The sequence below is a fragment of the Magnolia sinica genome, chromosome 4, assembly GCF_029962835.1.
Source record: "Magnolia sinica isolate HGM2019 chromosome 4, MsV1, whole genome shotgun sequence".
In the NCBI taxonomy this organism is placed as follows: Eukaryota; Viridiplantae; Streptophyta; class Magnoliopsida; order Magnoliales; family Magnoliaceae; genus Magnolia; species Magnolia sinica.
Window position 1 is genome coordinate 98,807,594 of NC_080576.1, and position 72,089 is coordinate 98,879,682.

The 72,089-nt window shown below is 40.5% G+C and overlaps 3 protein-coding genes across 7 annotated transcripts in view; 2 read left to right on the plus strand and 1 right to left on the minus strand.

Annotated features, from left to right (window-relative positions):
* The first annotated feature begins 535 nt into the window (after positions 1–535).
* Positions 536–50,393, plus strand: LOC131243479 (uncharacterized). Of its 4 annotated transcripts, none has more exons than XM_058242857.1 (11): positions 540–1,050; positions 13,303–14,917; positions 20,022–21,497; positions 22,069–22,415; positions 29,798–31,626; positions 33,845–34,283; positions 40,069–40,231; positions 48,668–48,771; positions 48,906–48,997; positions 49,431–49,675; positions 50,098–50,393. In XM_058242857.1, exons 1-10 carry the CDS (start codon positions 752–754, stop codon positions 49,505–49,507), a joined length of 6,441 nt encoding a protein of 2,146 aa, XP_058098840.1. In that variant the 5' UTR covers positions 540–751; the 3' UTR covers positions 49,508–49,675; positions 50,098–50,393. The 4 variants fall into 4 exon arrangements, with proteins under 4 accessions (XP_058098842.1, XP_058098841.1, XP_058098840.1 ...); XM_058242860.1 differs by lacking the exon at positions 540–1,050 and having other exon boundaries at positions 13,641–13,777; positions 13,878–14,917; XM_058242858.1 differs by lacking the exons at positions 40,069–40,231; positions 49,431–49,675; positions 50,098–50,393 and having other exon boundaries at positions 537–1,050; positions 48,906–48,922.
* An 898-nt stretch (positions 50,394–51,291) lies between these two features.
* On the minus strand, positions 51,292–54,451 carry LOC131243480 (protein NEN4). Of its 2 annotated transcripts, none has more exons than XM_058242862.1 (6): positions 53,489–54,451; positions 53,214–53,371; positions 52,571–52,617; positions 52,418–52,481; positions 51,872–52,042; positions 51,292–51,570 (listed from the first exon to the last, which is right to left on the minus strand). In XM_058242862.1, the coding sequence occupies exons 1-6, from the start codon at positions 53,781–53,783 to the stop codon at positions 51,562–51,564; spliced, it is 744 nt and encodes a 247-aa protein (XP_058098845.1). In that variant the 5' UTR covers positions 53,784–54,451; the 3' UTR covers positions 51,292–51,561. The 2 variants fall into 2 exon arrangements, with proteins under 2 accessions (XP_058098845.1, XP_058098844.1); XM_058242861.1 differs by having other exon boundaries at positions 51,292–51,602; positions 53,489–54,404.
* A 15,975-nt stretch (positions 54,452–70,426) lies between these two features.
* Positions 70,427–72,089, plus strand: part of LOC131243481 (uncharacterized) — a 19,527-nt gene continuing 17,864 nt past the window's right edge. The window contains exon 1 of the mRNA XM_058242863.1: positions 70,427–71,106. Within this exon, the coding sequence (XP_058098846.1) occupies positions 70,459–70,929 (471 nt within the window). The 5' untranslated portion in view covers positions 70,427–70,458 and the 3' untranslated portion in view covers positions 70,930–71,106. The remainder of the gene's footprint in view (positions 71,107–72,089) is intronic.

The following is a 72,089-nucleotide window of genomic DNA, read 5'->3' on the forward strand; positions in this document are numbered from 1 at the left end:
GTGAACAGGTTAGATTTCAAATAAAAATCATGTTGGGCCTTAGGAAGGTTTTAAGGGTGGGCAATAATCTTTCCACTGTTTTATTTGTGTTTTTCCTTCTTTCATGTATTTGTTTAATTGTGAATAGGTTGGATTTTAAATAAAAATTATGTTGGGCCTTAGGAAGGTTTTAACGGTGGGCATCAATCTTTCCACTGTTTTCTGCAGTGGGGTCCACTAAAGCTTTGGGTCTGCCTCATTCTTTGCTCATGACATCCACTGTTTTCTGTGGTGAGGTCCACTAAAGCTTTGGGTTTGCCTCATTCTTTACTTACGAGATCCCCCAAATGGATGGACGGTGTAGATACAATATATACATCATATGGGCCCACGGAACTTAGTGACGTCACTTCAGTAGCAAGTCTCGCTACTCAACCTGCGAGGCAATTTCCATCGCGGGCCCCACATGAGCTGTTTGGATACCTCACGCCGCAGCTTACTCGCACGTGTCCTGCTCGCGCTCCAATTTCTCAAACGCTGAAACGAACCAAGCGAGTAGGGGTGTCAATGGGCCCGGTCGGGCCTGAAAAGCAGAGTTTTAAATAATCCTGGCCTGAGGACCTGCCCGAAACAGTTCAAAATCCGGGCCCAGACCTGACCCAGGCCCGGCCTGTTGACACCCCTACTAGCGAGGGAGGAAAATCAAGCAAAACCCTACAAAAGCCCTCCTTTTTCTTGGCACTCCCGTTTCCCATCTCTCCACGGAAGGAAGATGCAGAATCTCGAAACAACAACAGCAGAAAAGCTTCCCACAAAGAAGAGAAAACGAAGAAACAGCAACCACAACAAAAACAACAACGACGAAGACGACGGTCACAACAACAGCAACAACCATAACGACATACCTACAACGACGCATCATGCTACTCTTTCTCCAAAAAAAGCAGCAGCAGCTGAAGAAAGAGAAGAGGGAGGACGCCCAGAGAAAATCCTCACAACACGACCCGGCGTAGACTGGAAAAATCTCGACTTCATCCTCTCTCTTCAGAGCAAAGAAATCAATCTCCAGAGGTCTTTATCTATCTATCTATCTATCTCTGTTGCATTTCCTCGAACACCTTTTCTGCAAGAGAGAAGCAATCGATACAACTATTATATAAACCGGACCACTGGAAGTTCGCACCTGAACTGGCCATCAAGACATCCCTGCTCGGTGGTTATACTCGATGTGGTGTATTATGATCTTAAAAGGAAGGATACGATACATAATTTTGATTATTGGGTTTTCAATTCTGACAAGTGGGAACGCATGCTTTTGTAATCATGACCATTGTTCTGTGGCGCCTCACTGCTGTTGGACCATGCCCCGAAAATCTCCTGTATTGGTAGGTCTTAGCCACCGATATTTGGACTTATTTTTCACAGTTGAATGTGGCCCTGTTGCTATATTTCTCTTCTCAATCATTTATTTTGTAGGCCATAAATTGAAAAGTTACGGCCATACTATTTTTGTATATGGTCCATCCATGGTGGGATGTAACAGAACAATGGCTGGATTACTGAAGCATGAGCCTACTCGTCAGAATTGGAAACCCACATATTTCGCAAAGCTTTTGCTCGCAGATCTTATAATTTCTTCGTGTTCCAAACGCATGCCACCATGCTCATGCAATGCAATCACAACTCCCCATGCGAAATACAACAAGAACCAAAGAGTTAACACTAGCAAGATATGTAAAATACTAACTTACTGGTGTTGGTTTCACGTCTCAACAGGCTCTACCTACAAGGTTCACACATCAGAAAACCAAGCTAAGAACTCTTTAATCTGCAAAGAACTACATAGAATGCCTGGTGAAGGTGGTTAGAACATATTTTGTCCTGCTACGGGCAAGGAGAGCGATTTGTTCTACTCTACTTTCTTTCTAGTGAGGGTTACAACTTACAACTACATATTTATAGCTGGAAAACTAAAATGTAGACACTTTAAACAACGAACCTAGACACTTTATTTTAACTAATGAACCTAGACACTCTATCTTAAACAATGATTGTAGACACTTTTATTTAAACAATGAATCTAGAGGCTTTAAATGAACCTAGATAGTTTATTTTAAACCATGAATCTATACACTTTACAATGAACCTAGACATTAAAACATTAATTACACAACAAGAAACCTAACACATTTGTAAAATATCTTCTTTGTTAATGATCCAATCATGGGTAGGCTTGTGGGTCCCCCATGTAGATCATCCACCAATTCAGCCATCAATCTCAGATTAGACTCTTTTGAGTCTTCTTGTTGCTCTTAAAATGATCCAAGAACTCCATCACTAATGCCGTCACTCGATCTATCTCGTCATCAGTCTCCCTTCTTAAGAAGAACTCGACCTCGAGTTTGCTTTGTCCTTCTCTTCTAGTACTTCAACAATCTGCTGCTCTCTCTTGTAGGGCATAAGGATCTTCTATGTTGAAAACATCATAAGTCTTCACATGATCAAATAGCTTCACCTTGTAGGCATTGTCATTAATCTTCTTTAGAATACGATAATGCCCAATTTTCTCTGCTTTAAGCTTGTTAAAAGTGCCCACGGGAAACCTCTCTTGTCAAAGAAAGACCTAAGCCCAGTCTCCCTCATAAAAAATCAACAACTCGCAACTTCCTTATTCTTGGCATTGTTAGCTTGTAGTTGTGTTCGCATCTTGTTATGCATTGCTTGAATGTTTTGAGCCATCTCTTTGGCATCCTCATTCACCTTTCCAAGATTATGGATTGGTACAAGTTCCAAAATATTAGTTAGACTGGCTCAATACACCAATTTCAAAATGGCTCATTTTGCGTGGACCTGTTGCCTGAGTTGTTGTAGGTGAATTATGCACGAGGCAACATGAGGTCCCATTGTCTTGAACGATGGCCCACCAAACTATGAAGCAAGTTACTAAAGCTTCTGTTAACAACTTTGCTCTGTTCATCTGTACGTGGGCGATAGGCAATGTTGAAGTGCAGGTCTATTCCTAATCTCTGCTACAAAGTGTGCCAAAAGTGGCTCATGAATCTAGTGTCTCTGTCGGAATTAATGGTCTTTGGTAGACCATGCTATCAAATCACCTCTTGGAAATGAAGGTTGGGCACATATGAAGCATTGAAAGTCTTTTTACAAGGAGAAGTATGCCATTTTAAAGAACCTCTCAACAACCACAAAAACATTGATCTAGCATGAAATCCATGCTGACATCCTCTCATAGTGCCTCGAGAACAATGAGTGGAGTATGAAGGCCGCTATTATGTGCATGACCTTTGGTCATCTGGCAAATATGACAATGTAGTACAAACTGGAGTCACATCCCGACAAAATCTGGGCAAAAAATAATCCCATTCCACTAAAGCAATTGTCTTGTTGCAACCAAAGTGACCTGACAAAGCACCTGCATGTAGTTCCATAACAAGAACCATGCTTTCAGAGAAGTAATGGTCCGAATCTTATTTGAACTGCGAGCTTGCAGAGGGAGCAATTTGGGATGCATAGTTGCGCATCCCTATATAGAAACCCATCTTGTATGAGAGACTCTCCTAGCTATCCTTGCTGCACATCTAACCAAATCTGCCAGAAGTCTAAATCCTCTCGATACATTTAGGAAAATATACCAAACTGCCAGAAGTCTAAATCCTCTCGATACACTTAGGAAAATATATCAAACCCAACTACAAGCACTAGTAAACTAGCCAATAATGCCACTCTCCAACGTAATGCATCAACAACCTTTTTGTGTCTATCGGACTTTTGCTTCAAAGAGAACATGAATTATTGCAAATAAGAAATCCACTTGCCATGCTTGTGGTTCATTTTATGTTGTCCATTATATATTTCAACGCCTCATAATTGGAGTATAAGATAAACTCCCTCTGAATTAGATAACGTCGCCAATGTTGTAGGGTATAGATGATGGCGTAAAACTCGATATCATAAGTGGAACTGAGTCCTAGCTTTATTGAGCTTCTCGCTAAAATATGCAATAGGCCTTCCATCTTGGCTTAATACTGCACCTATGCTGACATGTGATGCATTTGTGTCGCACCCCAAAATCTATCACCTGAGTATAGTAACCCTGGTGTCAAGTTCGAGGGGGTGAGATAGATATAGTATGAATATTAAACATTCACATTCATTCACCACATACTATGACAAAATAAAACTATAATTACATCATCTTCCACGATTAAAATATTCAAGTTTAATAAATCAATCATTACTCTCGAAACTACTTACTCCTTAACCAACTGATTAAATAATCAATCTACTATGGTTTGATTACAATGATTTTGAACTTTGGAGAAACAAAAACTATAAAAGGTAACAAGTCTAACATCCTTCCTCCTCTGGAATGCTCTCCTCTAACTCCGAACCTGATATGGAATATTTCCAAAGGGTGAGCTACAAATCCCAGTGAGATGGTCTCGTCCAGTTTATCACATATAATAATAATTTTGAAATCACATAAAACAAATATTTTCAAAAGGACTTTTCAAGATTCAAATAAAAGACCTTATTACTCATGCTTTTAGATATATGCATGCTATGCAGGATATGGCAGAATACAATAATCGTCACCATATGGTTAACTAATAGAATCACCAGAATTATTTTAATTAGGTTGGCCAACACTTTTCAATGCAACACCTAGCTTGGCAATGGTAATATTTTGCATATATACTCACCCATCTAAAGTGAACTTTTGGCCTGACAATGGGAACCTTTTATATGATGCTCACTCATCCAAAGGGCTCATTGGTGAGGAACCATTAAACATGATCGGGCAAAAATATCTCTTTATCGAACCTAGCAGCGGGAACCTTTTGCATTCCTGACATGCTCACCCGCTCAAAGGGTCCATGATAGAGATCCAAGAGATTCAATATTCCATTAAGATTTCCTGAAACCGTATACTTTCTAATATGCATCATGTTTACCAAACCCAGCATAGTTTCCAACATCATCACATATAATTTTCCAAAGAACAAAATTGGGTATCTAGCACAATGACATTGAATTTTTAGCAATAAATCCAACATTTAAAAATAAATCCAACATTTAAAAATAAAACCAATGAATCTGAACTTTAGGAAAATTACGCAAAAAGCCCAAAAAAATATGATTTTTGACTCATAATGTGGAATTTTGAGTATCGCACATTATAAGATAGGATTTCATGTGATCAGGTATACGAAACTTGGAATTCCCGTGCTCGGCGGTGCTTGATCTGATTAGGATTATAAAATTAATATATATATTTTTCAGAAGCAATGGGAAAATATTTATATTAAAAAAAAATTATAAAAATAATATTTTGATCCTTTGTTTCAAGAAATTTCACGAAAGATCGCTCAGGTTGCATAGTTACACAATCTGGGCACCGAATCTCCAATTTTCGAGCATACAAAATGTCGATCTCCAATATATTCATCTAAAAGTTCTAGAAAACTTGGGGTTTTTATGGAATTCCCTGATCCAAACGTAGTTTAACTAAAATTTCGGAGTTCTTAAAACAAAATAAAAAATTCTTAATTCTAAAACAGAATTAAAAGGCAACAATGTATAAGTTTGATTATTGCACAGGTTTCTGCAAAATAAATTATAAACTAACAAAATATACAACAATTAATCTAACACGTGAGAAAAAGCATGAGACCACTCAATGATCTAAATTGTTGAATCAACTTCTAACTCAGACCCAACTCGGTGTACATGACTTTTGTGAACAACGTGCACGCGAGGCTGCTCCACTCTCACGCTCGCTAGACTGCCCTCTCTCACGCACGCTAGACTGGTTGCTGAACTTCTCCCGAATGCTCTACACTCATGACCCTAATCCACTTATAACGCTACCACTGACTCCACTTCCCTGGCTCTAAATTTCTTGTTACAAGATGACCCTTCGAACTCTTGTTGGATGGTTCTAGCAACGTGAATTTTTCACATGCCGCCTCTTTTGGTTTGGGTGATTTAGATACGTGTGGTTTATTTTGGGTTTGGAAGCCGTTCATCATACGTACTGATGGTCCACACAATGGATGGTTTGGATTCTAAGATAAACGGTCTTCGATGGTTGTTTTAAATTCAAGAGTTTGGGCTGTTCAGTTCGCGCTGGATGGGTTTGATTGGTCGGGCTTGGGAAATTTATTAGCGATTGCACTTGCTGGATGGTTCAGATTGATGAGTAGATGAAGATCAGAATGTGGTTTGGATGGTCCAGATTGGTGGGTCACTGACCCCCACTATGACATGTCTCTTTCCTGCTGTAACTGTTGAAGAAGGAGAAGAAGTCAGAGATTGTGTAACGACGTGTGTCTGGAGAAGACACTTAGTTTGGGTTCTCGCAATGGCGTGTATTGTTATGATACCTTACTAGACAAACAACTGTAGATGCTTAAGTTCACATGAGTAACGTTTTGAGCTTGGAAAGATGTCCATTTGTCATACATTTTGATGGTTCAAACGATGGACGATTTAGATCTTGGTTGGTTGACCTTGAGTGGTTCCTTTAAAATCAACGATCTGGATGATTTGATTCATTATTGGATAGTTCTAATGATTGGGCAATCTCATTGGAAGGTTGGTCATGGGTCAAGCTTTTGGAATGGTTGATTCTTGGGACATCGATGAAAGCTGATGGCTGAGGTTTCCTGGTTGGACGGTCTAGATGCTGAGCTATGGACGTCTCTTAATGGGCTTATGTAAAAAAATAATAATTTCTACAATGGCGTGTGCTACTGCACCAACTCACGCCTCTCTACTGCTAAACGGTACCAATTGTTTCCTTGGTCTTGGTTTGCATGTGTAAATGGTCTGAATCAAAGATTGCACACTGCCCCTAGGATCATATATAAGGGTAGTCCTAATGGATGGTTTAGATTGACGAAAGAATGGTTCATAGCAAGTATTTTTGATTGGATGGTTATAAGAGGTTGATTTTGAAATGTACGGTCGAGAGATTTTGGAAATGGGCAACAAGCGGTCCATAGGGTCCATTGATGTGTAAAGAATTCAATGTCATTGTTCGCAATATTACTGATTTTATTGAAATATCCCCAATATTATCCTTATCTCCAGCTTAATGATATCGACAACATTGGCAGTCATACCCATGACATCGGTAGTCTTAGAAATTCTAGGTATCGAAGATGTATCACTAAGTATCGCCAATATTTTTGAATGTGTAAATTCCAGGTGTTGTTTGTATCGCCCATAGTTTCTACTTGTTAATTCCAGGGGTCGTTTGTATCGTTAGTGTATCGACGATATTTCAGTAATATTGCCGATGTATTGACATCTTAAAAAACTATTTATTAAAAAACATTCCATTTTATTTGTTGTTTTTTTTTAATTTTCATGGACACATGGTTATATGCGGTGTTCAAATTGTTGATGATAACATCAATCATATCACAATATTATCGCCATCCCAACATGGGCGATATCGAGACCACAGTCTTTCATTTCCTTCCGGCTATCGACGATTTCTCAACGAAATATCGTGTGTTGTCGCTATTCTGAAATATCAGTAGATGTTTGGATGGAAGTTTGGATGAATAGATGGGATGGTTGGACTGGTTTCTTATGACAACAAATGCTTTTAGGCCCCCATTAAATGAAAACTTATTATGTATGCATTCTTTTTGCAATTTTTTTTTTTTTTTGGTCATTCTCAAATATGTGTATTTTAACATCTCCTGAAGTTTCACCGAAAAAATCCACCATTTTCCCCATGTTTCCTCACATTTCCGGTTATTGACGATATCAATATTGTTTTCATATCCCCGGCTAACTAAACTTGTTGCGATACCAATACTTTGAACACTGGTTAACGTATGGTTAGTTTTGTAGATCAATTGCCACATTGTAATCTTCAGGGTGATAGATATAGAGTGGAGGGTGCGAATGCATGTATGGAAATTTTTTTTTAGTTTTAGAAAATTATGTAACCAAAAAATTCTTCCTGGAAAGTTTGTGGACTTTGGAAATAGGTCGAAACTTGGTCATATGCAAAAAGTAATATGGTAGATTCGTTGGGGAAAATATGAGGATCGTAACGATGGTTTCTCTTTAATGTTTGAGTGGGCCATCTAACCGATTTAGTGAAAAGTTTCAATGGACGATCATATAGCTTAATCTAGTAATGAAGAGTTTTTCCAACGACTAATTTAATGAATGATCGAGAATACTAGGTTGTACAGGTTCATAATGTTATGTGTGTATACGAGTGCTCCTTTGTGTATTATTACCTCCAAGCACAGAAAAATAATTTATTCTCGACAAAAAATTTATTCGCTAAAAATGTACAGGTTATTACAATTCATATATACATGAAATACCTTTTCGAAATCCGGTAGTACTAAAATCGGAGCTTCCAAAAATTTCTTCATAATTACCCTAAAGCTATCATCCGCTTCTTTTGTTCAAGTGAACAGACCTTACGCAGTTCGTTATTGGTGCCATGATAGTGCTGGAACTTTTTTATTTAAAATTTATTATTATTTATGAATCGGCGATAGAAAGATGTCAACCCATGGAAACTTTGCACCCCTTGCATGCTGGAAGGGGTAGGCCATTCCTGGACAACCATCACTTTCTATCAATTGTAATTCCTACCGCCGACACCATATGACTGAAGAATGTTACTCGATCGGTCACACAATTGCACTTCTTGACATTGGCATACATTTTCTCACTCCTTGGAATCCCGTATACTTCTTGACGGTGTTGCATATGAATATGCTCATTCGAGCTGTATGGTATGAATATGCTCGTTCGAGCTGTATAGTAATATATCATCAAAGAAAACTACGACAAACTTGTCAATGAATGGTCTAAGCATCTAGTTCATTGCTCGCATGAAAATGCTTGGTGCATTTGACAAACCAAATGGCATGACAAGCCACTCATAAAGCCCTTCGCGTGTCTTAAACGATGTTTTCTGTTCATCTCCTGGGCAGATTCTATTCTAGTGGTAACTACTTCTCAGATTTATTTTAGAGAATCCTTTGCACCAATCAACATATCAAGCATGTTGTCCAACCATGGAATGAGGAAACTGTATTAAGTTGTTTACTAAGCATGATCTTATTGATGACCCTACTATCCATGCACATCCTTCGCGATCTGTCCTTCTTAGTTGTTAAGAGGGCCGAAGCAGCACAGGGACTCATGCCCTCTCCTATGTAACCACGATCCAACAACTCTCTAACTTGCCAGTTGAGCTCCTCATGCTCTTTTGGGCTTATTTATAGGCTAGTTTATTGGGCAAACTAGCCTTGGGACAAGATCAATTTGGCGCTGTATGTCCTATATATGTGGCAATCCAATGTGCGAGTCTTAGTAAAAACATTTGCAAATTCCCTCATCATAAGCTTCATTACATTTGTCACTTCTATACCGCTCACTGTATCCTTCCTAATGATGGCAAATACTATCCCACTCTCTTCCATCTCTGATTTAAACCGTGGAAATTTATGTCTCTTAATAAATTGGGTTCTGCGGATTCATTCTCTCTAGTAGGACCTAGTATGGCTTTCAGATCATCTTTTCAAAAGGTGAAAGTGTTCTTCTAGCCTTGATGTACAACACTCTAGTCAAACTATCATGGTCTACCCACCAAGATGTGACACACGTCCATTGGTGCAATGTTGCACCGAGCATTATCATAATACTTTCTGGAAAAAAAATGAAACAAGTGCACGGGCAGAAATTGTTATCTCATTTGTTTCAAAATAAAAAAAGAGAAACTGTTATCTCATTACCTTTGTTAGACCAAGAAAGGTCGATGACTCGATATAGCGTATAACGCTTCTCTTTAGGGATATGAAGCTTGTTGATCATCTCTTGGGCCACGACATTTTCACAGCCGCTTTTGTCAATGATCATGCGGCGACAACATCTGTTAACCATGCATACACAACCAATCCTCATCCTTCAGAGCCTCAGGTGTTAATAGACTCTTTCGGACCACCAATGACTGACCCGAATCAGCATAAATAATGTCTTTTGCATCTTCCGCTCCCACTTTGTTATCATAAAAAAGATCATCCAAGTCATTAGCATGTGCTGCCCCATCACTATCGTCGCTTGTGTGCAAAGTTCTTGCAATGTGCACCTCCCTCTTTCTACATTCATACGAAATATGCCCCTCTCCGTATTCAAAGCAGTGGACAATAGCCTTGCTTTTCTCTTTATCGTCAATCTTGGCACCACGTTGTCCACCCGGAGTCGTGCAGTTGGTCTTGGGTTGAGCTCATTTGAGCCTAGTGCGCTGCATTGCATTTTTGGTATGACCGTCCTTACCAACCAACCCCTTGTCAGTTTGGTTACTTGACGATCCAACCCTTCCAAAGGTCCTCTTTTGGAAAATTTTGACGGCCAATGCGCTTTGGTCAGCCTTTATAACTATCCACAATGGACAACCAAAGCCTCTTGCATAGTCGGCTTTAACTTGCGAAGATAACACGCAACCAATCACCCTTTGTCTTCGTTCATGTTATTCCTTGCAGCCAAGTTGGGAAATTCTTCTATGCAATTATCAACATTTTGATATCCTTGATGTAGAGATGGAAGTTGTTGATATAGGGCTTGCACATATTCAGTGGAAGAAAATATCCCTTCATTTGACGCTTCATCCCCTCCCATGAAGTGATTAGATTTTCACCCATCCAAGGTCTTGATTTTTTAAGTTGTTCCCATCGAGCACTGTACAGATGTATGACCTTCCAACTTAATGGCGACCAGCTTCACATGTTTATGATTGGCTAATTCTTTGTATTAAAAAACCTTCTCCTTAACATTCAACCAATCCAAAAACTCTTTCCATTTCATAACACCGCTATACTCCGGGATGTCTAATTTAACATCCAATTCTCTTTTCTCTCTTCTTTAATATACATCCGCTCTACAATCTGAGGTCCTCTTAACTGGTTATCTATCACAAAACTCTTTATAAAAGTCTCCTCTATCTGATTCATCATTAAAATTATTATAATGAACCAATAGTTTCATGGGCGTTGGGCTAAGATCTTCACTTGTCTCCTTAACCCTTATATTTCCACAACATGGGGGTCGAGCAGATTGGGATTGGCTTCTCCTTCATCATGTTTACCTTTATCCCCTGCTCTGCGAGGAGGCATAATGACGAAAGAATTGATCCAAATCATCATCGGATCAAGATCGGGAGGCTTTAATACCAAGTGATGCAGTTACAACTCCCCAATGTGAAATATAACAAGAGCCAAAGAGTTAACACAAGCAAGATATATAGAATGTTGTCTTACCGATGTTGATTTCATGTCTCAACAGGCTCTACCAACAAGGTTCACATACCAGAAAACCAAGCTAAGAACTCTTGAATATGCAAAGAACTACGTGATTCCATTCTACTTTCTTTCTAGAAAGGGTTACATATTTATAACTGGAAAACTAGAATTATTATTATTATTATTATTATTATTTTGTATAACACAAACGGAAAACTAGAATCTAGACAACTTTAAATAATGAACCTAGACACTTTATTTTAAATAATGAATACAAACACTTCATTTTAAACAATGGATCTAGACACTTTATCTTAAACAATGAATCAAGACAGCTTATTTTATGGGCTTGGCACATGGCAGGTTTTAATATTAAAAATGGGGGTCAATGGCACATCTCTCTTCCAGCGGTGTGGTGGGTGACATGGGCGGAGAGGAATAGATGTTGCTTCCAAAACACGTCCCTTGCTTTAGAGACAGTGAAGGCCAAAGTCCTGGCTCTTGTCTCTGAGTGGAGCACGCTTATCAATCCCATGGGATGATTCTTCTTGCTGTTTTCTTTCCCTTTTCCTTTTCTTTGTATTCTTTTCTCGCCAGCTGTTGCTGGTGAACCTTTAATAAAATTTTCGCCAATCTTCAAAAAAAAAAAAGTTTATTTTAAATGATGAATCTAGATACTTTACAATGAACTTGGACACTTATAACATTAATTACATAATAAGATACCTGCCACAAATTCCTAAAATATCTTCTTTGAGTAATGATCCAATTATGGGGTGGTCTTCTGGGTCCCCCAAATAGATCATCCACCGATCCAGCTGTCCAATCTTAGATCACTCTTTTGAACCTTGTTTTTGCTCTCATAATGATCCAGAAACTCCTTTGCTAATGGCATCAGTCAATTTATTTTATTATCATAATAGGAGAAAAGCATTGATTTTTTTTTTTTTTTTGGGGGGACAGATGCATTGATATTTTTGGTAGAGTATTGGTAGAGTATGATCATTTGATGATTTGTACACATGCATTGCATTGTACACGTGGCATGCATGTACATCATCATCATCAAAGCATTGTCTTGGCTTATTTGGTGTTGGGTTTATGAATCTTGTTTCACCATGCAACACATCTACCTCAATCTAAACAACCCAAATCACGGGCTCCATTGCAGGTGTTTGACTTTGTTAAATGAGATTGTTTGGCTGATGCCAACTTCCAAGCAATGGATGCCTTTAATAAAAAAAAAAGCAATGGACATTTGTTGCTGGATTTGCTCAGCTAAACCCTTTTTATATTTATATTTTAACTGCCCCTTTTAATACAGTCAACTGCATGGTCAATATCATCAATTAGGGGTGGGTTTTTTGGACTCCGAATGATCTACAATGGTCCCCATGATTTATATGGTTTAGATTGAGGGACACGTGTGCCACATACAAAGGCAGTGTGCATTCACATGAGTCATTCATTCTGCCCCTGTATCCAACATCTTCTCAAACAGCCTTTTAACATGTGGCATACATGTGCCTCAGATCAATCTGTCCTACCTTGGCCTCACTTTAGATGGACATAGCCTCAAGCTCGGATCAATTGGGCAATCCTAACCTCCCACTAGTGGATATTGGCTTGTTGTAGTTCAACTGTTGACCATCTTTCATTTCACCATTCATGAAGGCTGCAAATGGGACAGTTTGGTTCATCTGTTCAGTGGGGTCCTTACTCATGGTTTAGTGGTAGACTCACAAGAGTTTCAACACTAAGGTCATGGGTTCGAGTACCCATTGTGGTGTGTGTGGGTGTGAGGGTGTGTGCGTTAAAAAGAAAAGAAAAGAAAAAGGTTCATCTGTTCAATGCTATTTTAGTACTATGTGCCATCCATAACCTGTACCATGATTTGAATGGCCTGGGTCAAGTACATTTATTTATAGTCATCTCTGACAGTATCTTGTAACTACTCTTCCCATAGTTCATGCATTTCTCCACTTACTCAGTTTATTTTATTTTTTGTTTATTATTGTAGGAAAGTTGAACTTGCTTTCGATTTTGTCAACTCTGATGCTCACAATAGAACCTGCAACTATTACAATCCCCAGTGTGAATCTGTGCAGTCGTCGCGCTTAATTCCCTTTCTCAATGATTGGATACAGTCGCTATTAATTTCTCCCGACAAGAAAATTCCCATCAAAGGGAAAGATATAGATCCTTGTTTGGATTCTCGATGCTGGGTTGTTTTCAAATTCTGCTTAGAGCAATCGTCTTCAGCTCTGAGCTTTTCGCCAAACCTTCTTCGTGCAGTTTCTCGCGTAATAAAAGATGCGTCATCAATCGAAGAGCAGCAGTTGTTTGGTCTGGTTTCCGATTGCTTTTTCCTTTTATTCTCATCACATGGCCTATCGTTCAATGCCAATGTCGATGTTTGGGCTTCTGCTTCTGCTGCAGCTCTTGATCTTGTGCACAAGATTTTCTCTGACAGTTTTAATCTGTCTGGTTGTAATGTGGGTGTCTTTCTTCGCCTTTCGTATTCAGTGCTCGAGCCTTTTGCTAATTTTTTGCGGGTCCACCCGAGTCCTAAAAATGTGTTTCCTGTCGTTGTAGACAGACTTCTTGAGCCATTGTTGACAATGCTGGTTTTGTTGGACCATTCGAGCAATGGAAGCAAAGGCGACTCAGCGGGGGGTTTCTTGAAAGTTGGGGAAGACATTTTGTTGAATGGGTTATTCCACTCGGCACATATTGATGGGTTCTTATGCATACGAAGTTCGGAGAAGTATGTCAAGTCGGAAGTGCTTATAAAGGGGGCTAAAGAATCGAAAGCGGTTGTTAAAAGCTATCATAAGCATTTATTTCATAAATTAGAACAGTTCGTGGCTGAGAAAAAGATGCTGGTGTTGGGTGGATTAGGACAGTTGCTGCTTTTGTTTGTTAGCAGAGTAAAAAAGCAGAAAGGAACTATGTCTTCTGTTGGTACGGAGGCAACGAGCAAGGCAGGGGTTTTGGGGCGATCAGAAAGTGTGGATAAGCAGTCTACTTCTGAAATATCTGTCAGGAAGCAGAGTTTGGTCTTAGAAGAAGCTCTTTCTTCTAGTAGAATGGATGAGGCAACAAGTAACTCGGTCTTTGATGTCTTTGTGCAGTTTATGGAGCCTCTGGTGTTTGATGTTAAAAGGTCTTCTGGAAGATGGTCCAAAGTGGGAGATTGTTCTGAATCGGTATTATTCGGCGCTCAACGCACTCTTAAATCTGTCAACAAGATACTCTCCAGTTTTATGCATGAAAAATTATATGTCAGGACGGAGGATACATCTGAAGGAGCCAATCATAATTTCTTGAAGGAGGTCTATGACACAATCATTGCATTTTCCACCGAAATGCATGTACACTGGTTATCGGCATTAAAGAAAGATGATGGGAGGTGTACTGAGATGCTACTATGGATAGCTAAGGAGGTTATTGTTGCTGTTGGGTATTTCTTAGAGATTGAATATGAGGTCATTGGGAATGATTTGGTTGGCTTGTGGCATATGATGCTTTCATACCTGGCTATTGATCTGTCTCTAGTGGATGCACAACATGTCATTCAGGAGGTTCTCCACCTTGGATGCCAGTTGGTTAATGTCTACAGTGAGCTTCGCCAGGTGGGTAGAGTGTTTTCCTGCTAATTGATGATTTACATGTTTGATATCATAACATTAAGGCTGTGCTTGATTGCACATAAGAATTGAATTACAAATAATCAGTTCGATGCAGAGGAAATGACCATATCATAGCTGCATTTGCTAGTGTTCGTAATGAGGAAGTTGCGCTGAAATAGCAGTGCATTCTCTTCCAAGTCCAATTTGATATTGCCGTGATTGCAACTTGGAGCCAAGGCCCTCTCTATGGATGGAAGGAATGTTTTACAATTTGGTCATTTCCACTTTATTGAGCTCATTGTTGCAAATCAATTCAATAGTGCAACAAAATGGAGTGCAAAGTAGCTGCCATGTGAAAATAGATTGATTGAAGAACTTTAGTGCACATTTTGTGGTTAATAGAAATGAGTTACCTCATTCTAGAATTTTCTTGTTCTTTTAGCTCAGTACAAGTACTATTTTTTCCAAATATTGAAGTTAGTCCAATGAGCTTTACTGCATCGTTATTACATGCCGGTGGGTACTCATGAATTGTGGGTGCTATTTTTGCAATGCATGTGGTCCTCGTCACAGTCAAGTGACTATCTATATTCTTGGTTGATTAATTTTAATGGCCGGCCGTATGGCCGTTACAGCCTCGTTTGTTTGTTTGTTTTTTTTTTAATTTTAAAGTAATGAGATTGTATTAAAAAACAAGCAGAAGAGAAAAAACAAGAGGGGCTGCTGAGATAGCAGAAGCAAGAAAAAAAAAACTGAAGCAAACTAGAACCTAAAAAGAGAAAATTAAATTTTTTAAGAGAGGGCACAACAGAGGCCCATTCGATAAGCAGCTGCTTTGCTCTCGAACCGACAGTTTGAGCCGAAGCCTGCACATTGTTGAAGCATCTGCCGTTACGGCCTTGTAACGGTCATGATTTTTTGTAAAGGGAGAAACTATATCGGCACCATATCAGATCATTATGGCTGTTACAGGCCTGTTAGGGGCCATTTTTTCAGAAAGGTTTACAGCCACTATCGCGTAACAGGTCCCACCATGGGCATCATGTAACTTTTTTTGAATACCATGTGTACAACAGATGCATCTTAAAAAAGACTGTACAACAGATGTGTTTATGATAAATGAAACACATGATGTAATGACATTCAGCCAGCTTTTCGCAATCACTTACACAGATGTAAGCTTTTGTGCATGGTCAAATTACAGCATATGAACATGTATCAAGCTGTTAGTTTTGGACAGAGATTGAATGACTGACAATGAATGGAAGGTTGGTGAATTTTTGCCACCCAATATTTGTCCTGGATACTGCTATGATACCTTCACTGTGCTTTGGACACTCTGTGAGCTCTTTGTATTCATCCTATCGATTGAGGGCAAAATGTCAAATATTATTCATTGGCTTAAGCAAGAATACCCTTGGCATACCATGGTGGATTTCGTGGACCATTTGCTGGAGCTGGTTGGTTGTTAGCCAATCTCCTGTTTTCATTAGGAATGCAGTGATATAGCTGGCTAATTGGCTAACCTAGTACTTGGGCCATGGCTGATGGCTTCTAGTCTTGGTCCTCTAACCATTCATTGTCTTAAGAGGGATTATGCGATCTTCCCTTGGGTCTTCAAGGCCACATGGTTCAGTTACCCAGACCAATCGATCCAATGTGCCCAGCAGTGAATGGCAGGTGTCCAAGAAGTATCCTTGATGGGGCAATCCAAGCCCTTCTGATGGTGGTTTTCAGATAGATGGTCAAGAAAATAACCACAGCAATTCAATGACAAAGCCAAAGATTGGATGACTATTATCCTCCAAATTGGGGGATGTTTGTGCCATTTTCCATCCATGGTGGGTACCATCAAACAAAAGTCTGGATCACCAAACCATGGGCCTACTCATACACACACACACACACACACATATATCCTCTAGTAGAGGATCATCTAATGCTCTTTGATTTGATGGCTTGTTCATTTGCGGGTGCCATGGGTGTTTGAGGAATGAGGTTTGCATCATGTGCAATGTTTGCAATATCGATAATATCGGCCGATATTATCAGTATCGCAGGTCAACGATACAAAATCCATAGGGAATATCATTGGAAAGGGCAGATTCTTGCGTATCGATGCTAATATCGCAATGTATTATTATGTATCGCAACGTATCGACGATATCTCGTGGCATTGCGATATATCAACATTTTTTTTTTCTTCTAAAGGGTTGTACCATGTATTGATGATATTTCTCGATATCGACAGATATCATTGACACTTTCCAGGAACCAATGTTTTAAATATCGATGATATCGGCCAATATATCCCACGATATATCCTATACCCCACCCGTGCTATACAAAACGCATAGGTAATGCCGATATATTCCACACGTTTGATTTGATGAGCAATTTCAATTTCCAATCCTTTTTTGTTGAAATCATGTTAAATAAATGTCAAGTTGTTACATATCCATTGTTTCTTCATCTTTTACATGAAAAATGATGGAGTTGGAGATTTGATTTCGATATCCATTGGTTCTTCATGTTCTCCATTTTTTTTTTCGAAATTTTCCTTGAACCAGCTGTCAATTGAGACTAATTTCTAAGTATTTAGGAGTATTTGATGAAATGATCATCACTTACACTATTATTTCAAAATTTGAGTGTAGGTGGTCCGATTTGGGGAACATTGAGGAAAATTTGAAATTTCCCCAATTTCTCCCAAATTGCTTGCAATGTTGCACTCCAAACATGAAATCAAGCATGTATGAGGGTTGATCTACTGATTCGTTCACTCCTTGTCAATCTTTCGAAAATAAAAATCATTTTTTAATAAAAAATTATTAAAATATTATTATTATTATTTTCAAAATTTCCTTTCAACCAACTGTCAATTGAGACATATTTCAAACTATTTCAGAGTGTTTGATGAAATGATCATCACATACACTCTAAATGTTATGCTTTCAATTTGAATATAATTGAATTAGTTCGGTCAGACAACACATAGCTTAGGACCCTATAAAAGGAAACCTATCATGCGGACTTCTTTTTTAAGATGTTATGATTTAAAAGTGTATATTAAGGTCTTTTTTAACAATCATTGAAGTTTTATTGAAAAATTCAACCATTTTCCCAATGTTTTCCCCATGTTTCCCAAAAAGTGCGATAAATTACATGATACAAATGATATATCCCATGCGATAATCGATACGTATCTGTATCCCAAGGATGTGATACATAACGCGATACCGATATTTCGAACACTGCCAGGAACCACAAATGGACCTTTAAAAAACCTTCGAAATCTAAAATTTTCTCCAATTTTCTCTAGTGTTCTCTCTTCTAAGCTGTTTGTGGGTGGATTTTGGTCCACCCCTTGCTTGGATTTTGGAGAAAAACCCACATTTGAAATCAAAATTAAGAATTTCTTGCATATGAGGCCGTTTCTCATTCGATGAGTTATTTTGTATTCTGATCCTTTTTTTTTTTTTTAAAAAATCATATAAAATCAGTGTGAAATCATAAGAAATTCTTGATTATTCATGTTTTGAATAGAAAATCAAGGATTTCAATATTCAATTTCGAGATTTGAGTGTAGGTGGCCCGATTTGGGGGAAATTAGAAAAGATTCAAAATTTCTCCAATTTCTCCCAAATTGCTTGTAATCTTACACTTTAAACATGAAATCAAAAATTTATGAGGCCCGATCTACTTATTTATTAAGTTCTTGTCAAATTTCAGAAAAAAATTATTTTTAATTAAAAATAATAAAAAATTTCACTTCTAGCAGTGGCCAATTGAGTTCAATTTCAAAATTTCACTTCTAGCAGCGGCTTGATCTAAATTTATTTATTTTTTCAAAATTTCACTTCCAGCAGCGGCTTGATCTACATTTATTTATTTTTTCAAAATTTCACTTATAACAGCAGCCAATTGAGTCCAATTTCAAAATATTTAGGAGTATTGATCATACATGGTCTAATTTCGAGATTTGAGTATAGGTGGCCCAATTTGTGAGAAATTGGGAAAAATTCAAAATTTCCCCAATTTCTCCCAAATTGCTTGCAATTTTGCACTCCAAACATGAAATCAAACTTGTATGAGGCCTGATCTACTGATTTGTTAGTTTTGTCAAATTTTGAAAAAAATATTTTTTAAATTAAAATTATTAAAAAATATATATTTTTTCAAAATTTCACTTGTAGCAGCGGTTAATTGAGTCTATTTTCAAAGTATTTAGGAGTCTTTGATGAATTGATCATCACATACACTCTAATTTCTAGATTTGAGCGTAGGTGGCCCGATTTGGGGGAAAATTTGAAATATCCCAAATTTCTCCCAAATTGCTTGCAATCTTGCTTTTGAATGAATTGGTTGTGTTTTCATACATGTCTTCTTACATTTATAAATGTTATGAATTCAATTTGAATATAGTTGGATTAGTTCAGTCAGACAATGCATAACTTAGGGTCCTATACAAAGGAAACCTATTTATGTGCATTTGTTTTGAAATGTTATGATCTCAAAGTCTGTATGAAGGTCTTTTTGAATATTCCCTGAAGTTTCATTGAAAAATTCAACCAATTTCCCAATGTTTCCCCATGTTTTCCAAAAAGTGCGATACATTACCCAATACAAACGATATATCCTATGTGATAACTGACACGCATCTGTATCCCAAGGGTGCGATACGTAATGCGATACTGATACTGTGAACATTGATCGAGTGTGCTACTCTCATGTTGGGATTGAGTTCTAGGTGGAATTTTACTCGTCATTTTTTCAGATTATTAAAGTTTTCTTCAGTCACAATCATATAAAAACCAAGCAATATAGATTGAAAACATTCATTGTGAAACAGTTTTATGTTGAAAAGAGGTAACTGGACTACACTGTTGAACTCCTTTAACCAGATATTGTAGCAAACTTGAAAATCGAGGCGCCAGAAACTCCTTAGAAATTTGCCTTTCAGCCAGTTTTCTGCCCCAGTTATGTTTTAATGATCTTCTTTGTTTTTTGGTTCTCCATATTTTCTTTCATTTTTTTGTTTTGTTTAAGAGATGTTCCATTTGGTTCGGCTTGATGTATTGCTCTCATATGCATGCTAATAATGTAGGTTAACAACCCCATTTTTGCACTGTGTAAAGCCGCAAGGTTGTTGATATACCCGACTGATGATGGTGAAATGGATTATTCAAGATTTGCACCCTCTACACCTTGTTTGTCCCCTGAGACACGTGTAAAAGCAGTTGCAACGTTGTTGTGCTCACAAGAGTTCAGACTTGCCATTTCCACTGCAATCAAATCCATACCAGAAGGGCAAGCAAGGGGATGCATACGGCAGTTAAAAACGGACATCACCGAATCTTTGGAATGGATGAAAATTAGTTGCTCGATCACTGTTGGAAAAGAACCGGCAGAAACAAATAGAAGTAGCAGCGGTGTGCTGGATTTAAGCTTGCGAGCTGAACTTCTAGGAAAAGGTTTATCTGAACTGTACACACTTATACTAGATTCTTCAACTGTCACAACTGGCAACAGCATTCTTGTTGGAAAATCAATAAAGGACCTGATGGCCACAATACAGGTGAGCTTGAGTAGTCTGGTGCAAAACCAATCAGACAATCTCAATGAGTTTGTTTTTGCCATTACAGGCAGGAGACTTTCCACTCAAAAGATGCCTGAGTGTGAAACCCATTCGATGATGGCAGAATGTCACATATCCTTTGTTTTTGTGTTTTTCTTTCGCATTTACATGTCCTGCAGAAGCTTATACCGGCAGTCAATTAGCCTCATGCCACCAGATTTGTCAAAAAGGGCATCTGCAGCAATGGGGGATTTATTTACAGCATATTCCGGAAAGGATTGGATAGAGAGGACTGACTGGGTTGATGGAGGATATTTTTCATGGATAATCAAGCCGTCCACTTCTCTTATTGCCATTATACAGTCTATTTCGGACATTTTTCTTCAGGACAATTTTTCAGGCTATGGACCCTTGGTTTATACACTTCATGCTATGGCCTGCCAGAGGCTTGTTGATTTGAATAGGCAGATAAAAGCTTTCGAGTTCTTACAGGAGAGACATGCACGGGTTGCCCAAATACAGTTGCTGGATGATGCTGGCTTACGTGTGTCACGCAAAGGAATAAAAAAGTGGGGAAAACATATCTTAAACTCAAAGCAAGAGGCAGCGGATCTTACGAGTTTCATAACAGGCTATCTAGCATTAATGTTTACAAAGAAACAGTCTACATCTGTTAATGGTGATTCCATTGGCATGAGTGAAGCGACACTGGGTACCTGTGAAGATGATGCGTGGGATTTTGGTGTTTCGTCTGTGAATGAGAAGTCACTGCCTACCGCAATTTGGTGGTTGCTGTGCCAAAACACCGATGTTTGGTGTCCTCATGCAACTAAAAAGAATTTGAAGAAGTTCCTTTCACTTCTGTTCTATCATTGCTTGTCCTCTGTGAGTAGTTTTGGTAGTCGTGGAGAGCCGAATAAAGAAGAACCTGGCTGCCTGAGGAAAGTTACACCGCACTATATTTCACTAGAACTTCTTGGCGACACTGCACTCTATGAAGAAACAGTAAGAAACTAAGAATGTATTATGAATTTTTTGTTTCTTTCTCTTCCTCTCATTCTTGCGATCATCTGATTCTCAGATCTCTGCCAAGCGTGCCCGCACACACACCGATTCACCTGCAACTTTACACATAGTCACAGGTTCCAGCCTGCCACGTGTGGGAGATCTGAGATGTACGTGAGGTGGGCTGCACCGTACAGATGACCTGGCAAAGTAAGGCTTGTCCAGTTGTCCACTCATCTGGCAGTTCACAAATGTATGTTGAATGTGGCCATTGACAATTTTTTAGAACTTTCTATTGTTTTCATAGACGTGTTGCTTGAATGAAGTGGGATGGACTGATATTTGGGCCATTCCGTTTACGTGATAGGGCTCACCTGATGCATGTCTCACAGTCTCAGATGTTCCACACTTGTGCACGTTGGCACGTGCAGCAAGTGTTGGCCTAGCAAAGCTCTAATTCTGGATTCTCTCTGCTCTCTGCTTCTTCCATAGTTGCAGGTGTCTCCTGTGTGGCTGATATTTGCCAAATTTTTAATGCATCATGTGATGTTTATATCATCTCCTTTCCTAGTTTCTTTGCAGGAATTTGACATCAAGGTTTTGCCGCATTCTGAAGAAATCGTTCTCACCTCTCTTTTTCCTGTCCTCTTCAAGCGATGTTGATTTTAATTCCTTGCCTGATTGGTCTGAGGTTTTAAGTATGCTTGAGAAAGCATCAGCAGTTGGTAGTACAAATGATACCAAACCCCATTCTGATGGTTGTTTAATGATGGAACTGGACCCCCTTCCACCGAATCGGCTTACTCTGGAAATCACAGCTTGTCAAAGTTTGCTTAATATCTTATGTTGGATGCCGCAAGGATATACAAATTCTCAATCTTTTGTGGTTTATGCAACTTATATTCTCAATATTGAAAGGTGAGTTTGGTTCTTCTCTTGAACTTTTTATTTCTTAGTACATGTTGTCTTGTACATTCCCCAAGAAGCTAATGTTTAGGCTGACACACTTGCTGAAGAAGGGTTTCTCAATCTTGTCTGTACAAGGTCTTGTATATTTCTTTTAGTAAAGCTTTTTGTCAGCTATTAAAAAAGTGGCAGCTAGACTTTTTCATTAAAGAAAAGAAGAGCCGAGGAGCTCTACAAGCTATACAAAAGCAGATAATCAGAAATCATCCAACAAAGAGGGTAGAATCAGACCCCCATGACGAGGCAAAAGAAGTCCTTATAACTGTGGATAACTTTTAAAGCCTGCTCCCAAGAAATAGCCAGTTTGTGCCTCTCTCGAAGACCTGCCAAGGTCTGGAAGCATTGTGGAAGACTGTTATTCCACTCTTTCCAAGCTTGCCAAAAGACAAACCCACCATGGAGTTCTCCTTTTTTCCTTTGCAATTTCCCTTCTGGGCTGAGAGGTAGCTAGAAATGGTCTTTGGCATCACCCATTGGATCTCACAGAGCCGAGTTAACTCACCAAATACCCTCCACAAAATCACAATGAATGAAAAGATGATTGACTGATTCACCATCTTTAAGGCAGCAGATACATCCATTAGGGTACCCAATTCCTGCTCCTCAATAGATTGACAGTAAGCACATAGATGCATTCATTAGGGTATCCAATTCCTGCTGCTCAAGAGATCGATGGTAAGCACTGTATCTCCCCCAACAAGCCAGCCAAAGCAGTTACCACTGGAGGGGCAGGGATGCTCCAAATGAATGCTGACAGAGTTTGCATCACCATGTTTTGAACGGTGATAAGGTTCACATACAGAGATTTGACAAAAAAAGTTTTGTTGTTAGTTGGAGTCCATCTCCATGTGTCTCTCACACCCTCTCTAATGTGTCAAACCAAACAAGAAACTCGGCGTAATTGTGAAGTCCGCAATTTCCTCATTGGAGAGATCCCTATGAATCAAGGAGACCAAATCCCTTGGCCCCCTGTTCCGCAGAAAACATGTGACGGCGGGTATCCCTTTCAGAAATTATTGAATGAAGGCAAGGAAACCTTTTGACTGAATGACCTTGACGCATTCCAGACATCCTCCCAAAACCTTAATTGCACACCATAACCCAAAATGCCTTCTACTGACACAGCAAAATCAGCTTTGATTTCCTTGACACCTTTCCATATATTAGGAAGCCCAACAAAGAGGAGATTCTAGGATACAGCTGCCCTTCTCCCTTCCATGCTTGCACCGAATCATCCTCCCCCATAATCCTTCCTTTTCCATTCCAAAACACCAAAGCCATATTCATCAGTTATGCACTGCATTCTGATATTGTGTTTGCATCGGTCTATTGTTACTATAATTTATTTTTGAGATTTTTACATATAAATATGTAGAATACACTATTTTTTTGATTAGTGGTGAAACTTTTATTGATAAGCAGCAAAGAAATACAACAGAAAAAAAACATATAAAGCACAGGTAGTCAATGACTCTGCAAGACGAATAAAAATAAAATCAAATCGACTGCATGGGAAGCCTCTTAAGAATCACTGACAACCTCTGTAGGCCTTGAGACCCATAACTCATTGCAATTTACCCCTTCCTTGACAAGCCTGTCTGCCTAGTCATTCGCTGATCGATGCGTATGATGCATTAATGACACCAGGGGAGCAGCAATATCTCTAGCCTCGTCCAAGTACCCTGCAACCCTCCAAGGGTAATTCCCAGATATCAGCCTTCTACTGATACAAAATGAATCCCCTTCCACCATCAAGGGCCTCCACCTATTCATTGCTGCCAATTTCAGCCCATGGAGTAACGCTGCTGCTTCAGCAGAATCGGAATCATTGAAATCAGATGGTCCAGAGAACACGACCAGAGCTTCCTCGATGCTATTTCTGATGGCACCTCCAGTGCCAGTAGGGCCTGGGTTCCCGATTGAGCAGCTGTCAAAATTAAGCTTAAAGTGGCTTTCTGGAGGGTGCTGCCATCTTATCAACAACTTGGCTGACCTCTTATCGCTACCTATAGCTTCATCCCATTTTGTGTACAGGAGAGAAATTGGGATGGATTTTAACTCCTTCACTTGTTTACCCCAAACCATGTGAGGGAGGAGATCTTATTGAATAACACAGAATTTCTAGCATCATGGAAAATCCTTGTATTTTGTTCCAGCCACAAACACCAAATCAGAGCCTTCATTTTGAGCTTCCACATAATTCTGTGTATGCTGCTCCATGCCTTCTTCCAGCTTGCTTGCAAACAGGTCTGGTTGACTCAGGCTTTACATTCCGAATTTGGCCTTAACCGCTGACCAGATTTTGCAGCCTTAAGTACAATATACTATTAAAAACAATATTTCATTACTTTAAATATTTGTGATTATGGCTTTTAGAAGTCACAATTCTGAGTCTTTTGACAACCTGTATCTTTATCCAGTGTTGAGATGTATCCTTGTCCAAGGTACACAACTTTCCAGATAAATAAACATGGCTAGTTCATGACTGGTTGAGAAAAAAAAAGGATGTTTGCACACCTTGTGTGCACCCTTCTCCACTCTCAGAACACATGCCAATCTGACTAGTGTGGTACATCTGACAGGGGCATGATGTGGCCTGCACCATGAAGATGACCATAGACTGAAATCAGGCCATCTGGTCATCGTGCAGGCCACATATTTAAACAATGCAGTCTCATACTCGTTAAATTAGCTGGTAGAGACAGTATAGTGTGTGAGTGATCCAGGGTTCAATCTCTGGTAATGTTACCTTTAAAAAAGAAAAAAAAGTAGGCTGTTGGTAAGTATTTTTAAGCTGTCCTCTTCTTGTATTGGGCTGGCCCATCTGATGAGTGGACTAGCCTGATTTTTGTGCATGGGGGCTACAATATGCACTGATCAGGTCATGCACCAGTAAGATTCCCACATGCTTGCAAAGTTGGCAGTTCTGGGGCTAGCAAACCTAAAGAATAAAAATCACACACACACACGCATTGAAAGATGATGATTTTATTAGATTAAAGGCTGAAGCCTAAAGAATACAAATCTATTTTTAATGAAAGATCTAGATATTACAAATCAGACCAAAACGGGAAAGGAGCTACTTTCGCCTATTACATTTGATGCTATCACCCATCCCATTACATTTAACTTGGCCCTATTGAACACCTCCAAAATCTGCCCACTCCAATTCTTGAAACATCGACTGTTCCTTTTTGACCAAAGGAACCAGATTCTGGCCAGCATGGAAAGCCTCCAGATTGCCTTCCCAACCTTAACCCGACCTCCCCCATGCCAAGCCAAAAGAAAATGCTCTCTGACAAAATCATTTATTGTTGGCAGAAGAAACAAATATAAAAATCAACTCTTGGATCTATTGGTAAATATGGACCCGGAAACATATCCTCTGTCTTTCAAGTAATTTAAATCATGTATCCATCTTAAAGGGCAGAACAACTTCTCCATAACATTCACCAGCAATTTTCTTTTCCAGATCCTTCTTTCGTTCTTTTATATTTCTTCATGCTAATGGAGAAAGAAATCTCAGAAAACGATGAATGGGTTGGTTGCCTTTGAGAATGAAAGCTTTTAACTGATGCAGCACCGATGACTGATGATGTGGTCTACTAGCAGCTATTTACCTTTTGATAACGAGTCAGTGATTTGTCCTGCCAAATCAACTTTCTTCCATTCTTGACTCTACTAATTTTGTTGTTCTTGACATTTTTATACATGTTTTTTGCCTGTTTGCCGAAGCTCTGTTGAAGCATTATCTGGATTATTTTTTTGTAGTTCTATGTCATGTGAACTGTCCTTTTTTTTGAGAGATGAAATAAACTTTATTAGGGTCGAAGCCAAAGAAGCAACAAGAATCAAAGAAAAGAAAAACTATACAAACCCACCCAGCTGCCTACCCACATCAAACTACAAAAAAAACCACACAGAGAAGGCCTAAGAAAACCCCGCCCTGAAAAGTCTCCCCTATGCAGGCCTTAAAGAGACCCATTCTGAAATACAAACTAATACCAAACTAACAAAGAAAATAAAAACTATACAAACCCCACCCAGCAGCCTACCCACAGCCGACTACAAAAAACAACCACACAGAGAAGGCAAAAGAAAACCCTGCCCCTGAAAAATCTCCCCTATCCAGGCCTTAAAGAGACCCACTCCGAAATACAAACTAGGACCCAACTAAGGACTCCCCAAGCTAAATGATTCTCGTTTCTAAAAGTGCTGCACTTTCTTTTGAACCAAATCAACCAAAGAAACAGCAGAAGTGCCAATTTCCACTGCGAGCCCCTAAGGAGCCCCCATCACCCCCATACCAAGCTCCGAACAAGGATTCAGTCAACCCTGGCATCACCCTGGAAATGCTCACCTCTCTAAGAATTCCAGACCAAACAACCCTGGTGAACGCACAGTGAATGAACTGATTAATCAAGATAGTGATTATTAATGACATCTAAGGGTGTGTTTGGTTGCACAAAATACCATGAAGTTTTCAGGATACCTTACACCAAATTAGACTGGTTAATCATGTAATTTCATGATATTTGGTGCAACCAAACACACCCTAAATCATTAATATCTTCAGTAAATTGTTTTTGTTTTAAACTTCTGTCCTTTCTTGATCCGTGGCTTCACTCAATCAGTTACAATATTTATTTCCAACTGGTCACAATGTGCACTTTAATTTATGCTAGACGGTACCTTAGGTAGTTTACTCTACCCTATAATTTTCTCAAAGTGCGAAGTCGTGCTTGTATTAGTATTACCTTATACTCATGACCCATGTATTGTCTCCTTATCCAGGCCACTTAGAACATCTAACCTCTAATTTGTTCTCTAGGTAAATAAAGAGAGAATATAAAAAAGGAAATATCAAAGTTGCTATTTAGATCCCTGAATTTCATCTGTAATGTTGGATCTTGTGCAGCTGTAGCATCAGACATCTTGTCCCTGAAAGCCTCGTCAAACTAGTGCCAGTTCTCAAAATCTCCCTCAAAAGCTTTAAATATTTAGGGGAAATAAGATTCCTGCAGCTAGAGTGAGCCACAACAAAAGTTTGTGGGCCCCACACCAAATTTGCCTGGGTTCACCCAATTACTTGAGTATTTGAAGAGAACATAGGTTAGGGTTTAGGCTTGTTGTTTGGGGTTGGGTTGGCTTAGATTTTGGGTTGATTTAGGTTGGTACTTGCAAATTCCCACAACAACAATGGAAAATGAGACCCCCTTTTCAACGATTAATCGAGGCAATGGTCAGGGTTTCACAGGAGGTGGCGTGTCTACATGCACAAAGCTGTGCTAGGTTTCCTCCATCCCGAGCTTGGATCAATGAGGCTATCTCACCTAACATCAGTCATCACCCATGCAACCTTGAGGAACTCTAAGAAACTGATGCAAGACATGAAAATTAAATATGATACGCAAGATTTTAGGCTTTAGATCATACTAATTTAGAAACAATCACAAAAATTCCATATCCCACATAAAGTCAAGCATTCAATAAGGGGAATCTACGAGAGTCCAAGCCTACACATGTTAGGGTTGGATCAATTAAAAATTGTAGACCAAACAGTGCTCAAAGGAGAGTAGATTCATCCACACATGCAAAAGATTATTCCCCAATCCAAGGGATTCACATGTTTTAATTCGGGAAAACCTATGGTTGCAAAAGTGGAATAGAATTTGGGATTTAGGATTATCTAAGGTTAGGGTTACGGAAATAAGGTGAGAGAGGAGTGAAATAGAGGAGAGAGAGAACCCGAGATATTCCACACATGTGGATAGCGGCTGGGTCCAGACGCACGTGCGTGGGATTCTGCCCGCATGTGTGTGGGGCCCACGAACCCAAAAAGGGAAAGCTTGGGTCTAGTCGGCCAGGGGTGGGCCACCCACACACCAAATCTCAGGCCGATCGGACGTCCGGTTTATGCACAGTGCTCCGCTGAAGTTTTGGCCCTCCTGCAGGGCCTGATTCTGCAAATCTGCTCTAGTTTAAGGATTGACTGCAAAAGGGGGTGGATTTGGAGAGTGGATGGATGTGGGAGATGATGAATATAGAGGGTATGAGGTGGGGCGATTTGGGATGGGTGTGGCTTCGCACCTTTCGAAGAAGGGAGGGTTTCACACCCAATTAGATTTTCACAACTCAGAGAATTAGAGAAGCAGAAAAACGCAGAATTTTATTCATAATCTTTAATGAGAAAAAACCTACAAGGGGTTGCCTATTTATAAGAAAACCCTATATCCCAAAAGCCGCGCCATGTGCGCACACTATTACTTAGAGACGAAGTAACAAAAATAACAACTAATCAATGCAATCTAAATTATTCATGATGTTTCTAATAACGATAATAGCCAAAATCCAAAGTCCTAGATTATATAGGGTAGTGGGCCACGATCATGAGATCCAATGGTGGGATCCACATGATGATCGGGTCCACTCCAAGGAACCATAACACAATCATCTAACTAGGAGGCCCTCCATGGATGTCGTCATCGATCCAGATCGATGGTGGGGCCCTCCTCCTTGCATACGTCCGTAGGGGTGCGTGCGTGTGCGCGTGATGTCCCCATCAGAAACCCACCAAATGTTCATTGCAAAAGAATGGTAGTGTATAAACAAATGGTTGACGGTTTCCTCATTCCTCATGCATAAGCATCAGCCATTTGTACTAAACATCACTATGTTTTTCAAGTGTTCGATGGTGAGAACACCATCTTTGCCAACTAACCGCCCAAACATTGTTTCTAGTGGTATTTCTATTATTAGTCAATGGTCTTGAAATAGTTGTTTATGTGGATAGCTTTCTAGTGATATGGGAACTATGGTTCTATCAGTCCATATACTTTCCTTGGGAAATATGCAAGTCAAAATTTTGTTATCGTAAATGTTAGTTTATTGGTGTCTCTACGTGAAATCATTGTAGATGAAAATTTCTCATGCATCACAATCCAAGGTGTGCCCACCAAATGGGCTGTTCGGACTAGTGATAGAACATAAATGATGCACCATAATATCATGCGAGTTGCATTGTATATCTAGCCAACTTCATGCTGATCCTTGATTTGAGGATCTTCATTGTCATCTTTGTTATCACATATGTTTCTTATTCTACACATATACTAGGGACAGCTGCGAGAATGAATATCATAAAAGAAAAACCACAAAAATACATGCGTTAACAGGCAAGAGATCCACTTCAGTTAGATCTGTGATAATTTTACTATCTGCGTATTATGTCAATGCTAATGGGTCTTGAAAGTACATGGTATTTGAAAGTCTTTCTTTCTAATTTTTCTTTTTAAATCCTTTCATTGTAAGAATCCAGTGCTCTTTGTTTCCAGGCTTGTGGTTACCAGTTTGTTAAGTTGCCAAGGTGAATTATTTGCTGGCAGTCATTATGAGTTCTTCAAATTATTTGTGTCTTGTCGGCGGGCCTTGAGATATCTAGCAATGGCTTCAGATGAGGGGAAGCTGGAGGACAGGCAATCCTCACTTACAGAGATACTGTTTGGGAGTACGTTTTCTGCTTTATGGCTTTTGAAATCAGTCTCTGAGGTGGTTGGATTGTTGCATTCATTTTCTGGAGAGGAGCATTGTAGGCAGGTGAAAGATATGATCTTCTCATTGATGGATCATACCTCGAATATATTTTTAACATTGAATGAAGGCCAAATGAGTGTCGCAATCCAGTCCCAAGCATACAAACAAAGCCTTAGTGAAGAATTACCTATTCAGAACCAGGGGAATGAGCAGGATAACGTAATTGCAGCTGATCTGGATTCCAATTCTTCTGAACGTTTTAATGCCTGGAAATGCTTGGAACTTGTTGCGGAAACTTTGAAGGAGCAAGCAAGAAGCCTACTTGATACTAAGTTCATAGGTGGCATAAATGCAAGTAATTGGAACAAACTATCTTCCTTGATCTCTTGTTTCCAAGGTTTCTTATGGGGCATTGCTTCTGCCTTAAATGAAGCAGATGAGGCAAAAGGACACTCACCCAAATGGAGCCTTGGCAATGTTTCTGAATTTATTCTCTGTATAAATGTGTTTGAGGATTTCGTAAATGTTTGCTTGAACACGTTGCTTGTAGATGAAAGTTCAGCATCCGAGAGTTTATGTGCTTCTTGTAGACTCCCTGATATTGATTGCATGAACAAAGCCTTGAGCTTGCAGGCGACTTCAAGGACCACAGTCAAAAGTTCTGGTGGTGAAGATGAGATTTCTCCTGGAAAACAGCCAGACATGGGCATGGCAGATGGAATGGATGACCACTCCGCATCTGATGCAGAGAATGAAAATGCCACAAATTCAGGAATTAAATTTACTAGAACTTTTAGCTCAAACAAACAAAGGTTGAAGTCAGTGCTCACAAAGTGTGCTGTAAATGTTCTGAGTGAGGCTCACAAGATTGATTTATTTGAGTTACAACATTTGAACAGGCCTTTTTTGCGAATATTGTTGAAAGGTGAACATCCTGAAGTAGCGTTTTCACTCGGACAGCTCTTCACCACATCTTCAGCTATTCTTAGGCTGAAGCATCTAATATCCTCCCCAAAGGTATTGAAACTGCAGATTGACTGCAACAAATGTGTGTCAACCTCAATGGTTATTCTTATTGGAACTTCGCATTTTGTTCTATCGGAGTTTGCAGAAATGGTTGGGAGGCCACACCCATTCTCTTTGGTTTGGTTAGGTGGCATCATAAAATATCTGGAGGTTTTAGGTAGTTACTTTCCTTTAACCAATCCTGTCTTAACTAGAAATGTGTATTCCAAGCTGATAGATGTTCATTTAAGGGCCATAGGGAGATGTATTTCGTTACAAGGCAAATCAGCGACTCTAGCATCACATGAGATAGAATCAAGCACCAAGACACTTCAAGCTCAAGAAGGATCATCTGACAATTGTGCACCCTCTCTTGGTCACAGGCACTACAGCATCAATGAATTTAAAGCTAGGCTTAGGTTGTCGTTTAAAATGTTCATCAGAAAACCCTTGGAGTTGCATCTTTTATCAGCAGTACAAGCTTTAGAAAGAGCCTTGGTCGGGGCGCAGGAAGGCTGCAATATGATGTATGGAATACATACTGGTGGTATAGATGGTGGAGAGGTTTCTTCTATGGTTGCGGCTGGAATCGACTGCTTGGATTTGGTTCTGGAATCTGTCTCAGGTACTTTAGATTATTAAAACTTGAGATTTGCTGAAGCAATTCACATGGGGAGAGATTGAAGAGGTGAATCAAGGCAAGGTGCCAACTCGTCACATGTGTGAGTGATCCTTGAGCATGCCTGGTCCGCTCTGCTGGGCCATTCACATCTAATATAGGGGGTTGGTGATTTTCTTTTTGACCATCCATTTTTCTCATACGACTGTGGCCCACCTGCTGAGTGGATTGGCCTGATTTTGGGCCAGGGCATGTCTTGGCCCTCCCAATGATTGGCCTTATCTCTCACATGAGTGCGATGTTGGCAATGGCATGCATGCCACAATTTGCCTCTTCATTTTCTCCATGCTAATTGTTGTACCATTTTTATTATGCGTTTTTTCATATTTCTGTGTCAATAATTGGGAATTTGCTATATCAGCAGCCTCCTCCCTTGTTGTTTTTTTTCTTCTTTCTATTTAATATAATCTCGTTATCTTTAAAAAAAAATAAAGAAAAAAATTGGGAATTTGCTCTGTTACCTTTCAAGTAAAAAAGAAGGGAATTTGCAAAAACTGCCAAAAAAAATCGAGCCCTCGTTAAAACAGAAGGGAATTTGTAGATACCCACATTGAAGCTGACGCCAGTTTATGACTTGGAAGGTTTTTATTTATTTATTTTTATTTTTTTAATTTTTAAATGAAACGACAAAAATCCCTCTCCCCCTAAACTCCTCCGCCTCTGCAAGCCCAAAAACGCTCTCTTGTTTCACCAGAAGAAGAAAAGAAGAAGAAGAAGAAGAAGAAACAGGTGGTTATTTGCAAATACCCTATTATTGAGGTGGAATACCTTTCAAATGAAATGAAAAAAATGCCCCTCCCCCTAAATTCCTGTCTCTGCAAGCCCAAAGACGCTCTCTTGTTTTCCCAGAAGAAGAAGAAGAAGAAGAAGAAGAAACAGGTGGTTATTTGCAAATACCCCATTATTGAGGTGGAAATCTGTAAAAAGAAGAAGATATGAACAATCATACCTTTCAAAAAAAAGAAGGAAAAAAGAAAAGAAAAATAAATATTAACAATCGCAGTAAATAGGCTATTCAGTGTGGCAAGGATTGGGTATGAAAGATCGTACAAATCTAAACTCTCAGGATACGAAGAAGAAGAGGAAGTTAATGGTGTGGTTGTTTGCAAGAAATTAACGATGTGGGTACTGATTTTATGTAAAATTGTAAATTGCTAATATGAAAATACCCTATTATTGATATGGAAATCTGCAAAAAGAAGAAGAAATTAACTATCGTAATAAATGGGCTATTCAGTATTGCAAGGATCAGGTACGAAAGATCCTACAAATGTAAACTCTTAGGATACGGACAGGCAAGGATCATTGCTACTCATATGCAAATATCCTATTATTGAAGTGGAAATATGTAAAAATCATTTTTTCTTGCAACTGTTTACCTCATTCAGAGCAGTGATGGTATTTACTTTCTTGACAAAATAAATGTTGTTACTCTGAGACTATGGTACCAATAAATATTGTTACTCTGGAACTATGATACCTTGGTATTGATAAAGCTATTCAGTATGGATGATCGGGTATGAAAGATCCTATAAATCTGAACTCTCAGGATACGGATAGGCAAAGGATCATTGCTATTAATAAGTATGATCATGTTAATTTGACAAGTTGGGTCTGTAGTGTATGGTTGACTATAATCCTTCATAACTGATAGGTCTAGAGTTCTCAGCTCAAGTAGAGCTGGAGTTCAAGTCACACTGAAGGGGGATCTCTTATCCTGAGTCTCTGAGTATCTGACCTGGATGCTCCTGTTTTTTGAAGGATCTGACTATTATAGCTCCGAAATAGTGATCAACTAAAGAGTCCATGTCCAGTACTTTCTGAAAAGAAAAGTTTCATACCACTTTCTAAAGCTAAAAGGAGTTTTCGATATCAGTCATGTGGAGGAGACTTATCGGCATCTTGTGACTCAACTAGTGTGGTTGTACGCATGGAGTGTTTACATTGTGGATCATATAGTTCTGGTTTCCTTGTATATATTTCTATTTCGGCTTCAGCCTTTGTTAATAAAATACATCCCATGCTAAAAAAAAAGAAGATTTTAAGTGACCATTTCATCATATACAATGTGATTGAAGAGTTGCAATTTGTGTATCATTTACAATTTTGTGTTACTTGAACCATATTGGAAATTGGTTTTTCTGATTCTAGACATACTTCCCAGGACACAGGCGTCTGAATATTGTTAAAAGACACATCCAAAGCTTGATTTCTGCTTTATTCAACATAGTTTTGCATCTCCAGAGTCCTCTTATCTTCTCTCAAGGGGAGTTGAACCATAATAAAGGTGAAACAAATCCTGATTCGGGCTCAGTTGTTCTTATGTGTGTTGAGGTACTAACTAAAGTTGCTGGGAGAAATTCTCTGTTTCAAATGGCACCATACCATGTGGGTCAGGCTTTGCATCTACCCACAACTCTTTTCAGACATTTCTGCCAGCTCACAGCTTCACCAGATAGATCTCATTCTATGGTGTTCAACGCCAAAGAAGAAGTGCGACATGTGACGGGCATGCATCTGAATATTGTAGATCGTCAGTTTTCCATAGATCTATATGCTGCATGCTGCAAATTATTGTATACAATTCTGAGGCATCAGAAAAGGTACTTATTATTTTCCCTCCTTTTCTTTCTTATTTATTTGTAAAGAAGATACAGGATGCACATACACCTTATGTTTAGTACATGATTTTAAGCTAATACTTCTGGTGGAAATTTCTATTCATGGGAATCTCGAGAAACTATTTTTTTGTTCTATATACACAGGTAGTTCAATTGTTGAAAATTGCCGTTTGGGATACATAAGTTGTATGTATTGGCATCTACTAGTTGATTATGGAAAAAGTTCAAAAACACCTCTTTCAATGTGATTCGCTCATGTTCTATTTACATGTTCAGACTTTTTGTGTATTGTGTTAAGACTTAAGATACAAGTTTTGATACAATTACAGTATGTGTATTTGTGCATTTACACATTGAATTTTCCATAATTACCAGGTCCGGGAACATTGCGCCACTTTTGTTTGTTACTGTGGTTGGGTGCTCACTTGTGGTTTATATTTTTTTTTAGGTGCCTAGAGAATCTAAGTGGGTTCAGTTCACAATTAGTTCAGTCATTTCACAGAAATTGTCTGATTTGCTGATAACTTCTATTCCTTCCAGGCTTTACTTTATGAGGAATGATTCTAATTTCTGTTGTATTCTGACATTCAAAGTACCTCTCTCACATTCAGTGGAATGTTAGATCTGGATGATTTTGGATATCATAGCTTACTGTCAATGGTCAGTGCTTACAAAGACAGTTAGTGGTAATGGCCTACACTTTGATGTGTGTTTGCAAATACTTCTCAGTACCAATGTTTTCTATATCATCATCGCGTAATGTATCACACCCTTGGGATACGGATACATATCATTTATCGCATGGGATATATCGGTTGTATCAAGTAATGTATCGCTGTTGTTGGGAAACATGGGGAAATTGGTTGAATTTTTCAATGAAACTTTAGGGATTGTTTAAAAAGAGACATAAATACACTTAGAAATCAAAACATCACAAAAAATAAGTTAACATAATTGGTTTCCTTTGTATGGGGTCCTAATCTAGCGCTAACTGATGCAAGCATATTCAAAGTCTATTAATATAATTTATAAATGTAAGAAAGCATATATGGAAACACAAGCAATACATTCAATAGCAAAAGAAGAAGTAGAAAACTAGAAATATACCTATGAATAATGTGTGTGGCTGTGGCTTAGACCCACATAGATCATCATAGAGGCTCAAAATCATCATCTTCATCTGGACGAGTTTGGGCATAGTACTGCTGCTCCACAAACCAACAATATTATGCCCAGGACATGGTAGAATGATACCAGTGAAGATACTCTCTAACACAACGCTGGTACTCATCCTCTTCGATTTGAGAAAAATTGGGAAAATTTTGATTTTTCTCCAATTTTCTGCAAATCGGCACATCTTTCCCCAAATCCGAAAATTAGAGTGTATGTAATGATGATTTCATCAAATACCTGCCACTGGGTTGAATTGGAATTTTGAAAAAAAAATATTTTTAAACATTTTAAATTATTTTTTATTAAAATTTTTTTTTTCTAAAAAAATCCCAAATTACCAAGAATCACTAGATCGAGTTACATACATGTTTGATTTTGTATTTGGACATATTTGCGAGAAATTGGAAAATTTCGATTTTCCCAATTTTCCGTAACTTGGCCCATCTCCCCCAAATCTTGAAATCGAAGTTCAAATCCATGATTTTTCATGCAGTACATGAGAAACTTGGATATGTGACCATTTGATACTAATTTAATTTGATTTACAACAAAAAAATGGATCGAAAATCTAAAAGGCTCATTGGATCGAACATGTGGGATATGTCGAAACTACTAGTACATTTCATACTGCATAGGTGAGATACAAGATATATAGTGGAATATATCGACCGATATCGTTGATACTGAAAGCATTGTTTAGTACTCATCATGGTAAATGCGACATACATGCATTCCAAGGTAGACTTTTAAAATCATGGTTCCCATTTTGTTGTTAATGGATCATGACCTAAAAATCACACTGATTAGATGATCATTACCACCTTATTTCACTTGTTGAATTTGGACCATACTACTATATTTTCATTTGACCATTTGGTGGCCTCTAGATATTTAAGATCCTGTGATCAATGCCATAGTCATCCCATGCTATATCACAATGGTTGCACAATTTTGATGTCTCGATTCCTTTACATGCATGTGTACCATGGGTGCTTTACCACAATATGATACTCTGGCAAAAGCACATTGGAGTCTAGCTCAGTAGTAATAATAATCTGAGGTAGACTTGGATTTCGAATAGGCCATATGTTGGAAAGTGAGAAGTGCCAACAAACCCCTCGTGCAAATTTCAAACATCATATTGCAGAATTAGAACACATCCTAGCTTCAAGTTATTACCTATACCAACTTTGAATTTCTCATCGCCAGGTAGACTAAGATGGTGTAGAGTTAGAGAAGAATTGTTTTTACCTTGGAGTTGTGAAGTGTGCTAGCGACTACCTGCAATGTGTAATAGGTTGATAACCAAAGAGGTTTGCTTCTTAATGCAAGAGCATTTTCACATCGGGCTTGAGTGAGGTGGCCTGTGGGATGCAGGGGCACACTCGGGGTGGGCAACCCATGAGAGGTGGGTGGCTTGTGTGAGGCGGAACCCATGTGATGTGGGGCCCACGATGGGGGTTCGACCGAGGACCTAACCCATGGAATGTGAGGCCTGGGCTATGAGATAAAGGGATTGATTCGCCATGCTCTAACAGTTCAAGCTTTTAGAGCAAGTGGTTAGTTGTCCTGAATCAAAGGCTACCAGAGCAAGAGATCTAGTGTTCGAGACTCCTCACTGCGGCTCGTGTGAGGTGTGCCCCACCCGTATGAGGCAGAATGATGTAGGACAATTAACCACTTGCTCTAAAAGCTCGAACTGATAGAGCATGGCGAATCAATCCCTTTATCTCATAGCCCAGGCCCCAAATCCATGGGTTAGGTCCTCGGCCGAACTCTCCTCATGAGCCCCAAATTCATGAGTTCCACCACCTCGTGGGTCCCAAATCTATGGGCTTCGCCTCACACGAGTCACCCGCCTCACACAAGCCCCAAATCCATGGGTTATGCAGGCCACCCACCCCGAGTATGCCCCTGCATCCCACAGGCCACCCCACTTGAGTTCGGTGTGAAAATGCCCCCCCATTAATCACTCCCGGTGAGGAGTATCGAACACGAGACCTCCTGCCCTGATACCAATTTGATACATGACAATTAACCACTTGCTCTAAAAGCTCTAACTAATAGAGCATGTCGAATCAATTCCTTTATCTTATAGCCCAGGTTCCAAATCCATGGGTTAGGTCTTTGGCCGAACTCTCCTCGTGGGCCCCAAATCCATGGGTTTTGCCCCCTCGTGGGCCCCAAATCTATAGGCTTTGCCTCACATGGGCCCCAAATGTATGGGTTATGCGGGCCACCCACCCCGAGTGTGCCCCTGCATCCCACATGCCACCACACTCGAGCCCGGTGTGAAAATGCCCCCGCATTACGGAACCTATGTGATGTGGGGCCCATGAGGGGGGGTTTGGCTGAGGACATAGCCCATGGGATATGGGGCCTGGGCTATGAGATAAAGGGATTGAATCACCACACTCTATTAGTTCGAGCTTTTAGAGCAAATAGTTAGTTGTCCTGTATTAAAGATTAATGCAGGGCCACATCGGGCTCGATTTGGGTTGCTTGTGAGATGCAGGGCCACACTCGGGGTGCGCAGCCTATGTGAGGTGGGTGGCTCATGTGAGGCGGAACCTATGTGATGTGGGGCCCACGAGGGGGGTTCGGCCGAGGACCTAACCCATGGGATGTGGGGCCTGGGCTATGAGATAAAGGGATTGATTCGCTACGCTCTATCGGTTCTAGCTTTTAGAACAAGTGCTTAGTTGTACTGTTTGAATTATCTCTGATATTATCGAAATATCTCTGATATTATCGTTATCTCTAGCTTGGTGATACCAATAACACCGGTAGCGATACCGATAACACCGGTAGTATTAGAAATTCTAGACATCAGCAATGTATCCCTAAGTATTGCCAATGTATCGATATTGCTAATATTTTCAATTGTGTAAATTCCTGGCGTCTCTTGTACTGCCAATGTATCGATATCACCAATGTATCGCCAATATTTTCGACAATGTAATGAGCTTGTGTTACAAGTGTATCGGTGATATTTCAATAATATCACCAATGTAGAGATCACAAAAAGTTTGTTTATTAAAAAAATTTATCCATTTCAAACTTTTTTATAAGCATATTGTTGTATGCACTTTTCAATTTGTCGTTGCTAATATTTGATAATATCTCAATATTATCGTTATCACATATTTGATAATATCTCAATATTATCGTTATCACATATTTGATAATATCTCAATAACACAACATGCTCGATATTAAGACCACGGTCTTTCATTTTCTTTCCAGTTGTTGATGATTTCTTGGCAAAATATTGTGAGTTATTAATATTCTGCAATATCGGTGGATGTTTGGATGGTTAAATAGGATCGATGGGATGGTTAGACTGTTTCTTATGATGACACATACTTTTAAGCCCCCATTAAATTGAAACTTATTGTGTATATATTCCTTTTGCAAATTTTTTATTTCTAAATATGCAAATATGTGTACTTTAGCATCTCTTGAAGTTTCTTTGAAAATTCTACCATTATCCCTTGTTTTTGTGCATTTCTAGTTATCAGCGATATTATCGACGATATCAATATTGTTTCTGTATCCCTGACAAATGAAACTTGTAGCGATACCAATACTTTGAACACTGGTTAGTTGTCTTGCATGAAAGTGGTATTAGAGCGGGGGGTATCATGTTTGAGACTCCTCACCGGGAGTGATTAATGCATGGGCATTTTCACATCGGGCTCGAGTGGGGTGGCATGTGGGATGCAGGGGCACACTCGGGGTGATGGCCCGTGAGAGGTGGGTGACTCATGTGAGGCGGAACCCATGTGATGTGGGGCCCACAAGGGGGGTTCGACCGAGGACCTAACCCATGAGATAAAGGGATTGATTCGCCATGCTCTATTAGTTTGAGCTTTTAGAGCAAGTGGTTAGTTGTCCCGCATTTCTCCATCATGGAATGCCATGTTTTGGATCACACATTAAAACTTGTTTTTAGTTTGATGCTCTACAGATTTGAGCTCATTCTAATTGGGTATTATTTTTTCCTAGCCCACTTTCTATCTACATACTGAATCAATGGTCAAGTCTGACTTTGATCACCTCTCCCTGACCCGGCATTTCAATCAGCATTTGAATGCTTTGTCTTATCTGTCCTTCCATAGTTTTAGAATAGTAAATTTTTAAAACTTTAATTGAAAATCTGAAACTATAATTTCTCTTTTTAAAAAAAAAAGAAACGAAAACCATAATGCATTTTGATGGTATTGCATTTTGATCCATTGTATGGAAGTTAATTTTCATTTGGTTCATATGTTCCACAGTTTTAAGCGGTTTCAACCAGACATCATTCAGTTCAAAAATAAATGTACTCTCTGTTTCCGCATTCCAGTCAATGTAAAAACTTTTAGTCTTGAGACATGGTTTGTTATTTTTAGTGATTCTGTCATTTTCTTATTGCGATTTATCAGTGCACTGTTGTTTTTCTTCAGTATTTACCTTCGCACTTTGATCGCATGTGAATTAGATTTTGCTTCTTTTCTATTCTATAGAATTGGGTGATTATTTTCCAGCATTTCAATTTTCTGTAAAACTGAGTACTAAGCTCTGTTTTCCAAATTTGATTTGTACAATATAGCGAGTCGGAACGATGCATCGCTCTGCTTGAAGATTCAGTGCGCATTCTCCTTTATTGTTTGGAGGCGGTGGATGCCGGTTTTGTTAGCAAAAAGGGTTATTTTGTTTGGCAACTACAAGAAGGAATAAAGTGTGCTAGCTTTCTAAGGAGGATTTACGAAGAGGTTTGTTATGCTAGAAACATTCCACATCACGTGAAATGCTTCTTCCTTGTTTACAAATCTTTAACATGAATCCCTTTTCTTGGTGTTGTTAAAGAATACTATTAATTTAGGTTTGGTGGGTTATGCCTGTATTTTACATTTTGCTTAACATTGGATTAACTTTATTACCCCTATTCCAATTTTGGATGCTTGGCCTTTCCATATCTTGAAGTCCTCGTTTCTCAATCATGTCATGATAATGATTCTAATGCTTTTAATGCTCTTTGTGTGTGCGCGTGCGTGTGCACCTGCGTGCAAGAATGAATCAATGAAATATTCATAGGTCAATCCTTGCATGAATATTTAAGTATCCAATTAGTCCAACATTGATTCCTTCATATGTGTCAATTGGGCAAATACGTCGATGGCAAGGTATTCTTTAACAGTAAAGGTGGCTGTAACGGCCACCACCATTACCTTTACGATACGGGCTGTAACGGCCGTTGCAATCTCTCTCTCTCTCTCTCTCTCTCTCTCTCTCTCTCTGTTTTATTGAAAAAAAAACCCTGAAAAACCTATATCAGCCTCGTAATGAACTGTTATGAGCCATTATGGCCTTTACGGGGGGCGTAACGGTTGTTGGTCTTTTTTTTTTTTTTTTCCTGTAACGGCCGTTAAGGCCATTATGACCCCGTAATGTGTAATGGTTGACACCATTACCTTAACGTAATTGCCTTTACGGCCGTAACGGCACCCCATGGTCCATAGTGGCTAGGATGGATAACTTGTATACAAAAACTAGCATTTCACCCTACCAATCCTTCAGGACCCAAATAACTCAATTTTCTCCCATGTACTATTTGTGTCAATGGATTAGTTCTATCCAAAACTAGAGATAAAGGGTCGTGCGTGGGCGGGTGTGGGTGGTGGAGCAGGCAGATTTTGTTCCTTTATTGACGAGTTCTCACTTCATCGCCTTCATCTAAGATGATTCCTGTTCTCACTTCATCAAAGATGTCAAGGTCTTTGGTGCAATCTTGGATTCTGAAGCATGAAAATCTCCTGTTTTTCCTTTATCTGGCAGTGGGTGGGTGTGGGTGTGTTCCCCTCACTGCCTTCTCAGTAATTCTTGTTGGTGAAACAGGCAGATTTATTCCTTTATTGTCGAGTTCTCACTTCATCATCTTCATCTAAGATGATTCCTCATGATCAAAGATGTCAAGGTCTTTGTGCAATCTTGGATTCCGAACCATGAAAATCTCGTTCTTACTTCCTCCTTCAGTTGGTGGGTGGGTGGCTATGTGTGGGTGTGTTCCTCTCACTGCCTTCTCAGTAGTTCTTGTTGGTGGAGCAGGCAGATTTGTTCCTTTATTGATGAGTTCTCACTTAATCTTCATCTAAGATAATTCCTCATGATCAAAGATGTCAAGTTCTTCATGCAATCTTGGATTCTCAAGCATGACAATGTGTTGTTCCTACTTCCTTGAGCTGGTGCTATGTAAATTCCGTTTTCAGAATCACCACTTGTCTTGCAGCTTACGGTCATTGCCAAAAGCGTTTGCCGTTGCATGTATGCCCATATGGGATATTTTCTTGCCAAAGATGTATTTGCATCTCCTTCTAGGATCACCTGTACCAATTCTTGATGACTGAATCTCATATTTGCTTTGCTGGATTTATACTTAAGAAGTGCTCCATGTTGCAGGTCTTGCTTTGAGCTTCTGTCGTTCTCTACCACAGTCATTTTGGTTGACACTGGAATTAGAGTAACAAAGTTTATTAAGCTTTCTTGTTTATCATTGATTTCACCAGAAGCTTTTGCTTCTTTCATTTTTCCAATCATCAGGATTTCTCGCTTGCTTATTGCTAAGTTTGTTATATTCATAAGAAAAAAAATGGTTGTGAGTTGAAAGATACTTTTGCATTATTTCTTTCTTCAGAACAAATGATTACATGCAGCCTCGTCTTTCTGCCAACATGTGGTGTAGGAAATCAGATTTGCGCAATTGGTGTCCCCCACAGAAGATCATTGGGCATAAAAATCAGTCTGGCCCAATAATTAGGTGTGCAACATGTGTACATTGGTCCAAAGCATTAGCTGTCAATTAATTTGATGGTTTGGCCCTCCTGATAAGTGGGTAGCTTGATTTTGTGCGAGGTGGTTTTCATAGTATGGCCCATCTATTGCTATGATATTCTATACATTTGGTAAGTGGTAGGAAAGGCAGTGACACAGGAATGATTGAATTTGATTTTATCAGGCTAGTATAAGGTAGCATGAGAAGTTTGTCTGAGGCTCCTTGTGGTCGGTAAACAACTTCGAACTCCTGTGGGAGATCGCCGCAGTCTTGAGGGGGGACGTCAAAGGGGAATCAACAGTGGGAGCAAGATACACAACGCCAACATAGGGAGCTATCATGATCTCATTTGAGGCTACATGTTCGTGCCAAGTCCAGAAGGGGGAGATCGAGGAGGAGAACCAAAGGTCCATCGGGTGGCTGGCCAATTGGGAAGATTGGTGGTGCGAGAGAAAGTCTTCATACCAGTGGAGAAAGGGGTGTCAATCAGAATCGAAGGAAGGAGAGGGTTGATGCTCTGTGCATTGCTGATCATTTGTCAAAGGGGCAAAGTGCTAGAAATAGCAAACCTAGAGGAGAAACCAACAATATGATCGGGGGAGAGGTAAAAAGGTTTTCACGACGGGAATGGGTAGCAAAAGGGAAGAGACCGGTAGTAGCGGCATGTCAATCGCCTGGTAAAGGGAATCAATGCTTGGGGTTTATGGAGAAGCGAGCTCTGGAGGTTGTGCAGGGACTGGGGAGGATGCGTCGGGGCTTGGGATTGGGCCAGGGGAGAAAGCTCTGGTCCTATTCCAGTTCTCCCCACCCTTTTCATTGAAAATTATCTGATGGGGTGGATGGAGCTCAACTTCCAGCGGGTTTTGGTAGGCTTGCAGTTGTCTCAGAGGTGGTTATGCGGTGAAGGAAAGATACATGGGAGCTTCGAGGTTTTGCCTTTGTTAGGTTGGAAAAAGGCAGAGGAGGTGCTTGGTGTGATCATCGCTAAATGGCCATAAATATGATGGGATGAAACTTTAAGTCCAACGGGTGAAGTATGGCCCGGACTCTGTCAATCATCAGATTCCTAGGAAGGAGGAGAGAGAAGGGAAAGCAAGGGGTTGCTCTGATCAGTAACTCCTCTGGTGTTGGGGAGGAGGATAGTGAGAGAAGGGACCCCTTTCAGGGACACTATCTTGCAGAAGCAGGGGGAGGTAGGTGCTGAGAAATTTGGAGAGTTTGAGTGGGAGAATTAGGGGAAGACACCAAATGAAGGAAATTCAAAAGATGTCGGAAGGAAAGTGGGGGGAGAGGTTAGATGGATTTGGAAGGAGGAAGTGGGGGAAAAGCTGTTGGTGAGGTTTCATCCAGCTATAATAGCAAATCACTCACTTTTCGGTTGTAAAGGCGGGATCTCTTCCTTCTTATTTGGGACTTCCTCTATGTGTTGGGAAGCTGGCTACTCATTTATGGGACAAGGTGATTGAACGGATTGAAGGCATTCTATCAAAGTGGAGAAGTCGCCACCTCTCCCTTGGAGGTAGATTATCTCTTATCAAATCGACGTTCTCTAGCATGCCACTATACTTTGAATCTCTATTCAAATGGCCATCTCAAGTTTGGAAGAGACTAGGCAAGCTTAGGAGAGATTTCCTTTGGAAAGGCGCTGAAGAAGGTAACAAATTTCATCTTTTGAGGTGGGAAGAAGTTTGCAAATCTATTGAATGAGGGATGGGCTAGTTTGAAAAATATCTTAAGCATGAATAAGGCTCTCCTTGGGAAATGGCTTTGGCGCCTTGGCACGGAGGAAGGGCAACCATAGAGAGAAGTGATCGCTTCCAAATACAGGCTCCAAGTGGTGTGATGGGAAACTAAGGAATCCACCCCTAGGGCATCTAACACTTGGAGGTCAATCATGGCCCTCAAGCTGGAGTTTAAAAAGGGGATATCCTTTTCTATCAGTGATGGGACTTGAGTTAGTATTTGGAATGGTGTGTGGTGCGGCGACATTCCACTAGCTCTTATTTTTCCCAATTTGGCTTGTGTCGCTTCTTGTCCAAACATTATTGCGGCAGACTGTTTTATCCACGAATGGGTCTAACATCGTTTGGTGCCGAAAGGGAGTTGTTAGATCATGAGTTGGAAGAGCTTATTTGCCTATTTGACATGCTCCGTCCTATCTTGCCTTCAGGGGATAAGGATGAGATGATTTGGAATGCTAACAACTTGGGGCGATTCACGGTGAAATCATTCTATAACATGATTCGTCTCTAAATAGGGGGAGGGGATGCCGGGCATGCCTTTAATTTTTGGCACTATCCCATTCCCCCTAAAGCTGCGGCTTTTACTTGGCTTATGGGAAGGAAGAAGGTCCTCACAATTGACAATCTCCAAAAGAGGGCAATGGTAATTCCAAATAGATGCTATCTTTGCAAATAAGATGAGGAGACTATCAATCATCTCGTTATATCTTGCCCGAGATGTTCGGCAGAATTGGGTGCAGTCTGAGATGAAGAACCTGGATATAGTGCGTGAGTTCGGCTAGTTTTTCTGTGTTGATCAACGACTCCCCTAAAGGTATTTATTTTTATTTATTTATTTTATTTTTATAAAAGCTCTAGGGGGTTGTGCCAAGGGGACCTGCTCTCTACTCTCCTCGTTGTAGTGGTTGCCGAAGCTCTTGGGAGAATGCTGGAAAGGGGGCAGCAAAACGACTTGTTTTGGGGATTTAGTGTGGGAAGATGATCCACTTCGATCTCTTCTGTAGTACGCGGATGCTACGCTTCTTTTTTGCGATGCTGATGGAGAAAAGATGGGTAACTTGCGGGCAATTATCTGCTTGTTTGAGGTCATTTAGGGTTTAAAGGTCAACATTACGAAAAAACATCATGTTGGGCATTCATCTTTCTAGGGAGGAGGTTTCAAGGCTTTCAAGTGTGTTTGGATGTGAGGTGGGCTCTTTCCCTTCTTCCTATCTTGGTTTGCCATTGTGTATTGTCAAACCGACGAAGCATCTTTGGGATGTAGTTATTGAAAGATTTGAAAGAAAATTATCAAGGCAGAAATGCCGTTACCTTTCTCTTGGGGGGCATATTACTATAATTAAAGCGATCCTCTCAAATTTGCCAGTTCATGTCTCTATTCTAGTGTCCTAAGTCCATGCTAGCTAAGTTGGATAGGTTGCAGTGCAAGTTTCTTTGGCAAGGGTTGGAAGGTGGTTCAAAATTCCATTCGTTAAAATGGGTAGAAGTTTGTAAATCTTTTGAAGAGGGCAGTGCTGGTATTAAAATTTTTGAGGTGATGAATATGGTGTTATTAGGTAAATGGCTATGGAGGTTTGGGTTGGAAGAGATTTTCATTATGGAGGCCTATGATTGCTTTTAAATATTGTTGCGAGCTTGGGGGTTGGGGCACCAAAAAATCTTCCATGTATAGATTTCAAATCAAGCAACTTGCAATGTGGAGAGGTATTTTAGCCGTCAAATCAAGCTTTCAAATTGGGGTTGGTTTTCGCCTTGGGAATGGGGAGAGGATTCGTTTTTGGGAAGATGTTGTGGGTAATGTACCGCTGAAAATCCTGTTCTGTAACTTAGCTCACTTATCACCGGATCATAATATTCTCGTGGCACATCATGCTTCAACTTATGGGTCTTCGGTCATTTGGGCTCCTTACAACCTCTCATTCGGACGAAGAAACAATGGAGTTAGTCTTGCTTCTTGCTCTTATTCAATTACATAACCCGATCAGTGGGGAAGTGACCATATGATGTGGAAAAAGGAGCCGTCAGGGCAATTTTCAGTAAGATCTTTTTATGCTTTGCTCAGTAAGTCTGATGCGGACGAGGAAGCTAAGAACACCAAGTTCGTTTGATCCTATGTGTCCCCTCCTAAAGTTGCAACCTTCTGTTGGCTTGCCAGGAGAGGAAGAGTATTAACGGTAGATAATCTTCAAAAAAGAAGGATGTGTCTTCCCAATGTGTGTTTGTTATGCATGGCTGACTCTGAATCGCAATCACCTAATTTTCCATTGTCCATTTACATACAAAATGTGGGCCGACGCCCTATCCAGATTCAAGGTCTAGTGGGTTATGCTGCGATCCTTAGGTGATATGTTAATGGCTTGGCACGGTGTTTCCATCGAAAAGGAGTTATAGGGCTTGTGGCGGTTGTGTTTGGTGGCCGGTCTGTGGGCAATTTGGGAGGAGACAAATGGAAGATGCTTCCGGAATATCAGTCATAGTGTTGATTGGGTTGTTGGAAGATCATGGGGCTTTCTCCTGGAGTGGGGTTAACGTTTTGTGGGTTATAGGGGCTTTTTGTTTTTCTATATTTCGTGATTGGTGGGCTGTTTTTGTTTCTTATATTATGTGTTGCCTTTTGGTGCCTTTCTAATAAAATTTCAGTGACTTCTCCAAAAAAAAGAAGAAGAAAAAAGGTCTCATGTAGAAACTGTAATTGGAGTAAGTACTAGCAGAAACATGCATACAAATTGCTGACTCCAGTCAGTGATTTTGACCTAAACTGATAAGAAAAGATGGAAGGATGGAGAATAGAAGGATGGAAGGATAGGTGGTTTGAGAGTGATTCAAGGGCTCTCTCTTCTCATCCTTGAATCAGCATTTTAGAGGAGAACATCAATTATGGTGTTCCTTAATTCTATAGACTTTGGCATACTGTACATCATTGAAAAGCCTGTAGACCTGCCTTATCTATTCACCCAAATTGACCAAATACCTCTACTAACCAGTGGCATCCACTCTTGACCAAAATCCCATGCTAGTCTAAGAGGTGGATCACAAGATCTCAACTATTAGATATTCATCATGTGCAATAAAACAATTTAACAGTTAAAAGCAAAAGATCAACGGTTAAAACCTTCGGTTAGACCTTTAAAACCTTTGAAGCACCAAGTTTAGCAAGAATCCCACATGATGGATGGTCCGATCAGTAAGATCTAACCCACAAGTAAGTTCCATGAGGTAAGCCGTGGATCCCATGTTGGAACATTGTGGGCTCCTTATACTGTATCCTAATGCATGCACCCAACCACACCCAAACGTCAGTCATTTATGTAACCTCTCAGGGTGAGCTAAGCACATAACACTCTGACCATGGAGTCCCAACATGACTTCAGATTTAAGGACTAGTCATAGGTAGTGCATAATCAAGTCGATCCGATCTGGGCATGATGGCTCTCCTGGCCCAACGACTTTATGCGATCCTCCAATGCAAGTGCTTACCTAGGTCCAACCACAAGAACCTGCATACCATGAACACTTACACTCCTATGTGGGGTAGAGCCTTGGCACCAGCTTATTGAGCCCGATGGTGGAGACATTCCATCTGAACTCGTTGTCGGTTCCCTCACATAGGATACCTTGATTGCCCAATCCTGCTACTTTGGTCATGGAATTTAGTGTAGTGAGATCCATGAAACACAACTCTCCCTTGGCCAGTGACTGTTGTCTTCAAACTCATATTCCCCTGGGACAACAGTGGAACCCCTCCCTTATCCCATACATTACAGATAGTTCAGGCTCACACACATTTAATTATGCATCCATGACCAAGACAAGCACACATGGTCATCAACATACATGATTATTGCAATCATCATTGGGTTTCCAGTGTCCTCTATAACAGTTGAGTGATTGTATCAATGTTGAAACACTTGTAAAACTATTCAAATGATTTTCAACTTGCTCTGATCCCAAAGTTGATGCAAGGACAGATTTAGAATTTATTTGAGAGATTTTCTTAAACATCTCATGAATAAACTATTGCTTGTATTAAGTACTAGCAGAAACATGCAGAAAAGTAACAAGATCCCTCATCAATATTTCTGACATGAACTAATAAGAAAAGATGAATGATGGGTGGGTGGGAAGGATTGGTGGTTTGCAGTTTGAAATCTCTTCAAATTTCCGAATCGATAGCTTGTATGGAGTCTCACCACAGGTTTGATGGAATCTCTCCACCAAAACTCGAATGATCTCTCTCCGAGAAAATTTCAGCCATCTGAATAAGCTTGGAACAGAACTTCAATGATAAACTTCTCATAGAGAAAGCCACACATGCTTTTGTTTTTGATAGATAGAAAATCATTGACGTGATTACATAGATACAGATTTTGTCATAAACCTTCTAATACTAGGAAAGCTAAAACTGTGCAACAATCCGACACAAATAGAAACTAATGAAATTAGGCCTTCTGAGAAAATGCTAACTACAACAAGAGTACTTTAGCACTCCTAATAGTACTGTATTGTATGAGATAACTAAACAGAATGGTACAGTAAGTTTTCAGTTTATGAACATGATTTTGGTGCCCTGAATTACTTTTTTAAATTGCTAGTAATTCTCTACTCTTGTTATTTATTTATTTATTTATTTTTTACAGATAAGACAGCAGAAGGACATCCTTGGGAGGTATTCTTTTCATTTTCTCTCGAATTACATATCGATTTATTCAGGATATGGCCCTCTTAAAACAGGAATCAGAAGGTTGGTCTCTCTTTGCTATTTAATTTCATTATGACTATCTCAAGAGCTTGAATCTTATTACTTTTATCAGAAGCTTTCTTCACTTGGGTAAAACTTTTCCAAATAGTGCTGACATCTGAATTTCATGATGGCAGAGAAATAGATGAAGCTCTGAGACCAGGTCTGTATGCTTTAATCGATTCATGTTCAGCAGATGATCTTCAACAACTTCATGTTGTATTGGGAGGTAAGCAACTTGTAAACTGATGTGGATAAGAGGAAAACATATGATGCTTTATCGAGGTTTGCTCAGCCCGACAAACTAAACAGTCAGTGCCCACCTAGTGATACAAAATCTTTTGTACGGTGGGCTACATGGTGGACGAAAAAACCTTCCAAGTCCAATGATCTTACCTTCTCTGACTGGGCCCTATTACATGTGGACCATTGGATGTTACTGTACACTTTCATCGGTTGGCTAGGATCATCTGATAGATCTCATGATGGGGCCCACCTTTTAAATTACTTAAAGGTGGACATATATCTATACCATTGTTTGGATGAACAAGAAAACGTCAATTTTTTTAATCGGGCATTGTATATACCTATACAAATTGTGGCAGGATAGATTTGGAATAATATATTCTTGCTGGAGCTTATTGCTTCTTTTTGTTTTGTAGAGGGTCCTTGCAGAAGCACTCTTGCGACTTTACAGCATGATTACAAATTGAATTTCCAATACCAAGGAAAAGTCTGATAGAGTTCTTTTCATTACTATTCGAGTTTGAAATCAAGATGGTCCTTTTTGGCCAGTGTCATGGCCTAACACAATGGAAGGACCTCAGATTGTCGAAGTTCACTTTGGATGGCATGCTCCAGCCTCAGATTCGGGGCGGGCCATTTTTTACACCCAAAGCAAAAAAAGGTTAGGCTGCCCATACCATTCCTCCTTTTCGACTTCATTTGCACTTGTTTGTCTTATCCAAGCACGCATCGTCCCATGGGCCCCACATGTAGAGATGGTTAGATGATTGGAATTATCCAACTGGGTGCTAATGTGGATGGGCCATGGTCCAAAAAATACTCCCAAGTGGATGACTGTGACCATAGAATGGAGTTGAATGTGGAGAGTTAGGTGTTTTTTCCCTTCCTTTTAGACAAAAGGGCTATAATATACAATCAAATGGACAAATCAATGTCCAGGACCAGCTATGGAGGCATGATTTTTGAACCACGGTCTATCTGCATTTAGCACCCACTAGGTGGATGACCCATCGGCAATGCATGCTGGACAAGGATGAGCTGTGGCTCCGCACATAACAGACTTGGAATGATTTTGACAAACAGAGTCTCTCGGAGATCAAATCGTTCTGGTTGTTTGCTACAAAGATCAAGTTAATTGAAGAGATGGACCATTAATGAGGAAAGTATAGCATGGAGGGGTTCTATCTGTTACAGTAAAAGCTTAGAACTGGTTAATCCTCGCAATTTTGTATCTGTACAATAAACATAAATATCTTTGCTTATGAATGCTGTTAAATATACACACACCCTTCATCTCTTCCAAATTAAAATCAATCTTGTTGGCATTGTAAACATGTGTTTTTGATTGTTACGGCATACCACATGAATTGTTTGGACAATAGGAAGAGTCAATTGCAATTGAGACGCAGGTGAAAGATGAAGTTTGGAGATGCACTAGCTAAAAGATTGGTCTGGTTCGCTCATTGGATGGGTCACCCAACAATGAGAAAAAGAAAGGATGGCTAATAAATGATGACCGTTTATATCCCGTGACCTAGCTGTCAAGGAGGTTAAGCTGGACTTCTGGCTAGGGCACATTCACAGTTTGCGCTAGCTGATCTCTGACCAGAGGTTGGTTCGCTCGTGCCCAAGCCGGGCCAATGCATTTCCATTCTGTGGGCCACGAATGCCCAGTAATTATGCTAAAAGAATGATCCTGACCTTTTACATATAGAATTGAATGCCTTTCATTTGGAATTTTCTTTTCAGTGGTCCATATTTAAATATATACATTGGTGGGAAGATTTACCTGTGTATAGTTGCTCCCAGTTGATGGATGGTTCGAATTATTGGACCATCTCTAATGTGGACCACGTTGGGACTACATGCTGGTGGGCCTGACTGGCTGCATAGGCATATGGATGTGCCCAAGGAGTGTAGGTTTGGCCTGATAACCATTTCATTCAGCTTATTCCCAACACTAACGACTCATTGCCTAGATTATGTTAGGTTTTTTTTTTTCTTTTGTTGTTGTTGTTGTTGTTGTTTTGGTTCGATTATTGTTTTTTTTTTGTTCCATGGATTGATTGGAATCCGCTCATGCTGAGAGGATTATTCTGACCATTGAGATTTATAGTCAGACTAGAACCATTCAAAGACAACGGTTCACAGTCAACTTCACAAATCAATGGTTGGAATTATCGTTTCAGCATTGTATTGAACATGTGGCCAATCTGTGATGATGCCAAGGAGATGGATGGTCCAGATTGTCCAACCAGCTATGCTTGTGGATGAGCCTTGAGAACTTGAAGACTTCATTTCTATCAATTTAATTGAAGGGTGTACATGAATGGGATGTTAGAAGCATGGGGCCCATTTTGTGGCCCACATGAAAAGAATCAAATCATGATTTCATCGGCAGTAAGTAGTGAAAACAACATTCCAACGGATATGATCTTGGGAGGCCTATCCAAATCCTTGATTTCTTCAGATTCCACTGCTGCCTCCGCATCTCATCATCTGATCAACGAAAACGATCGCTTGAGCAAGTTGTTGAGTGGCTGTTTCTCATGGGCCCTACACAACACGTCCTTCACCGTGTACCTCATCTGTTCCAATCAACCAATGATAACAAAGCTTCTTCTTTCCTGAAAACCATGGGAGGATCTGGGCCACTCATTAGGAGGGCCCCACCATGAACATGTCTGGCCCCAAAATGAAGATGGCCTATTCATGAATCGCCTAACAAACGGAATACATGGGTGGATTGGGCCACGGCATGTTATGGTGGCCATCGTAACTGATGAGTGACCTGTATCTCACACACGTATGCCACATTGGCACGTGTGTTTGGAAGAAGATTAAGAAGAAACAATACCTTTCCTAAATGGCCTTTAGAGTAAGGAAGAGGTCTTTGATGCTGAGGAGAAGAGGGAGGAGATTTTCTATTCATTTCTTCCACAGATAATCTCCTCCTTGTCTGACTTCTGGTGGTCATGCCCATGGACCCCACACCTTCACCACTCAATACATGTGGTAGGCTCGATTCCTGATCGTCCATCACACAACAATGCAATGAATCTTTACACGAAATATCTCTCTTAAGCATGCTGATGATCGTTTTCATCCGTTTGAAACTCATGCCCATCAGCACGTGTTAATGGTAGTGACCCAGATGAAGTCGCAGATGGATGGTTAGAAGTGTCCATTTTCTGGTGCTAACATGAATATTTTGATCATCAGTTAGATGGGCAGTTGAAATTGATAGTCAGAATTATTCTTTTCACATGATCGCCTTATAACCAATCCATGATAGCACCCAGCAAATGGACGGTTCCAATGCACGAAGAGCATGAGTGGCAACACAAATCAGTCATTTCACTTAAATTGGACCGTTGATCATCTTGAAAGAAATCCAACTTACCAAGAACAATATGGTGGCACAATGCTTGACGACTTCGAGGTTCATCCGAACATCGTCGAGGCTCCTGTTGAGGCTCACTTAAAAAAGATTGAATAACGAATGGTGGATCGAAAAATGGATATGCTTCAATGGACGGCTGAGGTTAGCTCTTACCTGTGCTTCTGTTGCCCAAGCTCGAAGTAGGCGGCCAAGGTCGACATCTAAGAGAAAGTTAAGAGGAAATGCTTGCTCAGAATGTGTGAAACATGAAAATTTCAATGCAATCTTAAATGGGTTTGATTAGGACCCACATAATAATCAATCCAGACCATCAATTGATTGGCCACTTCATGTGTGGGGCCAGTGTCCAGATATTGCACTGATCGAATGGTTTGAAATTTGAACCACCCTGCAACAAACACTTTGATTGGCTAAATTGTCAACCCTTGTAGAATAAGACCCAACAGACTGACATGTGGGCCCCAGTCTATTTGGACCAATCAAAGTGCTTGTGGGCCCTTCTTTTTAATTTACTGTTGGTCTTAACTTTGGAACGTAACGATATGATGGTGAATCAAATGGTTATGAAACTTCCATCAATGCGATTTCTGTTTTATGATTCATCCAAGAGGTGGCCCACTTGGACAATCTCTTGCAACAATCTGACCGTTCAAAGGGACTAAACCATTCAGCAAAGAGTATTCTATGTATAATCAGCTCCCAAAACCAGGTTTCATGGGACAAACCATGCTCTTAAGTGCCAAGAGAGAGAGAGAGAGAGAGAGAGAGAGAGAGAGAGAGAGAGCTACCAAATTACCTTAAGATTTCCAGCTCTCCTACCAAACTTGTGAGAGAGAACATCCAATGAATCAATCATGCCGATGGGCTTTGGAGATGGCCGCCCAACGTCGGCAAACGCCTCCCGAATCCGAGCAGAATCAAACCTCAGAATGTTATGTCCAGCCCATATTCTCCCTGAAAAGAAAAAAAAAGAAAAAAAAATTGGCCCACAAAATCCTACTAAAATCAATCTCACTCATTGAATCATTTAACCATGATTGAATTGTACATGAAAATTTTGGTTCACAATACCATTTAACATGTCGAATATCCGGTCTGCCACATCTTCAAATGTTGGAGCAGCCGCAACAACACTACGCGTGATCCCGTCCAATCGCCCCGACCTGGGTGGGACACATGACAAGTCCCTGGGCCTTATGAGGGTGCAATAGCTCTCAAGCTCGACGAGCTTCCGTGGGCATACTAGTATTGCACCAAACTCCAACATCCAACGCCGCTGACCAGTTCGGAGGGGCATTGTTGTTTCAACATCGAAGAAAACAATCTCATTGCGGCTGTCGCTACAACTGGGACCAACCGTTTTCATATCTAAACTGAAATCGAAGAAAACTTAAACCGAAACCGGCGATTGTGGCGTGTGTTTGTGCATTTGTGCAATAGGTAGAAGTTATAAATGGAGGTGGAAGGAAGAAGAATCCATGCAGGAGTTGGATTGTCTTGTAATTCAAGTCAAATGGGGTTAGGGAGAAAGGGAGGCTTTGGCTTGTGGGTGTGGTTGTATGGGAGAGTAGGCTAGCCCATGTCCAAGACTACAAGAAAACACTTGTTGTAAGACAGGAATATCACAAGAACCATCATCAGATGCAACCCTTCGGATTGTTTTTTATTATTATTATTTTTGGTTACTTTGTCGTCTATCCTTCCTTTCTAGGAAGGAGATCTATGCTTTTTGGAGTCCAGATATCCACTACAAAAGCTTTGTAGGTTTAGCTCTTATCTTATAACGCGGTATGTGGGGCCCACCATGATGTGTGAATGACATCCAATCCGTCCACATTGTGAACCCCGTCATTTTCTCTCCACCACCCAAAAATTAGGGCGATCCAATACTCGGGTGGGCCACAACACGTAAGATCATGCCTCACACTTCTAAAGTCAGGTCGGTTGGCCCACCTGAGTTATGGAATGCCCTGATCTGAGCTTTTTGGGGGTGAGCATTCATCCTGGTGGGGTCATCTTATTAATTGAACAGTGGGCTCCACACATAATCTGTAGGGTTTTTAACGGTGGAAGTCCCTATCCCACTGCTTCTTTTGGTGGGGCCCACTTCGAGTTTTGGAGCAGGCAGCTTTGTACTGGTTCCAGACCGTCCATTGGATGGGGAAACTATCCATGGAAGACTGAAAAAAATTACACACGTGTAACAATCGTAGCTGGCTGACTTTTTCCATCGAAGTTCTGTTTGGTTGCATGAAAGGAAAGGAATATATGTTAGGAATGGGGGTTTGCTCAAATACTTACTGACCTGTTGCAACACGATACATCGGGGACTCTAGCCATTGAATGTGGATCATCTACCAATGATCGAAGCCGTTTATGCCACGAGTCTCACTTTGTACGGTGGAAAGACAACAAATAAAAGGATCTCAATTGGATTATTTCAACCCTTTGATAAGTTGGCATCTTTGTTTTTAACCTGGGAGGTCACCACAACCTTCTTGTAATCATATTCAATCATAGAGTTCTTTCGGTCATCCTTATCTACAGGGAGCCCCTTCCAATTAAGGGATTTTGACCGTACTGGCATCCTTGTATGTTAAAATTCTTGAAAGATACTCGACCTTCCAAATATTAATAGCCTTCTTACATGTCTTGAGAAATTTTTTAGACCAGATTACCCTTATCTTTGGTTTAGTAGTTGTATTGTTTTTTTTAGTGAATAAGAACTTACCTCATGTTTATGTGAGAAAGTGACATGGACGGAAGCCTTTTGGGCGTGGGTAAGGCCCAACTCGTGGGGCCCGCATTGATGTATGTGTATAATCCATGCCGCCCATCCTTTTGGCCGTGTCATTTTAGGGCTAGGGCCTGAATATTAACCTGATGCAGAGCTTATGTCGGCCACATGATAGAAAATAATGGTGACAATGACACCCATCGTTGAAACTTTCTAGGATCATTGTGATGTTTGTTAGAAGTGAACATTGCCCAAGTCAGGACTTTTTGGGCCCATGGCGAGCTGGCCGACAAGGCGGACGGAACGGATCACCCCATCATGGGCCTCGACTCTTATTATTTAAAAATAATTAAATTATTAATTACATCAACCTGACAACCACGGCCTTTAATATATTACAACCACGACCCTTACGTACATTACAACCACGACACTTAACATGTTATATGGGTATGGGTCGTGGTTGTAATGTTGTAAGGGTCAAGGTTGTTACGTTATATAGGTCGTGGACGTCATGTTATATAGGTCGTGGTTATCATATTATATGGGTATGGGTCATGGTTGTCATGTTATATGGGTCATGGTTATCATGTTATATGAGTATGGGTCATGGTCGTCATGTTATATAGGTCGTGGTTGTAATGTTGTAACGTCCTGAAAATCGGGGGTCGAGTAGGAGCCCAACTCTCGAGTTCCAATGCATCACTTATGCAACATAGATAATGATGATTAAATGTTGTCCATATTAGTGCATTAAACATAAGTGAGATTATACCAAAACAATATATCATACTCCAGAGATATTTAAAATTTCGCAAGCGGAAGACTATGGAAAGTATATAAAGCATATAAGTCATTGTAAGTCTCATGAGTATGATTATGTTATCAGGTCCATTAATTACATGTAAAATTTCAAAATATACAAAATGTGTAATGTCATTTAGTCAGCATCCCAGTAATCCCCGGCGATCAGAACAGGGCTTACATAGACCCGCCTGATAACTGCAGGTAAGAGAACTCCTCCTCGTTATCATAAAAATCAGGCTGCGCCTCGCAAGCATCGCCATCATCTGCAACTAAACCAGAGTCTGGTTGGTGTTTAAAACACTGTCCCAGAACGTGGGAGTGAGTGATCAACTCAGTGGAGCTATAAAGCAAAGGTTAACATATTATCAATTCAGTCAAGTAGTAATGACAAAGCAATACAACAAGCAATCCTAGGTACTCTGGTTAATGCAAATATGATATGATATAATGATGCATGCCCTCGCGTGCACTCCCTCTGCGATAGCATCTCACGATCGCGGCATGCAACACTCCCGCTGTACTCAACTCCAACGCCAAAGGCATATGCAATGCGGTGCATGTGCGTGATTAGCCAAGTTTTTAATTAAGCATATTTATACAGCAGGATTGGGAAGCTAAGGTGCCTCCCTTTATATCATTGACCCAAATATTGATCCATCTAGGGTCGTCAATTCTAGTTAATCACATACGAAGAACAGTTCCAGATTGCTACGGAGCGGCTCGTCACCTCAGCGCAGGATTGGTTTATACTCGAGGTCACTAAGGAAAGGCTCGTCACCTTAGCGTAGTCCTGAGGTATACTCGTGGTCACTACGGGCTCGTCACCTGATCGTAGGCCGACAGCTCGAATACAGTGTCTCATACACCACCATATTCGGCTCATGAGTTTGGGTTGCTCACTGGTCACTATGGGGAGGCTCGTCACCCCAGCTGAACACCCTGAAAATCGGGGGTCGTGCATACGCTCGACTCCCGAGTTCCCGGGGTCACTTATAATCGATTTTCATTAATATGTGATTAATCCAGGTTAAAAGGCGCAGCATGGAATTACTTGAAACATGAAGCACGATCACAACTAGTCTGCTGAAATGAAAATAGATCATTTATACTTATATATACATGCCTAAAAGAATACAAACGGACGCACAAGGTGACGCCCAACAAATTCACAAAAGAATAATATGTCAAAAAAGAATAAAGCTGAGCCCTCTGCGCGGCGATCCAACGACGGGTCCCACTCATCAACTGGAAGTAAGAGAACTCTTCCTCCTCCTCGAGGCTCGCATCGCTAGGCTCCATGAAATCTGTATCACCTGCATCTATGAACGGGTCTGGTTGGTGTTTTAAAACACCGTCCCAGAGTGGGAGTGAGTGATCAACTCAGTGGGTGCTATTAGCCTTAAGTCGCAACAAGCATCAATTATAATAAGAATTTAATGAAAAGCAATCAATCATAAACATCTATCTAGTCTTGTTAATGTGCATGGATGCAGGATGATATGATGTATGCCCTCACCACAACGCTCCCTCGTGCGACAACATCTAACGATCGCCAATGCAACACTCCCTCAGTGCGACCTCGACTGCCGAGTCGCCAACCTAGCTAATGCCATGCAATGATGATGTTAACCAGGTTCTTGGTTAAGTCCATTCATCCAGCAGATTTGGGAATCTGATACACCCCACGTATCAAATGCCCTGAACTAGTTGCGAGGCCAAGACCCCCCAATGTGTGAGGCCGAGACCCCGCGATCCTTGACCCCGTCGGGTTTCCCCCATCCCTGACTTCAAGCACATGGGGGTGCTGAATGTGGGGTCGCTTGCGGTCACTACAGGGAGGCGCGTCACCCCAGCGTAGGCCGACAGCTCGGACACAGTGTCCCATTCCACCATGCCCGGCTCACGAGGCTGTAGACCGATTTCAAGTGGGTTGTTGTTGGGCTACAATGGTTGTGAGGAGTCCCAGGTTCCATACAAATGTGAGCAAACAGGGTTAACAATCGTGGTTGGCCAGACAGTAGACCAGACCGCACGAGTCCAGGCAAGCGCATGGCGGAACGACATCGGGTGCAAGCAACCCACGTAGTCTAACTACAGTCGACCACACACACTCGCTCAAATCCGTGGGTTTAGCCTCAAGGCGGTCCTACCAACTAGACCACCTTAGCTTTCCTCATTTCCTTGGCCAACCCTAGGGTTTGAATGGTGGTCCACAACATGTCAACGGACAGGGGTATCAACAGGCAAGATCGTAATCATGTTCTCTTACCTCAATCATATAAATCATACTCGTCTAATAAGCAAGTTCACACAATTTATTAGCAATGGTGCATGTGTTGTGTGTGTTAGTGAGGAAGTTGCTCACTTCCTACAACTCATAGAAACAACAACATGAGAATTGATAAGGCAACATATACTATAAGGCATTATCATATGAGCAATCCAACAAGTCATCCACAAGCAAAAATCAAAGTTCAACAAGTCATATGAGAAGCAAGAATAGCATCATGTGAGGAAATCAAATGACACATACAATTTCATACCATTAAAATAGACATATAATTTCTAGGTTTCCTCTACACTCTCTAAATGCATCAACCAAGCAATCATAATCATTAAACTCATATTGAAATTGGTGCTAGGCCACCTAGGAGTAATAGTCCGCACCTTAAGAGGAGATTTCCATTCTTTGAGATCTTAGGGTTTGGGGATTTGGGTAAAACCACCATTTCCTAAATCAAAATCAAGAAGACAACATTAATGCCTATAAATCTACACTAAGTTGCTCTATGGAAGGAAAATATGCCATTCTTACCTCCTCTTCTTGGCATGGGTGGGTTTGGTGGAGGTTTCTTTGGAGAATGGGTAGAGAGTTTGCAAGTTTGAGCTTCCTTGGGCCCCACCTCCTACCACATACTCTTTTCCTTTCTTCTTCCTCTCTCTTTCTCCTCCTTTCTCTCTTTTCTCTCTTCTCTCTTTCCTTTCTCTAGGGCAAATTCGTATGGGGAGAGGGGTGCCCCAAATGAGGCCTTTATATAGTCTCAGGTTTGGTGTAAATGGCCCTAAGGGATGGGTTTTCACTATATTAGACCTATGAGAGGGTCTTTCTAGCCTCTAGGGCCCACTATGGGGTGTACAAGTCAATATACACCGTAGGATAGCTAGCCCTAATGATGATCTACGTATGAATATGATCGGCCCGCCATTTGGATGCGCCGATCGACAGATATGATAAGAAGTCTGTTCAACGGTCACCGATAGTCAATCAGGGCCGCGGCTATACGGATATGAGAAGGGAAATATCCTTACTCCATGGGTAAAGTTTGGTCGCAAACCGACGGTCCGAAATCCTCAACTTTGCATAAGAATGGACAACTCAATTCACTTAAGTTCCAACTCCTTCCTTTAGGGTATTTGCACTTCTCATGCACTCGTCCTTTGGCTCAAGTTGACCGATTCTGGGCAGTACCCAGGTCCGATTCCCGCGATGGACGCCAAGCCCAATGAGACGGACATTATTCTACAGTTTTGGAACTAGTGGTCCACCAACGAGCGGTCTAGAGCTTGTTTAGATAACTAAGGTAGTTCTGGTAGTCCTCTAGCCATGAAACTTATAGGATAGGTGCTTCATGGCCCGATGAAGGGCCATGCAAAATTTGGGGATGATCGGATATGGGGTTTGGTCGCACGGGTCTGATTTGCGATCAACGGTCACCGCGCCACGATCGGAACCCAGATTTTGTGGGCGGGTGTAGAAAAATACATTAGACCCTCATCATAAATTATGAAGAAATCTGATGGCTGAAATATTTTACATTTCAGTTTTATTTTCACGTGCCAGATTCCAATTTTTGGCATTGGTGGGGCGCATCTGGCAAGTGCCAGATTACACTTCTGGGTGTCCGCTGGGTCCGTGGTCCGCGATGGTCCCCGAGCCCAGTGAGATCTATGATCCCTTGAATTTTTATAATTTTCTGACCTTCCCGTGTCGCGGTATAGCCCGCACGGGCTGTCGTTAAGTGTAAACGGCTATCTGGCTTGGAGGCCCGCACCAGGTTTTATCAAGGCCCGTCTAGTCTATTCAATTGGGCTAATCTTGGTCTAATTTATTTGTGATACCTCACTATGAGTGACTTAAATGAACAGTCCTGTGGCAAATCTTACGTAGACGCCCCAGGACACTGTTCTAGTTAGGTGGGACGTTACACTACACCTGATGTTCAAGTGATTGGGCGGATTCATCGGCTTTTTACGGCTGATTAATTGGACTAGTGCGGTTCTTTACTGGTACACTCTTGTATAAACTATCATTGAGTGCCAATGATCATTAAGTGATGTTATAAGTTAATTAAATAAAATAAAAAAAATTTAAGAATTTTTGAAAATCCAAAATAGTGAAAATCGAGGATGTTACACCAGCGTAGGCCGACAGCTCGACCACGGTATCCCATACACCACTATGTCCGGCTCATGAGTCTTATCGGATCGAGGTACCAAGGTTAAACGGAATTTTCACTGGTAAGTTGGTACCTCAAATTCAAGCAGTAACGTCCATGCATGGTAAACATATATTAGGCCAATCGGGTTGCTTGACAAGCTCGACTGGTACGATCGTACGTTGAATTAATCGACATGGAGTGTGTAAGCATTCTGGGTGGCTTAACCACTGTCATCAAATGACGTACGACTCGGATTCATCGAACGCATCCGTCGTGGCTAAAACAGTTCAACCACCGGTTGTAAACCATTACTGATTGCCTGGACTACATCGTAGCCCCAATCACACTCCAACCAATAGCATTGACATGTAATAATCTAAGACAACATTGATAGCCAAATCCAAACATAGATCTCAGTTGAGCATTTTAACAACCACATAATACATATGTTACCACACATAGGCGTTTCATCTGTAAAACACATAGTAGTCAGATAGGTTACACACAGGAAACTATAACTATGTGTAAGGGAATTGAGAAACCTATCTCAATACCCTCTATAAGTACATTACATCAAGCATTTTCTCATTTAGGTATTTTATCAAACACTTAGACTACACATATTACATATGTATGTAATATATTAGTCATAACATATATTATAACAAGTCCTTTCACAAAGGAGTTGTCACAAGTACAACCATCATATATTTACAATTAATAATCATGGCAAACACAAATCCGAATTCCATATTCAGTCAGACATTTCAACAAACACATGGAATACATTTAAAATCAATATAGTTTACATATATGCGTAATAAACGAAAAACATCATATCTAAGCGTATGTGATAGCATTCAAGTCAGACATAAATCATTGCTGACATTGAAAGCCTTGAAAACCATAATATAAACGTTCATAGTCTGCACCTTTCACCGGTAAACTCGTAACGAACTCAGTTTAAACACTAAGTCCTCGCCTACGGCACAACGACAACCTATAGCATGAAATATGTTAGCTATTTCACCATTTACTCTATTTGAATCCCTAAAACAGATTAGGGTTATGATTTCTTACCCGAAAATTGAATTGGAGTTGCTAGTATAGCAATACGGAAGCGGTGGTTAAGCACGTGGAGTGGTGGGATCGAATCCCGGGAACAATCCCTAACTCTCTCTCTCTCTCTCTCTCTTCTCCTTACTTTCTTCTTCTCTTTTCTCTTTTCTCTCTCCTAGGGTTTGAAATTCGTATGGCAAGGGAGAGAGAGAGTTTAAGGCCCTTATATAGGCCTAGAACTGATGTAAATGGCCCCAGGGCCATGGTATACTTAGGTTATAGCCCAAAGTCGGTTGTTTTGGCTCAACGGGGCACATCTGGAGGCCCCTTTTATGCGTATGGTCCGGAGTAAGTCCCCCGACATTGGATCTAGGTCAAGTTAAGTTTTCGGTCTAATTGGACTTATAGATCGACCGCGGAGGATCAGTTTCAGTTCAACGGTCATCGACACTCGATCAGGGCCACAAGTACATTGACATATGTTGGGTAATTTCCCTGATCCGAGGGTGTATTTGGGTCATAATCTGACAGTTTGAAAATATAGATTTGGCCTGTAAGGGAACGGCTCAATTCACTTAAGTTTCAGTTCATTTCATAAAGCTATTCGCGTTTCTCACACCCTTCACTCCGGGCTCCAATTGTGCGTTTCTGGATATTATTAGGACTTGATTTCCAAAATGGTTGTCAAGCCCAATAAGACAGTCATTAGTGTATAGTTTCGCGGTAATCAGACTTTCGACGCGCGGTTCAAGTCCGATACGGAGTTTCAATGTGCTCCCGAGAGCAACTAGGCTTTGGAGTTTGATCCTAGGTTTTTAGGCAATGTAGTGTCAGCGGTTCTACTCATTTTGGGTCTTGCGATTCGTATTTAGAGTTGTTAGTGCTAATTTCATAGGTGATCTAGTTTAACTCTTAGTTAATTCTCATCTAATTTTTAAAGGATTTGGTCCTTAGTGATTTCTGCCTGAGGTGGTCCTCGGGTCTTTATACGAATTTTTCCGAGACGTTACAAATGTGATAAGGGTCGACGTTGTTATGTTATAGGGTCGTGGTCATCATGTTATATGGGTCTAGGTTGTCATGCTATATAGGTCACGGTTGTCATGTTATATGAGTCATGGTTATCATGTTATATGGGTCGAGGTTGTCATATAACGTGTGAAGGTCGTGCTTATATGTCATGGTCTGTACTAGATGAAACATTTCATATGCGTTAGGTGTTGTGATCAAATACATGTCAAACCCCGACAAGCAACATTGAGAGACAGTTAATGTCTACTTTGTTACATACGAGGTACGATTGACTATATTTTTTCATTCAGAAAATCTGAGGAGAAACTGGTAGGCTATGTGGATGCCGATTATGCTGGTAATATGGGTGCACATCAAATCGGTAGAACCATGGAACCGGATCGGAACTGATCAAACGGTCTGGTTTGGTCTGGTTCTAGAGTGCACCGGTTTCGATTCTAAAAATCAAAGAACCGTTTATATCGATTCGGTTCTGATTTAGGAGTATGTAGAACCGAACTGAACCGTGGAACCAAACCTGGAACCGAAGTAAGAACCGAACCTACATTTTTTTTTTAAAAAAACAAAACCCTAAGTCTACCCGACCTTGCTGCATGCGTGCGGCTGCCCCTACCCTCCCTCATCTCTCTGTTGTCGGTCCTCTCTCTCTCTCTCGCAGCCGCACTGCCGATGGCCCTCTCTCTCTCTCTCGCCGGCCCCTGATCTCTCTTGCTGCTCCTCTCTCTCTCACTGCTCCTCTCTCCATCATCGATCCTCTCTCTCTCTCTCTCTGCTCCTCTATCTCTCCACACACCACAACCGTGGAACCGGTCTGGAACCGAACCTGTTTTCACGGTCCGGTTTCGGTTCGGTTCTAGGGTGCTAATGGTCCCGTTCCGATTCCGAAAATCTTAGAACCATATGGAATGGTTCAGTTTCGATTTCACCCCAAAACTGGATCGAACCGACTCGTGTGCTCCCCTAGCTAGTAACATGGATAACGGAAGTTTGACTTCCGATTACTCGTTTATACTAGTGGGTGAAGTGATCAGTTGGATGTCAAGGCTTAAGTATGTGATTGTTCTTTCCACAATCGAAGCCGAGTATATGGCGGTGATAAAAGCATTCAAGGAAGTGGTCTGGTTGAGAGGTATGATGAATGAGTTAGAACTTCAATAGGAAGCCGTGCCTGTGTATTGTGATAATGAAAGTACGATCAATTTGACAAAAAAAAAACTCAGTTTATCATCTGCACACTAAACACATTAATGTACGTCATCACTTTATTCGACAAATGTTAGAGGAAGACATTGTCACTCTTGAAAAGATTCACACCATTGTCCTCCAGAGAAGTTCAGATTTTGGTTGACTTATTTGGGCTTGACGAATGATGAATGAAGATGGAATGCACGCATGAAGTAATGACGAAGTTATGATGAAGATTGGAGATTGTGATCACAACTTGGATCAGTAGAGACTTTTAGATTGTAAGTCACAGTGGAAATTGTTGATCAATGTGCCTTCAATATGAAGAAATTCAGAGTCTTCATTTCATTGACAACCTAGTCAATCGATTAAGAAAATCCTGAATAAATCAGTTTAGTCTTTGAACAATTTTAAACATGTTCGATCGATAAAAAAATCTAAATTCAACCGTTCGAAATATTTTAGAAAAAGGAGAAGATATCTTGTAGGAGAACTTTGATGGCTAGAGAGCTAGGTCTCCTCTTTGTTTTCGGAAAAGGAGAAGACATCATGTTGGAAAACTTTGATAAGTGTTAATAATAGGCTCACTCGAAGAGCCCTAGGCACTGTTTGTTTGTTTTTTTATTTTTATTTTTATTTATTTGAAATAAAAATTGAGATTTCTTCTTCTTCTTTTTTTTTTTTTTTTTCTTTTACTCCTGTGCCTGTGTGAGAGAGATCCGAATTCCTTGATCTTCCAGTGGGTCTTTCTGTTTGGTCATCTCATTGCCACTGGTGCGTATTCACTTGATATATAATACTTTGTGGGTCATCATCATCCTGCTGTGTGTGTTGGTACTTCCCGGCAGTTGGGCGTTATGAACTAATTTGCTAGTAAAAGCTTTTACTGGTCTCAGCCACCACATTTCCATACTTTTGACTATGTTGATTTTCTTTCATTTTAAATTATGTAGAAATTTGTTTATTTTGTGCCCGCGAAATCAATGGTTATTATGAAAAATAGCCATGGACCCATGGTTCCCATGTCAAAAGGCAAATGTCCATCCTTTAGATATTAGGATTGTCCAATCCAACTTTAGGTTATGCCCCATGTAAATGTGACCCACCATTTAGACAGCTATTAATGTGACGTACATCTATGCTTTTATACAGTGCATGCATTTTATTATACATGTAATCGTAACCGGAAACGGATCGGCTACTCACCCTGCCACCGGCCAATGGCTAGTGGTCGGTGCTCCGTGGGCCCCACCATGATGTGTGTGTTTCATCCATGCCGTCCACCCATTCTTTTGGATTATTTTATGGCATGAGACCAAAAATGAGGTTGATCCAAATCTCAAGTAGACTGCATCGTGTTAATTGAATGGCCACCATTAAAAATTCTTGGGGGCCACAAAAGTTTTGGATCAAGCTATATATATATATATCCCCTTCAAGTCCGTATGACTTAATCAACAGATTAGATGTCAAATAACCACTATAGTGGGACCTAGAAGGTTTTTAATGGTGGACATTCAATTACAACTGTTTTCCCATTGTGTGGTCCCCCTGAGATTTAGATCTACATAAATTTTGGCATCAAGACCTAAAATTATATTTTAAAATGGATGGACGGCGCGGATTAAAAAAAACATCATGGTGGGTCCAGAGAGCACCGACCACTAGCCACGTGGCTTTTGATAGCGTCACAAGCCAAACCGCCTCCATCCGATCCTACCCAAGTAGGACGCGGATTTCCTGCCAAATCCTTCAGCATAAGTTCCTCCGCAAGGATACTGGGTGGGACCCACTGCTATGTTTTTTAGAAATCCACTCCGTCAATCCGTTTTTTGAGCTCATTTCATGACATGAAACAAAAAATCAGGAGAATTCAAAACTTAAGGGGTCACACGAGAGGGAAAATTAGGAAAATAAATTCCTACCTTTGAAACCTTTCTAGTGTCCAACTTGATGTTTATATGTCATCCAAACTGCTTATAAAGTTATTCCCACTCGGATGAAGTGAAAACACAACAAATTTAGGCTGATACGAAACTTTTAAGGTCAGTATAATGTTTCAACGGTGTTAGCTGAAAACCCATTGTTTCCTATCGTGCAACCCACTTTAGTTTTGAATCCTCCTGAATTTTAGTCGCATGTCACGAAATGAGCTCGCAGAACGGATGGACGGAGTGGATTTCTCACAAACATAGCAGTGGGTCCCACCCAGCATCCTTGCGCAGAGACTTACGGCCAAAAAAGGCTTTCTCAGAAATCCGCGTGTCACACGTGTAGCTGCCTGCGTAAGACACACATGCATTCGTGTCTACACTCCATTTGGGACGCGGATTAAGACTTCCAATTGAAATGACGTCACTGAGTTCAGTGGGCCCCACCATGATGCATGTTTTTTTGTATCAATACCGTCCATCCATTTGGAGATCATTTTAGGGCATGAATTAAAAGAATTGAGTCAGATCGAAAGCTTAAGTAGACCTATCACAGAAAAGAGTTAGGAGAGTGACGCCTACCATTAAAACTTCCAAAGGGCCGCGAAAGTTTTCGATCAAGCAGATATTTGTGTTTTTCCTTCTTTCATGCATGTGTTAACTTGTGAATAGGTTGGATCTAAAATAAACTTTACGGTGGACCTTAAGACGGTTTCAACAGTGGCCGCCACTCTCCTAACCATTTTCTGTGATGGGTCTACTCCTGCTTTGGATCTGCCTCGTTCTTTGTCTATGCCATAAGATGATCCCTCCAAACGAATTAACGGTGTGAATAAAAAACATACATCATGGTGGGACCCACAAAACTTAGTGACATCATCTCAGTTGCGAGTCTCGCTGCTCAACATAGCTACCGACATACCGAGTAGAGTAACAAGAATCGCTGCAGAACTGACGTCACTAAGTTTTGTAGGTCCCACCATGATTTATGTTTTGTATCCACACGGTCCATTCATTTGGAGAGATAATTTTAGTGCATGATCCGAAGAATGAGACAGATCCAAATCTATAGTGGACCCCACCATAGAAGACTGTGGAGAGAGTGACGCTCACCATTGAAACCTTTATAAGGTCCAACGTAATGTTTATTTGACATTGAACCTGTTCATAGTTTAACATAGGCATTAAAGAAGGGAAAAGACAAATATCAGATTGATAGAAAACTTTCGTGGCGTTTAGAAGTTTTTAATGGTGAGCGTCACTCTCTCCACTGTTTTCTGTGGTGGGGTCCACTCAAGCTTGGTATCTGACTCAGTCTTTGGCTCATTCCTTAAAATCGTCTCTTCAAATGGATGAACGGTGTGGATACAAAACATATATCATGGTGGGACCCACATAACTTGGTGACGTCACTTCATTAGCGAGTCTCGCTGCTCAGCGTGTGAGTATCTAATCCGCAAATGCATTGAATCTAAGTCGGTGGAACTTGAATTGAAGGGGAGAAAACCGATTCCTCTCTTCCGTGGTTTGAAAGTCAAAGAAGAATACTCCATGTTATTAGAGCACTCTAAATTATAGTGCTCCTAGTTGTATTAGGAAACTTAGACAATTCGATCCATTGATCTAGACCATCGGTTAGGCGTTGTGCACATTTCATGTGCTACTGTACAAATATCACATTGATTTGCGAAATATTAACCATAAGATGGATGACATTTAATATAGACAGTCCAGATTGTTCAAAAATATCTCCAATCAACAAATTGATCCATCTAATTCTTAGGGGCTATCATGGATTTGTTATGAACCTAAAGAATCACTTTCGTTAGGCAACTGTAACAATTCCATCAATGGCTTGGAAAAGGATGGCCGTCAAAAATAAGGCCAAATCATGAACAGTTGGATCATCAGACCAGAGTGATCTTTGCATGGTAGCCTATGAGATGTGTTCTGGAGTTAATGGACAGTTCAGATCAATCGACCAGAGTATCTATGGGTTCCAGTGCAGTTAGAATTTCTCAAAATGTGAGAAATGCTTGGGCGTTCTTTGCTCCTTGTCGCATGGATTAACTTGATGGGCCACAAAACAAAAAATAGAGAGGAAAAGAGTACCTTTGAATTTTTTAGGTGGCCCACCATATTGTTTACGTGAAATCTATTTCATCCATTAATTGCCTTGCAGAGGTTAATGCATGGAAACCAAACAATATTAGACCATATCTGATGTATGTGGATCACACCAAGTGAGGTGATTTTGATAGTAGGTGTCCCATACATGGTTTCTACTCATGTGGCCCACTAGAATTATAGATGTGACTGATGTTGGAGCAATACACCTAAATTATTATCTTGACCCTAGTGGAATTTACTTACATGTCAAGAAGGGCCCACCTCCAATTGATCCAGAATTAGTTGGGACGTCGGCCTAGGATGAATACATGACGTGATGTCCATCAGCTACCTAGCATCTCGTTGGTGCTGGTGGGCCCAACAATGATGTATATGTTTAATCTAAGCTGTTCATCTATTTTGCTCACTAAATGTACGGCATGATTCAAAAAATGAGCCAGATCCAAATATCAAGTGTACCGTGCCATAAGAAAAATTGCTGAAAAGCCCATCATTAAAAAATTCTTGCGGGCCAACTAAGTTTTGGATAATGCTGATATTTGTTTTTTTCCTTCATTCAAGTCTGTTTGGCCTAATCAATAGGTTGGATGGCATATACTGTACGTTTAATCATCATTATTTTCACGTGTGGTCTACTTTAAATTTAAATCTTACGCATTTTTGGAAGTATGTCATAAATTGAGTTATAAAAATGGATGGATAACTTAGATTAAGTATATATCACTAACACAAACAAGCAGCAAGGTGGTTAGTCACTGAGGGAGTTTCTACGCCGAGGTCTTGGTACAAGGGGGTGGCTGAGGGAGTTTCTACGCCGAGGTCTTGGTACAAGGGGGTGGCTGACAGTGGGGTGTACTAACAAGCTAACCAAAAATCCAAAAAGCTATGAGAGAGTCGGCAACGCATCCAAGGCATCCCAACCATTACTGAGTCAGCTAGGGTCGGCTAACCTTGATGTTTATTTGAAATCAGCTCCATCTATAAGGTGTGTGGTAATAATTTAGTCATAGAGATAAAAGATCAGCCACATTTATAATGTTAGTGGGTCACATGAGTTAAAATAGTGTAGGATATGTCCAATATCCGAACAATTTCACTTGGTGTGATCCATATGAATCACAAATCTACCTGCTTTTTAAGAGATACTACAAAATTCCTGTTACAGACCTAATGATCGGACGGGATTCTATAAATGCATTATTGTGGGGGTTAATCTCAGCCCACCCTTTTTTTTTTACTTGTGTAATTGTATTGGTTTTGCACAAAATATCTCCTGAGCAACTGTGCGTAGACAGTGGAACTCTCCATCACGGAGAATTAGAGATGTTAATGTGACAGCCGACTACTGCTCCTACTTAAATTGGGCCACGTGGACTCCCCATCGATCAATCCGGGCAGTCCATTAGGTCCAACACATACTACCATGAGCTACGGTGCATAAATCACAACATCTAGAAAATTCTTGGCTTCCAATCAGTGTTTAGAATATACAACAATTTGAGCCGTCCATTTGTTGGGGACCATAATTGATTATTTATATTGTTCTGAAGCATCTCTTGCAATCCTAATCATCCAATCTGCCAATTATAAAACGAACGGCTACGAAAAGAAGGACAACTTCAGAGTGTTTTGAACCGTCTGGTTGGTCTTTTTTTTTAATCGTTTCCTAAATGTGAGATAGACCTAAAGAACGGTTAGGATTGATCGATTAGGCCGTTCAGATGTCCCTACACAACTGAGAGCGCAATTAACTTACGGAACTCTTAGAGTACTAGATTATTATCATTATTTTGTAGATTTGGGAAAGAAAAGCACTCCATATATAGATTCTGTAGGAGAACTGACAGTGGGAGTACTAACAAGCAAAAAAGATCAAAAATCTCATCCTCGGTGAGGAGAACCGCCCAGCCACGTTTAGAGTGTTGCTAACTCCCCACGCGTGTAGAGTCCTGACAAACCACATGCAGGCACACATGCTGATATGAAACTTGTGCAAGATCGGATCTTTCAATATAGTTGGAAATGATACTAATATCTAATTATAAGGAACTCAATTTTAAAAGCAGGTCACGATCTAAAATAGTTGTTAAAATTATTCTTAACCGTCCATTTAATTTCGGTCTACTGGGGGCCAAATGCGGTATTAAATAGCCTTAATTTAGGTTATATGAGCTAAAAAGTGTATCCCACCTAATGAAAATCTCCCATCAATTACATCTATTCCATATTGGCTCGTGTGGACAGGCAGACCTGCCACACGCGCGTAGAATTAGCAAACTTCATTTTCAGATTAAAAAAATCTGCCAATGCTACTCGCGAGAGCAGGGTTTTGGAATCGTACTTGCTGCACACGTGCCAACTCTCCGCGAGTATGAATGATCCAAGACATTCATCACGTCGAGGACGCAACGTATATGTAGTGGAGAGAAAATAAGGCCGCCCGATAAGTGGGCCATGCTAATACAAGAAGAACCATCAGAAAGTTCTTTTAACGAAAGATCCACGTCCAACGCCTCACGTGAGGCCTACATGATGATCTCACGAGCCCGATTGCAAGGCACATCACCTCTCACACGTGATACATTTTCAGTTTCTACATTCCCACGTGTGTACAATAAAAAGACTCCAAATCCTACTCTCGCAAGTAGCTTTTGTCAATCCCCTGCCCTTACTATAAAATCCAACCGCCTGTTAGAGGGAGCAGTAAAAGAAATCGCGAACATGGGGTTGTTCTTCCCTGAAGAGCAAGGGTGGACAGGCCAGAACCTACTCGCAATCCTAGCCGTCGTTGTCCTCTTCTTTTCCATCTCCCATCACATGGGGTGGTTCTTCCCTGAAAGAAGAGGCCCACGGTGGAATCAAGGGTGGACAGGCCAGACCCAACTCGCAATCCTAGCCATTGTTTTCCTCTTCTTATTCATCTCCAATTACATGCAGCGCATGCACCAGACCATGATCAACTTCCAGCCTCTGTTCTATCTCATCCCCGTCCTTCTGATCTTCATCGTACGGTCCATGTCAGTGAATGGACGGTTCGGGTTCAGTATCCCGCAGCCGGAACACGACTCGTTCCACCGGGCTGGAAGCTCGCCGTGGGGTGTGGCAGCGGTGTTAGTGTTGGTGCTGGTGATGATCTCCTACCAGTCTTCCCTTCCCTCGCAGTGGTTTCGACCACTTTGGAAGTCGGATTAACGGCCTTGATTTGATTATCATGTTGATTAGGAGTTTTTAGCTTGCTTGGGGTGTATGTATATATTGTGATATTATCTCTAATACGTATGCTTGTCTCACACGTTGGGTAAGTGCTAGTATGGCATGGTTATGAGATCTTGGCCGTTGATCTTGCCGGCCCCATATTATGTGTGGGCCGTGCAAGTGTTGGACGGTAGATAAATGCTATGTAGTCGCAGGCATTTCAATACACATGCTTTATGCGTTTTTGATGAATTGGACTGCCGGATATGTATGCTAGGAAAATTTGGTGTGGAGCTAGTGTGATTATCAGCCTGGATTTCATATGCATGGAAATTGACACGTGTGGGGATTTTATGTGCGTTAACTGGGGATGGGCATTTGCAACTATCGTTCCTCGTACGTGTGAGGATTGCTCTTTGTTATTTATGTACTAGAGGTTTTATCAGTTTTATCAATTTTCGGGGTGGGCTCAGGACCAACCATTTTTGGGCTCGAGCTTGGGCAAGCTGTGCTAGCAATGCGGTGATTGTGTTGCTGGGTCGAGACTTGCCCGGTGGAAACTGGGCCCATTGCCCATGACATAGATGTTGGATGTCCAAGCAATAGAGAGAAATTCAAGCACACAGGAAACACGAGATTTTACATGGAAAATTCTTGCAGGAAAAAAAATCACAACACAGAGTGATGATCAATTCACTATAATACGAAAAAGGTTATAACAGATGAAATAACTTACAGCAGAAACCCTACCTTTCTGTCGGAACCCTCGAGTATTTGTGTTAGGCTCCAAAACTCTCGATTTGGTTTTAACGTTCTAACTCTAATTGCACTTACCATGATATTTATACTATTGTATAAAATTAGAAAATAAAACCTGCACTTTAACACACATCGTCGATCGGTATGTAATGAACCGACTCACAAACCCCTGGTCGAACCAAAAGCATTTACATACCGACTCACAAACCCGTAGTCGAACCAAAAACATACAAAAGTGGAGAGCGTGCAATGTGAGAATCCACTCCTAATTTGGTCAAATCAAATAGACACAGGTCGAATTGAAACATGGCTTTTCTACCCTAGATTAAAGGCACTTAATTAACAATCTCTATTATGACTCTGCCAAAATTGCGAATTTGTGACGGACCAAATCCGTC

Bases quoted from the DNA above. Each gene is read 5' to 3' on its own strand.
- LOC131243479 (XM_058242857.1), top strand. From the start codon at position 752: ATGCAGAATCTCGAAACAACAACAGCAGAAAAGCTTCCCACAAAGAAG. The intron at 31,627-33,844 runs GTACTTTAGATT...CATACTTCCCAG, and splicing joins GGTTCTGGAATCTGTCTCAG to GACACAGGCGTCTGAATATT. The intron at 34,284-40,068 runs GTACTTATTATT...TGTACAATATAG, and splicing joins ATTCTGAGGCATCAGAAAAG to CGAGTCGGAACGATGCATCG.
- LOC131243480 (XM_058242861.1), bottom strand. From the start codon at position 53,783: ATGAAAACGGTTGGTCCCAGTTGTAGCGACAGCCGCAATGAGATTGTT. The intron at 52,618-53,213 runs GTAATTTGGTAG...ACTTTCTCTTAG, and splicing joins GGAGAGCTGGAAATCTTAAG to ATGTCGACCTTGGCCGCCTA. The intron at 52,043-52,417 runs GTAAGTTGGATT...ATGGACGATCAG, and splicing joins GTGCCACCATATTGTTCTTG to GAATCGAGCCTACCACATGT.